Genomic DNA, 51,102 nt, shown 5'->3' with positions numbered 1-51,102 from the left:
GGTATAAATAACACAAAGTAAACGTAAAAAAAGAAAGGGAAAATATGACGAAATTAGAAAGAGAGGCAGAAGGGGATAAATAACGAAGAAAAGTAAGTCCATAACAACGCAATAAATATATTACTTCTCATTTATTCGACAACCTTTACTTTTATAATTATAAATCTATAATTAGTATCCCTTTCATCTCTCTATATATATACAAAAAAGAAAACTTATATTTATTTTATTGGACACATGTATTTACCTTTTGAACTGGGCGTATCTTTGCTCTATCTGCCGTTATCTACCGTAGCTGGAGACCACAGAAACTCTAAGCGAATTATGGCTTTGTTGACACACGCAAATTACTGCTGCTTTCTCTTGACACGTTTAAAAAGTTCCGTGCTTATGAAGATAGAGTCGAGAGATCATTTTGTTTTAATGTCTTTTTAAACAAAAAACAACAACAGTACTTAACTTGTCATGTCGGAAATAGTAATATATCCAAAAATTACGAAAATTCTTCGAATATATATTTTATAAATTACTAACTAGCTCTACCTACGTATTGAGCAATTTGTGTGTGTGTGTGTGTGTGTGTGTGTGTGTGTGTGTGTGTGTGTGTGTGTGTGTGTGATCAGGGGATATCTACGTTCCAAGAGTATGTTATTTTTGTTTAAATTAATGTGGCTTCAGTATGGTAAGGGGGCCAAGTTGTATATTGCGGATGGAGGGGCTGCAAGGCACATTCTGTAGGGGAGGGGGACGGCAATGATGCTAAGCACGACACTGGCAAAGATAGTCAGTGCTTTGGCATGCAGTAGACATGGACAGGGGAGAGACAGAGGACGTCTTTCCTTGTTGCTTTCAGGAATCTCTCTAGATACATTCTGTGATTCATAAAGAGGCTGAAGTAGTCTTTTATGGAACTGATGAAATAAAAGCGCTCTGCAGCACAAACAAAAAAGAAAAGAATAAAATAAGAATATATATTTAGGTTTATAGAAGGCAAAACAATGCAAAAGTGCGACGGATAGACTCAAACTGACACATCTTAAGATATAATGGTGGAATCAGCTATGCAGTTTCATTTTTATTGATAGTACACACACATAAATTTTAGTCCCTTCAAAGTAATCTCCTCTGGCTGCAATGCACTTGTTATACCATCCCAACAACTTCTGGAAGGCGCCATGAAAGTCCTCTTGTATCAATGACCCTCACCACAGTCTCTTTCATCTCCTCAATTGCCTCATAACGACAGTCTCTGAGGTTTTCTTTAAGCTTAGGGAATAACTAAAAGTCACAGGGAGCAAGTCTGGATTATAGGGAGGGCGAGGAACTGTCTTGATGCTCATCTTGATCAAATAGTCTGTGGCAAAGATGGAGTTGTGAACTGGTGCATTGTCTTGGTGGAAATGCCACTGACCTAATTTGAAGAGTGCTGGCCTCTTCCGACGGAATCTCTTCCTGAACTTGGTTTTCGCAGTGAGATTCGTTGAATTTTCTTTTTTAATTGTTGTCGTGAAATGAACGTGTTTAAATGCGATTCGGTCGACTTGTATGTAACAAGTCGTGGTTTTAAATGAAAAATGTACAATGAAATTCGGTTGCATTTGTCGGAAAAAAAGTTGCCGCTTTTAAAAGAAGTTAAAAGTAGATTCGGTTGGATTCCTAGAAAAAGTTGTTGCTTCAAAATGAAGATTTTTTTAAAATGCGATTCGGTTGTTTTTTCTTTTCTTTTTTTCCTTAAAATGTCCTCGCTTTTACATGAAGAACTGGAAATGCGATTCGGTTGTGTTGTATAAAGAAAGAGTCGTCACTTTTAAGTGAGGGCTAGCTGTGTGCTTAGCCGTTTAATCAGGGCTAGCTGTGTGCTTAGCTGTTTAGTGGGGGCTAACTATGTGCTTAGACGTTTAGTGAGAGCTAGCTGTGTGCTTAAACGTTCAGTGAGAGCTAGCTGTGTGCTTAGCCGTTTAGAGAGGGCTAAATGTGTGCTTAGACGTTCAGTAAGTGCTAGCTGTGTGTTTAGCCGTTTAGAGAGGGCTAACTGTGTGCTTAGCCGAGTATCATGGACTAGTTGTGTCTAGCCGAGCAGAGCGGGCTAGTAGGGAGACTAGCAAGGATCTTAGTGGGCTAGTAGGGTTTTAAGTTTATGAGGAGGAGAATGTAGTTTGATGTGATTTGCATATTAATGAGGCTACACGCTGGAATGGAGTAACATACGACCGGCAGTCAGGATGGTGAGGGTCGAGTCCAGATTTTAGTGTGCAATTTGAAAAGTGATAAGGAGTACGACCTGGAAATGTTTGCAGGTCATGCGCCAACAAAGTTTACAAAAATAGAAAGTTAAGATGTCAACAACACTTTTTTATTTACTAAAAGTCTAAAATTTGCAGTTACAATAGAAGAGAAAGTAATATGATTCGCACAGGCAGTCGACCATGACACAGAGAAGCATTTTAAATACGAAGATAGTGTTTATAGTTTTGCTTTAATTTGATTTGGAACAAGTATGGTAAGTCACTGGAAACAAATACACTTCAGCTAAGAAAAAGAAAATATCTGGGCACGCTTCATTGAACATTGTACAACAGAAGTAGGGTCGTTAAAATTCACACAAAAACTGGTAAGACGACCATGATTGATGTATACATTGTGTGATTTCCACCTGTTGCTTAACATCAATGTGTCGCAGCCTGCCTGGATCGCTCAAGCATCCTCAACACACTTCACATGCGACTAGTGCAAAGATTTCAACCACTTTTGGTAGAGACTTTGTATCGTATAGTCGAGAGTATATGTATAAACGAGGTGCACATGACAGGATCTATTAAACGAATATCTCTTTAACGTTGTGACGTGTTGATATATGTATTTATACGTATCTTAACATTTTGTGATCTTTTAGTTTCTTGAATGTGATTGACTGATTGGTTGGTGGTTTTACGGCATATCAACCCTTTTCGGGCTATTTAATGCCGAATCCAAAGGTTTTGAAGACAATTATTTTAATAGAATATATTTGTTGTTTTCAATTCGGTTTCTATTTAACTCATAGTTGGGACCCTAACAGGTACTACCACTCCGGGTCAGAGTGGATCTGAGATCAATGGCAATTACAGGGTGGCTCCACACTCCCCAAAGCCCGCAAACTGGGGCCTCACCACTGGATATAGTTTAAGGTCATATCCATATGTGAGTATAACGTCCTTATATAGACCCTATATAACATGCACCGACCCACACACACACACACACACACACACACACACATATACATATATATATATATATGTATATATATATATATATATATATATATACATATACTAGCAGATCAGTCCTGTTTTACTCAGGCTCTATGCACTGTTCATAACTATATTTGCCTATATATATATATATATATATATATATATATATATATATATATATATATATATATATATATATAAAGTTTGACTTATGTCCAGGTAACGTACATCTAAAATTCCAAGTGTTTAGACTCAGAATTGGCGGAGGAATTTGGTAGAGTCTTTTGAACTTTTACCCCCTTAGCAGCCAAATTATCGGCCAAAAGCCCATTAAAAAGCTTGTCCCATGTCTGATTAGACTTTATGAGAAATTTCAAATGTTTAAACAAAAAAAAATGGCTGAATAATTTGGTAGAGAACACGGTTTGTTCCTTTTTATTTCTCTATATTTCATAAATTCACAAATTATAATAAAATGAAAATTTATTGAGGAAATTCATAAAGAATACTGAAAATTGTTTTTATTTTACATGTTTGATCATCTCATGATCATCTCTTTTCAACTTAAAAAAAATAACAAACATACAAGGTGTCTTCAATAAGTTTCCAGACTTTTTTTGCATGGACACTTTTATTGATAGTAAACAAATGAAATTCTAGTCCCCTTCGAAGTAATCTCCTCCGGTTGCAATGCACTTTTTGTAACATTCCAACAACTTATTGAAGCCCCCTAGAAGTCTTCTTGTGTGAGCATGTCAATAACCCTCATCACAGTCTCTTTCATCTCCTCAACTGCCTGGTAATAGAAGCCTCTAAGGTTTTCCTTGAGCTTAGGGAATAACCAAAAGTCACAGACAGCAAGGTCTGAGCTATAGAAAGAGTGAGGAACTGTCTTGATGCCTATGACAACGTCTTTCTTTCTGATATTCTTTGAGCACCACTGAGACAAACTTTGCGCAAATCTTCAGTTCCTCGCAAATAATTGTGTGTACAGTTCCCACACTGACATCAAACTATGCACTTATTGTCTATAGACACATTTATGTCCTTATCCATGAAATTCTTTATTTGGCCAATCAACTCTGGTGTTCTGATTTCCTTACTCCTGCCACACCTCTCGTCATTCCTTACAGACTCACTCCAAAACTTATGTTCGCTTCATGCAAAATGATCCAAAGAAAGTCTGAACCCTTCCATACGTTTCTGTGGTATTTTTTTTTCAAATTTAAAACAGAATTTTATTGCATATTGTTCTTCTAAAGTGTCCTCAAGTCCAGATTGCATTTTTGAAATTCACCAGTTGTGATAATCAGGTTTTAGTGGAGTGTATTTCAATTCCTGCTGTGGCTGTTAATTTGAACCTGAAATCATAAAAATTGGTCAGTCATCTCATAAGATCTATAACAATAACATACTGAATTTTCAAGAGTCTACGACAATTATAATGCTTGTGTAAAAATAGTCTGGAAACTTATTGAAGGCACCGCATATTTTTTTAATTGTGTAAATTTTACATAATATAAATGTTTACATTTTTTCTCTGCACAAACAAATGAAAATACCCGTAAAAATACATATTTTACTCACAAATCTTTTTAGAAATTATTTTTTATAAAAAAAAGTTGCAATTTACTTTATTTCTCATCAGAGCAAAATAAGACACGGGGTCTGCTTTTTAATGCACAGAACAATTTATTTTAAGTGGGGAGGGGGTTGGCGGAGAGAGACATATTTAGATATTTATTTTCAAAATCGGCTTATTAATGTAGCTCTCCAAAAAGGTTGCTGTTGTTGGGTTCTATTTGTTTGCGTGGGGATGTTTTTAGCTCATCCTGCTGGTTTTGCTTGGGTTGTTAGGGTTTCTGTTGGTGTTGTCATTTCGACTATTCGAGTTGTTGATAGGATACATGTTTATGTTGTGGATGGATTTATTGTATGGGTTGTTGGAGTTGCTATCGCAGTTGTAATTTGAGTTGTTGAAATTGTCTTGGTGTCGTTGCAGTTGTCGTTTAGTTTGTTGGGATTGATTTCTTTGAGGGGGTTCTTGCCGGTGTTATTTGGCTTGGTGGAATTGTTTCTTGGGGGCGTTGTTGCGGTTATCATTTGGTTTGTTGTAGTTGATTTTCTGAGGTGTTATTATGGTTGTCATTAGGCTTGTTGGGATTGGTTTTGGGGGTAAGTATTATTTCGGTTATCATTTGGCTTGTTGAGTTTGTTCTTTTCAGAAGGTGTTGATGCAGTTGTCATTTGGCCTGTAATTTTTTTTGGGGGGGGCGGGTGTTGTTGCAGTTATTATGAAGGGTGTTGGGATTGTTTCTGTGAAGAGGTGGTTTTGCGGTTATCATTTGGATTGTTGGAATTTTTTTAAGGTTGTTGTTGGAGTGTTCATATGGCTTGTTGAAATTGTTTTTATGGAGTGTTATTGCTGTTGTAATTTGTCTTATTGGGATTGTTTTATTGTGGGGAGAAAGCGCAGTTTTTAGGGGATGTTTTGCAGTTGTCATTTGGTTCGTTGGAATTGTTGGGTTTTTTTTAGAGGATGACAGTTATTATGTAGCTTGGTTGGATTGTTTTCAGGTTTGTAGCAGTTGTAATTTGTTTGGATTAGTTTCTTTTGGAAGATGTTGTTGTAGTTGTCATTTAGCATGTTAGGATAATATTTTGGGAGGGGTTTTGTTGTAGTTTTCATTTACATTTTTGGGATTCATTTCTTTTGGGGGGTGTAGTTGTCAATTGAGCTTATTGGTATGGTTTATTTAGGAGGTGTTGTAGTTGTCATTTGGCTTGTTGGAATTGTTGTTTGGGGGGGGGTTGCATTTGTCATTTAAATTATTTTACATTTAAATTATAACGTGGGGTCGAGTTAATTAATGTAATTTATAGGAGTTTATTCGGAACTTGTGTCTTGTATATTTTTTTTTTTTTACAATTTTCTTGTTTCGATTTTTTAAGAATTCCTTTTAAATTAAGAAAATTCTGGAAAAAAAAATGTATGATTTAAATCTAATAAAATAAAATTTCTTTAAATCCGAAAATGTTTCGCATAACTTTTAGTCCAAACAAAACAAATAAACTAAAGTAATACAATGCAATAAATATTAATTATTTGAATATTTATTAAATTGAAATAAAATTAAGATATTGTGAAATTAATTAAACTTGTCATTCTATTAAAATGTATGACTTTTACAATTAATGAATTGTTTTGTGCAGTCATTATTGAAGTATGTGTGATTTTTTGGAGAAAACGAATTTTTGTTGATTTTATTTTAATTCAATATATGTTTTATTTTGTGTTTTTAGAATTTTACTAATTTTATTTAAATTCAATTAATATTCAGATAATTAATGTTTTATTTTGTGTTATTACAATTTTCTTAAATTTATTTTAAATCAAAAAATGTTTAGATAATTAATGTTTAATTTTATATTATTAGAATTTTTTAGTTTCATTTTAATTCAGAAATGTTCAGGTAATTAAAGTTTTTTTTGCGATTGTCATTTTGCTTGTTAGAATTGCTTATTGGTGGTTTATTGCGGTTGTAATTTTGCTTGTTGGAATTGTTTTTTGGGGGGAGGGTATTGTCGTGGCCATTTTGCTCATTAGAATTGTTTTTGGGTGGTGTTGTTGCGGTTATAATTTAGCTTGTTGGAATTATTTTTTGAGGGGGGGTGTTGCGGTTGTCATTTGGCTTGTTGGAATTGTTTTAGTGGTGTTGTAGTGGTCATTTTGCTTGTTATAATAGTTTTTGGGTGGTGTTACGGTTGTCATCTGGGTTATTGGATTTGTTTTTTAGTGTTGTTGTGGTTATAATTTTGCTTGTTGGAATTATTTGTTGGTGGTGTTGTTGGGGCTCTCATTTAGCTTGTTGGAATTGTTTTTTTTTTAGGGGTATTGTTGTGACTGTCATTTTGCCTGTTGAATTTTTTTTTGTTTTTGTGGTTATTTTGCTTGTTGGAATTATTTGTTGGTGTTGTTGTTGAAGTGGTCATTTAACTTGATTGAATTGTTTTTTTGGGGTGTTGTTGTGGTTAGTATTTTGCTTGTTTGAATTGTTTGTGGTGTTGTTGCAGTTGTCATTTAGCTTGTTGGAATTGTGTTTTGGGTGTTGTTGTCGTAGTTATTTTTCTTGTTGAAATTATTTGTAGGTGGTGTTATTGCGACTGTAATTTGATATGTTGGAATTATTTTTGGTGGTGTAGTTGTGGTTGTTATTTTGCTTGTTTGAATTTTTTGGGAGGTGTTTTTGCGGTTGTCATTTTTATGTTGGAATTGTTTTCTGGTGGGTTGTTGCTGCTGTCATTTAGCTTGTTGGAATTGTTCTTTGGGTGTTGTAATTGTTATTTTGCTTATCGTAATTGATTTTGGATGCATATTGTTGTAATTGTCATTAGGTATTTTGGAATTGTTTTCTTTGGGGGTGTTGTTGCGGTTGTCTTATTGGAATTATGTTTTCGTGGTTGTCATTTGACTTGTTGAAATTATGTGTATTTGGGTGGGGTGTTGTTGCAGTTGTCATCTTGTTAAAATTGTTTTCTTTTTTTTTGTTGTGTGTTGTAGTTGTATTCATTTAGCTTGTTGAAATTGTTATTTTTGTAGGTATTGTTGCGATTGTCATTTGATTTGTTGCGATTGTCATTTATTATGGTTGTTATTGTGTTTCGGTTTTCGTTGGAGTTGTTGTAGTTGAATTGGGGGCTTGTGGCAGAGACGTCTGTACAGCACGTTCAGTTGACGTGTTAATGCTGGTTCTGCTATAAGTTTTCGGTGAATGCATGTTAATCAATCCCCCTGAAATGGAATAGAAAGTCGAAATGTTTGTATTAATAAGAAAACAGTTTATTACATTTAATTCATAACAAAATAAGCAAATCCATTTTCATGTACATAGCTCCAGACAAGATATGGAGCTATTTGATGTAAGGATCTAAAATATCTACTAATGGGTTAGGGTTAGGGTTAGGGTGAAATGATAAAATTGTTACCATGGAAAAGATGACATGATTCCATTCCCGTTCGATGAAAACTGGTTTTCTATTTTTGCTGCAGACCATCAACTAGTTGGCTGGTTGTGTACATGTAATGCAAGAGGTCATCAAGTACGATTTTTTACTCTTTGGCATGATACAACCGAGGATTGAACCCGGGTCTCCCCGTCCATTAGTTGGCGCTCTAACCATTATGACAAATCTTAATTTACAACAAAGAAGACGTCTTTAGCATTTATTATTACTACCTGTGGAAATTCCTACTGTTGATTTTATATGTTGGGTCCTTCTGCTTGTCGGGTGATAAAGCCTCAAATGTACATGTGATGTTGGGCTGTATAAGAGCGTTAACTTATTGGGGGCATTCCGATAAAAAAAAAACCATAAAAATACTTGAAATTAAAAAGAAAACTTGCTTAGCCATTTTGGTGTTCATAAGAAACGAACGCCGTAGGAAACGAACGCGTTTTGGTGTCCATAGGAAACAAACACACAGATGTCTTTTATATATAAGCAGAGATACAATACCGACTTCAATGTTTTTTTTTATTTACAACCGTTCTTATTTAATGTTTAATGTAAAGCATTGTAAGCAGTTCGCCGATTTTAATAATAAAGCGCTTCTTTACACAATAGAAACATCTATATGAATTTACTTGCCTCCCCACAAGGTCGGATTTTAATGTGGAAGTAAACCCAGCCTCCCAAAAAAGGTCCCTCTGGATTGAGACAAAAATTGTGTAAAGTTGCTTTTAAAAAAATCGCTTCTTCACTGAACGAGAATAAAACAGACAAAGAACAAAACAGTATAGAGACGTGTTGTGAAACTGCTATTCAAGCCTACCTCGCACACACATGGGCACAATGCACAACACCATCAAGTTGGAGACACATATGGTTATCGCTCCTTATTTCCAGAGTTGCATGTTTAAACCGGTAGGTGGCGATATCAACTTCCTTCCTCTCTTTTTCTTTCTCAGCTTCTTTTCACCTGGTAGGTCATCTGGTATGTGGAGATTTCTCTCCCCCTATTCTCTTCTTATAAACAGGTCTTTTACCAGTCGCATGTAATAAATTAACGTGGTTTGTAAGTTACATATTTTGGTAGGCGTTCTTTCTTTTATTGTTGTTCATCCGCTATGTTTGTCTTTCTCGATGTGGTTGACAGCATTTAACAACGTCCACAACAACAGGTACAACACTTTGCTCCTAGAAGTCTATTCAATTCTTAATTTATATAAGGATCGCTCCAAAAGTAAAGCCTCCTATTTTTTTATTAAAAAGTTGAAGAGCTAGGAAGACAAGAGTAGTACCATTAAAGCGAGCAACCTTTTGTGATTTAGAATTTATTTTTCTACATAGTCACCACCATTTTCAATACATTTTTACCAGGAATTCAATGACGCATCTCTGCTTCTGACGCACATCAAGTTGCTTTTTTAGAGTCTCAGACCATCAATATCTGCTTCAAAGAGATTAAACTTTCAGATCATGAATGCATAAGTTCAGTGATCATAACAATGTGATTTGTAATCTACTCTGATCTATTCAGACGAAATAAAAAAAATAGGAGACATTACTTGTGGTATAACCCTCATAGTAATAACTAGGGCTAGGACAACAGCATATTCTTTTCATTGTTTTGATTCTCGAGTGTGTATTCGTTGATATCTTGTATGCTTTTATATTTTGTATTTTGTGTACAGAAAGTTGTTAGATGAGATAAGTCATTGGTACCGTCGGTTTCAAGCCCGATAATTAGGACCGTTTTAGATATCCATATCAAGCTTTCTTCAGCCAATCCTCATCAGTTTTGAGATCTTATATGCTTTTATATAGAGCAATGAAAAGAACATGCTGTTATCATAGTCCTAATAATAAGACACTTTTGCCATAGCAATGTATACCCAAGTTTATTTTAAAGCAGAGTATATACTTTTCTATTTTATAGCAGTGTCTGTCCTTCTCTATTTACAAAAAATTATGCTTCACCGATGTCCGCACTATAAGATAACGTCTCATATAAGATAACGTCTCATATAACGTCTCGATCAGTAAAGTTAAAAAAGAAATAAGAACAAAAAAAATCATTTACTTACGATTTTCTCTCAAATACAAGCCGAAGTAAAGCACTGCAATGTTTTTGCAACTGAACAGCACAAAGAATGGTAAAAATACTGGAAAAGTGACAACAAAAAGTAAGCGAGGGTCGAGGACATGCGTTGCATGGAGAGAAATGATACGAGAATGAGATAATGGATTTGAAATGTGAGTTTTCTCACATTTCAGCATATAATAGGACAACAAAATTGCAAATATATAACATCAAACATTTTTTACTCTTCTTCACCCTAAACGAGGCATATTCCCACTTCGATGCAAGGAGCTATTATTTGAGATAATCTCTAACAGAAGCTTGTAGGGAGTTGAATAGTAAGTTATTTGTTCACATTACATTTAAACTTCTGCATGTTAGTGCAATCAGGAAAGCAAGAAATAGGGAGGGAATTCCAAAGACTAGCAGTCTAGGGGAAGAATCTATTAGAGTAGAAGTCTAAGAGAGAGAGAGAGAGAGAGAGAGAAAGAGAGAGAGGGAGAGACTTGTAGTAGGCAACTAGTAATAGGCAACAGTCAAAAAACATTATTTTTCATAAAGAAAGATTGTGTGAAATTTGCATTTTTAAAAATCAATTCCCAATGTCAATCAGATTGTGTTAAAATTACAGAAAGATATCATAAAAAATAAAGGATATATTAAAGATCCAACCCGTTCAGTAACTGTTTGTCCACCCTATACAATATTTAAAAATACAATGTTGTTGATCTAAATAATGATCCTAATTGATGGTGATAAATTTAAGATGTTTACACTTATTCGTTTAGAAGACAGGTAACAAAGGTTTGGGTTCATCCCGTTTGGAGGGTGATGGTTGGAAAATCGGTAGTACCATAACATACCTATTGAAACAAATTTCCAATTTATTGTCCACAGAAAGAGCAGGATGCCAGTATCAACGAGTAAAATACCGAAATACCACAACGCAAATTTCCAGTAGACTGAAATTAAACAATAAAAATAATTACGATTCAAACAAAGATTTTCTGTTTTTAATATGTTTTTATGTTTCATAATTTGACAAGAAGGTCCACAAGTTCAAAAAGTTCCAAAATTAGAAAAGATGCACCTGAAAGAGATCAGAGGTTACATCGGCCGAAATGTCATGAATATAATAACTAATGTTATATAGCGGGAATGGTTGTATATAAACGTACGTGTGATATGCGTGTTAGTATAGATGTGTGGGCGTTTCCATAACTTTGTTCACATTGTAACAAACATATGTACATGGGACAATCTTTTACAACAATGAATAACCATCTTTGTCCACTTGATCCAAACAAAGGAAAAACATACCTTTTTCATGGAGACTAATAGGTCTTTCACTTTTCTGATCTGTTTCTTGCAGTCCTGAAACAATTGTCACTCTTCGCAGGAACGCTAAATACCAAGTTCATTTTATATAAATTTTATTCTGGACTTTCCATTGAAGCTGATATATTCCGTGCTAACTTGTCCAACTCCTCCATTCTGACTAACCCTACTCTAAATTTCTGACTACATTTCTAAACCATCTCATTACGTCATCAACTAATCCATCTTTGTCACCTATTTTGTTTATCTAAACAATTACGAGAATAATTGATTTTCCTCTCGTTCACAAAGAGAAAGAAGCACAGAAAGCGGGACATAAGAGTGCCAGGGCGTTCGACATTATATAAAATAAGAACGACTGGTCACATATATACTGAAATTTAAAAGAAACGTAGATCAGTGAATAGAAAACTCTTTATCTATGAACCTCTTTCTCACAGAAAAGATGTTGCGACTTTGTCTCTGCTTTATCGTTATTTTCATGGCAAGTGCTCGGCTGAGCTCCAATCTATGGTCCCCCTCGCCAAACTTTCACAAGAAACACCCGTCTAGCAGAAAACACTGCCACTAATTTCCCCACACTTTATCTGTGCCTAAACATAAACGTATATTCCATGAGCAAAGCTTCTTTCTTAGAACTGCACGCCTATGGAATTGTCTTCCGTTTTTCTGCTTTCCAGCTGACTACAATATGATTGTCATCAAGTCTAACGTAAACAAGTTTTTGAAGAGCCGTTCCATATAAGTTAACAAAACTTTCTTTGTAGTCATTTAGTTAACATTCCGGTTTGTTTTAATATTCCTGTGTTACATTTCTACTGTAAATAATTTTCTTTGTAAAATACCTACTGTTTTTTTTACATAGGCGTCGCCACTTATCAAGGCCGATAGCCCACTCAAGGATAAGGGTTAAAGAGTGTAGAGTAGTCAAAAGGACAATATAGTAATCGATAGTAATGGAAGTTCGGTAAATTTGTTAACTTAAGTGGAACGGCTCATCAGAAACTTGTTCACGTTGGACTTGAAGACAACTATATTCCACAGGCGTGCAGTTCTAAGAAAGAAGCTTTGATAATGGAATCTATGTTTAGGTTTAGGCACAGATAAAGAGTGGGGGGAATTATTGATGTCTTCTGTGAGATAGAGGTTGCAGCGAAGAGAAAAGGACCTCTCCCACCAGGCCATGGAGTCTATTTTGAACCCTATCAAGGCAGGACAAGTCTTTTCTAGCAGCTCCTGCCCATATGTGGCAACATTATTCCATCGTTGGACGTATCTGGCTCTTATATAGATAGAGAATTACATCAGCAGTGAGATATCTACTGGATCGATAGAAGGATCCGACCATTTTTCCAGCGGCCTTGGCAACAGATTTGATGTACGTATTCCATTTAAGATCGGGAGTAAAGGTCAAGCCCAGAAGCCTGTCAAAACTTGAGGCCTCCCCAAGACAAGAGCCATTCATTTTAGTTGATGCCAGATGGGGATCAGAACGTTGATGATGTAAAGATAGAAGCTTGGTTTTAGATGCATTAAAAGTAACCAGCCACTCCTTTCCCCATTGTACAACGTGATCAAGATCAGAGGAGAGAGAACCTACTTCGTCTCGATACATATTTTCTTACATTCTATTTTCCAAACATCAACAACGATCATAATAATCGTTCAGGTTACTTGGCGTTGCCCCGGCAGTGCTCCATATAACACTAAGATAAGACTAGTGCTCCGTCTAACCTGAATAATATAAATTATCTTTTCATTTTCTGCAGTGAAATCATTTAAAGAACATTTTCTATTTCAGTTTTTAGTTTGATAAGAAAAAAGAATAATTTCACAAGAAACCTTTTTTGCTTGTATTTAAAAGACTTGCTCTTGCTTTGGGTTGATTTAGTAGGGTTAAAACATTGTTTATAAAACATTGCTTTCTGAGTGGAAAGTATACTGTTCAAGCACAGTAGTGGTTTCGTGGGTTTAAACCAGGATTATGGAGTTGCAAGATACAACATCCAACTCTGACTCCAATGATTTAAAAAATTCTGACTCCAACACCTAACACATTACTCAATAAATCCCGGGCTTGCCGTATAGATGTTATCACAGATAAAAAAATCTATATGATTTTATAAAGTACTAACCTTCATTTATGATGTATCAAAATTTGAGCCTAATTTGATTATTAGTTTACAAATTAATTATTTAAGTGGAGCTACTATTGTAGTGGAAAAATCTGAATTTCGTGTGTTTATAAAGCATTATTTTCTTATGGGAAAATATACTGTTCAAGCAGAGTAGTGGCTTCATATAACTTATTTGACATCTGTTCTGCTGAAACAATGGTTATGAGGTGACATGTTATTTAACAGATTATTTAACGGACTATTGTCCTCAGATCCCATAATGCTTATTTACTTAACAGCCCATGACTCGTCTAGTAGTCGTGGGTGTGTTATGTGTCAGATTCGCTGACCGTCCTTAGGGGAGCTGGAACATATTTAAAGGAAACATTTCAAGACATGGTGACAGATACAAATGATGCTGAATGCTCAAGTTGTCTAAATTACACAGTTGTCCTGGAAAACAAAAAAAGTCCACAAACTGGTTTTAGTCAATCATAAATTCAAGTTGCATAAGATAGTAAATAATTTGAAGATATAAGAAGGCAGTATATTAACCGTTGATGATGACGATGATGATGTTGATGATGGTGGTGGCAATGGTGGGGATGATATTGATGATAATGTAAGGAAATGGTATCAGTTTAATACACACATTTATTTGTGGATATTGATAAAGAAGAAATCTGTTTTCTTTCATGGTAATTTCTGTTGAGATAAATAGCCATTAAAAAAAGAACACTAGCTGAAAACGTGATGTTCCAATACAAAGATATCTAAAAAAAATAAAATGTCAGAAATGTCGCCTTTTTGTGATTTGATACGTTTATCTGAATAGGCCACCTCTGTAAAGAAAAGGCAGTTAATCAAATTCTGGGTAGTCAAAAATTATTATTGGGTCACCCGAAATATAGGTCAGAGGTTATGAGTTTCTTTGGATAAGGAAAAGCAAGATGGTGGATTCAAAGTTAAGTGTCTATTAATTATTGTCCGGGGGAACTTGATCAACCCCCAAAAGAGAACCAAATTATTTATTTTTTACTCATACGGAATGGCACTTGGAAAAACCCCCTTGGTTATGCAAATGATGGATGGGCCCTCCCACATGAGTGATGGTGAAAGGTAGAGTCCCAATGAAGTGAAAGCAATGAACCCTCTGTCAGAAGTGGCAGTCAGAGATGCAGATTAAGATAGAAAAGAAGAAAAAATTTCTAGAGCTTGAGAATTTACAAAAACTGCCTATGATTGGTTTTATAGAATTGTGAAATGGAATTCTGGGAATTGGAGGTGGAGTTAAGCTCACTTGATTCTCAATATAATGAAGGGCAAAAATAGCCTCGAGAACTTTGACAACTGCCTGAGGCTTTCACACCAGTCAGAGAGGAACCCCTGACTTAAGACACATTCTGCTAGCCGCCTAGGATTTTCATACCAGTCACAGAGAAACCCGTGACTTAAGTCTCACCCTATTCTAAGCCCATGAATCTACACTGTGTAGAGACAACTCCCTGGACTTAGGGTTATTTGCCATAACTTTACTAATGGAAGCTGCCAACCCCCAAAACATTTGTATTTAGTCACAACTTATGAATGATCAGAGTCTTGTAACTTTCATGAATAATTATTTTTTAATTTATAAGAAAATGACCACTGGCTTGTCTTTATTTGTTTATTGCCTGTCGAATTAAAGGGGCAGTTAATTTCAGATTTACCCTGACTCCCAGACGGTGAAGTCATAGACCAAGCCATTGTGAGGAAAGAACTCAGCACAAAGTCGAAGCAACGTACGGCCAGCCAAAGTAAACAGTGGTGCCAAACAGACTTAAGGTTGTGCACGTTTTGTGGAAAATTATATTTGCTACATGTAAAATAATGAAGTATATATGTTTACATTGTCAAAGAACTCTCGTCAGAAATTGCTAAGGAAATAGTGACTATTCTACAAAATCACTCTGTAGCTTGCTACATGTTTTGCTGGTGTATATGAATCGGAAGAGAGTGAGTTGCACAAAGAACTGAATATATCTCTAGTCGAAGTCAGACCACCCAAGAGATATTTTCTTTGTTTATAAATAAAAGTATTACCTTGAATGGGGAGAGTATGCTGGAATCGGCCTTTGTGGAAAAATATATTTCCCAAAGGTTATTTGCATCTCTGACTAGAATTGAAGATATATTTTATTTGTTTAAAAATATGAGTACTTTATTGAACGAGGAAGTCATGCTCGGACCGACTTGCTTGGGAAAGTAATTTTCATGAACAGGCTCAAGATAAACCTTTATGAATAGGTACCATCTGAATGTTGTTTTTTGATCAACCTCTGGGTGGTCGAATTGTCATCGTTAACACAAGACAACAATGAATAACCATATTTGTCCGCTTGGTCCAGACAAAGGAAAAACATACCTTTTTAATAGAGACAAATAGGTCTGTCACTCTTCTGATCTATTTCTTCCAATTGTCTCTCTTTGCAAGACTGCTAAATACCAAGTCCATTTTATATAAACTCTATTCTCGACTTCCCATTGGAGCTGATATATTCCGTGCTAACTTATCCAACTCCTCCATTCTGACTTACTCAACTCTAAAATGAATAGGCACCATCTGGATGTTGTTTCCTGATCAACCTCTGGGTGGTTGAATTGTCACAAATAACATAAGACCAGAATAAGTCAGGGTTAAAAAGATTCCAAGTTTTGAGTTGTAAGATACTTTAGTTTCAGAATAGAAGAGAAAACTTGCTCCAAACCAAGTGGCAGTATCAATCCAGAGAAGCTTTGGATTGTAAAAGCTAACACGAAGATGAAGAATTAGCTAATCCGAAGAAGTCTTGAGTGGAGTTCGTTCTCATATGAAGACAAACAACTGTGTGAGAATTCTTAAGACATTCTGTATATTTGTGGAGTGATTCCGGTTTCTGATTGTTTGCTAGCAGGGCGCGGCACCATTTGATTGTTCAGTTCCTAACACCCCTGTCTATAAGTAGAATCTTCCAATATTTTATAATCATGCCCTCATTATAAAACAAATATATTGCCACATCAGGAGATGGGAAGATAAGCGGTCATAACCAGCTTTCCGGAGGGGGAGGAGGAGGAGAACTAAAAATGGGAGTTAGAGCTGAACGTTTTAGACAGTTTATTTTATTCAGAGCTGCCAAGAAGTTAGGCCGATGTACCTCTCTGGGTAGATCAGATTCCTTGGGGCTCTTGGCTGAAATAGTGTATCAGTTTCATTTGTGGGTTCTGCCTGGTTAGGCCAAACTCTTATTTCGAAAGTCGGCTAATCCACATTGGGAAATGTAAAACCACTTGAAACATCCTAAGAACTGTTTATTTATTAGCTTTCCACAGAAGAGGCATTGCGAGTTTGTCTCTGCTTTATCATTATTTTCATGGCAAGTGCTTATCTGATCTCCAATCTATAGTATCCTCTTGTCAGACTTTCACAAAAAACACTCAACTAACTACAACCACTATCAACAATTTCCCTCGCTGTCTGTCTGTGCATAAATCTAAATGCAGATTCCATGAATAAAGCTTCTTTCCTAGAACTTCCCATCTGTAGAACACTGTTCCGCTGGGCTGCTTCCTGGCCGACTACAATATCGTAGCCTTAAAGTCCAATGTAAACAAATTCTTATTAAACCGTCTTCTTAAATAATGAAATTCTATTCAACTTACACCATTAACGATTACTAAACTACTACCTAATATTGATTAATCGTTATCCTCAAGTGACCCTTGAGCCTTGATAAGTGGTAAAAAACTTTTGGAAAGAAAATGAAAATCCAAAATAGGGAATCCCTTGGAATTTGAGTCTTTTGTTTTTCGTCATCAGTAAGAGCATTAAATCCGTCTTCCAACCGCAGCCTGAATCACTCTCCATTAATTTTTTTTTTTTTTGAAAAGTTATAGTGGAATCTGATTGTGGCCCAAGATGTTCACATTCCTAAAATTTGAGTTTATTAATATATATATATATATATATATATATATATATATATATATATATTTGAGTTTATTAAAATATATATATATATATATATATATATATATATATATATATATATATATATATATATATATATATCAGTAAGACGACTAAATTCTGTTTCCAATAAACTTTTTTTTATGTGTTACTGTTTTACTGACTTTCTTCAGTGAAGAGCTGCTATACATCGAAATTACAAAGCGGTCTTTTCTCGCACCCTCATAACAATGATCATATATTGCTATAAATATGTCTGAATACCAATAATAAAATTACATTGTAAGAAGCAATCTTTAATTTACTCTTTGAGTCCAGCATCTCTTTGCAGACAATTTTATTTTTCCCTGTTTCTTTCGAATGTCCCCCTTTTTATGTAACATTTTATTGACTTTCTTTGAAGAACTGCTGTACATCGAAATACAAGTTCCTTTCTCATGCCATTACAAAAATCATTATTTATATATATATATATATATATATATATATATATATATATATATATATATATATGAACTCTCCCGTCGATTTCGACATATGAGATTTCGCCACAACAACTAAGTTACTCGGAAATCCACACAGATGATTTGTTTATAGTGGTGAAGGCTTTGTGTAGAACCATCCACATTTTTGGTATTACTGCTATTAGAGGGAGAATTCCATCATTGCAGAGCTGACAACAATCTTTTGATAGCACAATGAGTGTAAAGATCACAGCCAGTGTAGTCAATTATGGGATTATTGGATTAAAATAAGGACAGCTTAAAAGGACACAAGAAAGACTGAAATTGGGTCATTGCATTAAAATAAGTAAAACCCAAAATCGAACTTGAAATTGGATTATTGGATTAAAATAAGGAAAACCTATAGACACACACACACACACAAACACACACACACACACACACACACACAACAAAAAAAAACAATTTGAAATTGAATTATTGAACTAAAATAAGGAAAACACAAAAACACAAAAACTTGAAATTGGGTTATTGGATTAAAATAAAGTAAACCTACACACGCACCAACCCACACACAACACACACACACATACACACACACACACACACACACACACACACAAAACAAAAAAAACAACTTTAAATTGGATTATTGGATTAAAATAATGAAAACCAAAAGAGACATAATAGAACTTGAAATTAGATTATCAAATTAAAATAAGAAAAACCCAAAGAGACACACAAAAAACTTTAAAATTGGATTATCGGATTAAAATAACGAAAACACATTACAAAAAGAAATGAAAATACTTACTTGCATATTTTATTGTACCTGAAAATAAAATAATACAAATTTTATTTCGGCATTTTTCATGATAAACAGCAAATCTCAATATTTACATTATCACTTGTTATGTTTGATGACCTTGAAACCGTTTCAAGGTCATCCCTAGTAAAACACCAACTGTGTAAAGAGTCGGAAAATGGAAATAAAAAATCTTGATAGTAGTGTCTCCCACACAAAAGTTGTGTTACGGGCGGAAATAAATGAAATATTGAGATAATAGAAAGGTCACCAGGTAGCAGGTGCTACCTAAAACATAAACAGATTTTCGTAAATGCAAAAACGAGAATTTTTTAACAAATCATTTTATACAAGAGATAACAATATAAAAGTGGCTTCCAGTCATTCGTACAAACAAAGAAAGTTGGTATATATATATTATTTAATTGAAATATATATATTATTTAATTGAAATATATATATTATTTAATTGAAATATATATATTATTTAATTGAAATATATATATTATTTAATTGAAATATATATATATTATTTAATTGAAATATATATATTATTTAATTGAAATATATATATATTATTTAATTGAAATATATATATTATTTAATTGAAATATATATATTATTTAATTGAAAAATATATATATTATTTAATTGAAATATATATATTATTTAATTGAAATATATATATTATTTAATTGAAATATATATATTATTTAATTGAAATATATATATATTATTTAATTGAAATATATATATTATTTAATTGAAATATATATATTATTTAATTGAAATATATATATTATTTAATTGAAATATATATATTATTTAATTGAAAAATATATATATTATTTAATTGAAATATATATATTATTTAATTGAAATATATATATATTATTTAATTGAAATATATATATTATTTAATTGAAATATATATATTATTTAATTGAAATATATATATTATTTAATTGAAATATATATATTATTTAATTGAAAAATATATATATTATTTAATTGAAATATATATATTATTTAATTGAAATATATATATTATTTAATTGAAATATATATATTATTTAATTGAAATATATATATATTATTTAATTGAAATATATATATTATTTAATTGAAATATATATATTATTTAATTGAAATATATATATTATTTAATTGAAATATATATATATTATTTAATTGAAATATATATATTATTTAATTGAAATATATATATTATTTAATTGAAAAATATATATTATTTAATTGAAATATATATATATTATTTAATTGAAATATATATATTATTTAATTGAAATATATATATTATTTAATTGAAATATATATATTATTTAATTGAAATATATATATTATTTAATTGAAATATATATATTATTTAATTGAAATATATATATATTATTTAATTGAAATATATATATTATTTAATTGAAATATATATATTATCTAATTGAAAAATATATATATTATTTAATTGAAATATATATATTATTTAATTGAAATATATATATATTATTTAATTGAAATATATATATTATTTAATTGAAATATATATATTATTTAATTGAAATATATATATTATTTAATTGAAATATATATATTATTTAATTGAAATATATATATATTATTTAATTGAAATATATATATTATTTAATTGAAATATATATATTATTTAATTGAAATATATATATATTATTTAATTGAAATATATATATTATTTAATTGAAATATATATATATTATTTAATTGAAATATATATATATTATTTAATTGAAATATATATATTATTTAATTGAAATATATATATTATTTAATTGAAATATATATATTATTTAATTAAAATATATATATTATTTAATTGAAATATATATATATTATTTAATTGAAATATATATATTATTTAATTGAAATCTATATATTATTTAATTGAAATATATATATTATTTAATTGAAATATATATATTATTTAATTGAAATATATATATATTATTTAATTGAAATATATATATTATTTAATTGAAATATATATATATTATTTAATTGAAATATATATATTATTTAATTGAAATATATATATTATTTAATTGAAATATATATATATTATTTAATTGAAATATACATATTATTTAATTGAAATATATATATTATTTAATTGAAATATATATATTATTTAATTGAAATATATATATTATTTAATTGAAATATATATATTATTTAATTGAAATATATATATTATTTAATTGAAATATATATATATTATTTAATTGAAATATATATATTATTTAATTGAAATATATATATTATTTAATTGAAATATATATATTATTTAATTGAAATATATATATTATTTAATTGAAATATATATATATTATTTAATTGAAATATATATATTATTTAATTGAAATATATATATTATTTAATTGAAATATATATATTATTTAATTGAAATATATATATTATTTAATTGAAATATATATATATTATTTAATTGAAATATATATATTATTTAATTGAAATATATATATTATTTAATTGAAATATATATATTATTTAATTGAAATATATATATTATTTAATTGAAATATATATATATTATTTAATTGAAATATATATATTATTTAATTGAAATATATATATTATTTAATTGAAATATATATATATTATTTAATTGAAATATATATATTATTTAATTGAAATATATATATATTATTTAATTGAAATATATATATTATTTAATTGAAATATATATATTATTTAATTGAAATATATATATATTATTTAATTGAAATATACATATTTTTTAATTGAAATATATATATATTATTTAATTGAAATATATATATTATTTAATTGAAATATATATATTATTTAATTGAAATATATATATTATTTAATTGAAATATATATATATTATTTAATTGAAATATATATATTACTTAATTGAAATATATATATTATTTAATTGAAATATATATATTATTTAATTGAAATATATATATATTACTTAATTGAAATATATATATTATTTAATTGAAATATATATATATTATTTAATTGAAATATATATATTATTTAATTGAAATATATATATATTATTTAATTGAAATATATATATTATTCAATTAAAAAAATATATTATTTAATTGGAATTCATTATTGAGATGAGTATTATTTATTAATTTATTTTATTGCGAACTATTATCCTCATCTTATCACCTGACGAAGGCCAGAGAAATAGTTGGCCGAAACGTCGTGAAACAACATCTAAGTAAGATGAGAATAATAGTCTGCAATAAAATAAAACAAGGAAAGTTGGGTTAGTATTGTCACGTGCAAGAACGCGTCTAGACAATATATATTGGAAAAAAAATTAAAAGAAGTTAAGGAGAAAAATAAAAGAATTTATTGAACAGGTAAACAGTAAAAACAAGGGAGATAAATCCGGCTTTAGGTTAATCTAGCTTTTACGCAGTGTAAATAACAATCATGTTTGAGAAATAATAATATTACTTTAGTCAAAACATAAGATCAGAAAATCAATATTTACCAAGAGCCCAGTTCTTTGTGAGGGCGTTTGCAATTGGCGTGTTTCAGAAATTCTTTATGGCTAGATTTATCCCAGGAAAAATAAGCCAGAATCATAAATAGTTGAAAGATTGCCCTAAAATAGCGTTCATTCTGAGAGCTGATTTCATAACTGAAGTTATGACACTATTAGCGCCTATTTACAGTCATTGAAAATGAAACATTCTAGAATTTCTAAAATGGAACAGTACAACTTGGTACTTTCTGGGGCCCTTGTAAAAAAACCCAACACTTTTCTGTTCGATTATAGAACTCTCCAGGAACGCTTAAAAAGAATCAATTTATTTTCTAATTATCATGTAATGTATTTTAATAGTAAAAGTTTTATATTATTATACAGGGTCTCCCAATAGAAGCTGATGATTAAAAAAATAATAATAATTTTCTTAATTTTTTATATATATTTTTTTATTTTTTCAAATCATCTAGATTAACCCTTCCAAGGTCGTCATGAGTCGTTACACTCCCGACGAGCCAATATTAATTGTAGAGTCGTATTTTCGGTTGAATGAGTCAATATCAGAAACTCAGAGAATTTCGACGAAATCAACACAAGAAATTCCCCTTCTTCCAATGCAATAAAAGCTATGGTGGCTCGATTTCATGAGCAAGGGTCTGTATGTGACCTCTCGTAATCTGGTAGACCCTGTACGGCAAGAAGTGATGAGAATCGTCAGAGATTAGCAGAAAGTGTGGCCGAGGATCCATCCACATCAGTAAGAAGGAGATCAAGTAAAATTGGGGTCTCTCGATCAATTCCAGCAGGACGGTGCAACGGTGCATACGGCACGAAAAACATTAAATCTACTCCAGGACATATTCAGCAACCGAATAATTTCTAGTGGCTGTGAGATAAATTGGCCACCCCGCTCGCCAGATCTCACATGTGCAGATTTCTTCCTTTGAGGTTACTTCAAAGAACGGGTATACGCAAACAAACCAGCCACAATAAATGCCCTTAAAAATAATATAGAGGAGGAAATTAGGACCATAAGCCTTGAAACATTAAGTGATCTGCTGGACAATGCCCTGCAGAGAGCACAAGAGTGTGAAAATGAAAATGGTGGACATTAGACCTTGTGAAAAACATACCCTAGATTAAGTTGCGGAAATAAAATTAGAATAAGTAGACTATGATATCGTAGTATATCTCAAAAAATCACGGAGAAGCTCATCTACCTACATATGAAAATTGGTAAGCATAACTTAAATATTGAGGAAGTTAATCAAATTTTAAATCCGTTAGCTTCTTTTGGCAAACCCTGTATATTATAAAAATATTTTGTATAATATAAAATATGTTATATTATATAATATATTATAATATTCATTCTATATTATTTATATTTGTATATTTTTTATATTTATATTATATTTTATATTATTAATTATGTAATTGTTACTTCTTAATATTTTAAAGAGGAAAATGTGCTGTTTATTTCATTGAAAATATTTTTTAGTTCACACGTTTCTGTGAAAACTTCCTTGAGGAGTGAAGAAGAAAGTTAATTCAAACAAAGCAGAGAAGGAGAGAGTATGGCAATTATGCCATTTCTTTTTTAGCGTTCGTAGGAATCAAGATTCATTCACCACAAACTTACTTTTTCAATTGAATTATATAATAGGAATTGTCTACCTTAAATATGCAAATAAATAAAAATCAAAAACGAAAATGAAGGCTGCATGAGGCTATAACATAGATAAGATATATTTTACTAAAGCTACTATAAATGCTATAAAGAACTAAAAGATACTACAAAGTACTATATAGTATCAAAAGATATCATAGGTACAATCTATATAATTATAAAACTCAAATAACCTTGTAACGGGTGTTGTACCCCAACATTTGGTTTATAACTTCCGGTTGCGCATGCGTACATAAACAAATAATCAACGCGACAATAGAATTATTGTTTTACTGTGTACGTTTTCAGCGTCCCAATTGTTTTTTTTTTCGCGTTTAAATTATGCAAATAAACAATCGTTAATACTTTCTGCATTTTTTACATTGTTCATTTCCGTATTACGTTTAATTTATTTCAACGCAATTTTCTTACAAATAAATTTACTTTACTCGGTTGACAACCATAAGAGCATTTTGCAACGGCGATTTATCCACCGCCTTCATTTTTTTTATAATTTATTTTCCATTTTTAATACACCTTTCTTTAAAAACATTCATACATTTTCTTCTACACTACCAACATAAATAGATTACCCCGAAAATGTTTTTTTTAATTTTCGTTACAAATGAATAATCAATGCGACAATAAAACGTATTGTTTTATTATGTATGTTTTCAGTGTCCCAATTGTTTGTTTTTTTTTGCGTTTAAATTAAAAGATATATCAAAATTTAACTTTAAGTATTATGGTATCTGTTCAGTGCACATTTACCTATAAGTATGGCAAACCACTTATAATTCAATGGCTGTAAGTTTGTTTGTTTTTTTCAAAAATTATAAGCAGGACGACTCATAGTTTTGTCATTTAAGTATACTTTCATAGAAATGTTTCCATTATGTCACAAAAAACTATTTTCTTTACATCACAAGTGTCACGCTCATACACTAATTCCATAGCTAATATAACATACTGACCCAACGGGTCACGGGTAGTCTAGTAAAGTACTAAATCTTTTAGTACTAGAAGTGCTAAACGCACTATTATGAATTAAAACGTATGATAAATACTATAAAAAACTAAAAAGTCCAAAAAGGTAGTATAAAATACTAAAAGGCACTAAATCTATCCATATATATTAAAGGCAAAATGTGTGTGTTTTGTGTGTGTGTGTGTTTTGTGTGTGTGTGTATGTGTGTGTGTGTGTGTGTGTGTGTGTGTGTGTGTGTGTGTGTGTGTGTGTGTGTGTGTGTGTGTGTGTTTCGCAAAGACTTTCGACAGAGGCGACGGATTTTCACCAGATATATATCATTTTGAAGCTCGAACCTTCGGACGACAAATATCGAAAAATTGGCTAAAAACATTAATTCCTTTACCCTCAACGGGGCACTTTTCTACAGGGAGGGTTAGCGTTCCTTCATTACAATCTAGGCAAATACGCATGCGCAAAAGACGCTGGTTTTTGAATTAGTTTAATTATTATAAAAAGCGACCTAGATGCGGTCATGACACAATTTTAAAAGTGGCAGCTTTGTTATCTTTAGATTGCAGGTTCGATCTCAGGTATCAGATAATTTATTTTTCGATTTTTAAACTTTTATTACTGAAAAAGGGTTATTTATGCGATTTTTCGCCTTCGCTATTTTTTTGTTTTTTGATTAAGAAGTTTTAACATCGTTCGTTTTGCATCACATTCATTTTTTTTTTAGTTTTTTTTCCCCGCCACGTTCGCGTTTTTTTGTTTTTGTTTTTCCAATTTTAAGAAATTTTAACATCGTTCGTTTGCATTACGTTAGTTTTTTGGGGTTTTCTTTTTGCTGTTTTTCCGATTTTTAAAGAAGTTTTAATATTGATTTTTTATATATAATATTTAAACACGCTTATTCTTTATGTTCCATTGCGTTTTGATTTACCCCTCCCCCAACACACACCTCTAAACACCTAGGCAACGCCGGGTACCCCCGATAGATAAAATATAAAGACGTCACGTTTTTTAAAACCTATTTTTCTCCGCCAGTCTGCTACCACGTTTTTTTAACACCTCTGCCTACTGTTGTTTTGATCCCCCCTGGCTATTTTTTTGGGGGGGTCCTTACTACACTACTTACACACACCCAGACACCCCTGCTATAGTTGTCTTGACGCCCTCCCCTTATGGATCCTTACTACACCACCGAAAAACCCAGGCAACACCGGACACCCCCACTAGTCTACTTATAAAGTACAAAAGGCATTACCATGAACTAAAAGGTATCATGGTCCTGGATATGACCTAAAACTATATCCGATGGTGAGGCCCCACCTTGCGGGCCTTGGGGAGTGTGGAGCCACCCTTTAATTGCCATTGCTCCAGGTCCACTCTGACCCGGAGTGGTAGTACCTGTTAGGGTCCCAACTATGGGTGAAATAGAATCCGACTTAAAAAAACAAATATACTCCATTACAAATCGTTCCTCAAAATAACTAGATTCGGCATTAAATAACCTGAAAAAGGTTGATATGCCGTAAAACAAAAACAACCAACCAACCTAAAAGGTATAATAAAGTATTAAAAGTCCTATAAATACTATAAGATAGTAAACATTTTTGTGCAAGAGAAAAGAATATAAACGTTACTTTCAGTCATTTATAAAACCTTTTGAAATAGAATTTTTAAAGAAATTCAGAGTCAGAGCCAATTCCTACCAATTTTGAAGAGATAAGTAATCACGGCGGTGCCAACACACATGAGGCCAATGACCACTTGGAATCCTCCTATCGCATAATACTCAACTGAAAAAAAGAAGAAACAGTTGTTTATTCAAACAAAAAGGTGTGATACTACACAAATGATGGCATGACATTCTTGTGACATTGTTGTGACATAGGTGTGACATTGTTGTGACATAGGTGTGACATAGGTGGAGATCTTGTGGTTAGAGTTATACCCAGGTATAAAATTTCAAAATAAAAAAGAAATGAAATTGTTGTGACATAGTTGGCGATGTTGTGGTTAAGGTTAAGGCATATAATTTAAAAAAAAGAAAAGAAATTGTTGTAACGTGGCTCGTAACATAACGTTCAGGCCATCTTTGCTTGGGCCCTACGTACCGTTCATAACTTTATGTGCATATGTATATATATTAATATTTTTTACTCATGTCCAAGTAACCTACATCTAAAATTTCAAGTGTTTAGATCCAAAATTGGCGGAGGAGTTTGGTAGAGTCTGCAAAAGTCAACTCTTTAAACTTTGACCTCTTGAAAATAAAATTTGCGCCCAAACACTGATTAAAAAGCTTCCTGCATGTCTGAATACCCTTTATGTAAATTTTCAAAATTGGCTGAATAGTTTGCTAGAGACCGCAAAGTTAAAATCTTTTGAACTTTGACTACTTGTCAGCCAGATTTTCAGCCAAAAACCGATTAAAAAGCTTGCCCTATGTCTGAATACACTTTATGTAAAATTTTAAATGTTTAGACGAAAAATTGGTTGAGTAATTTGGTAGAGATCACAGAGGTCACATTTTTTAAAACTTTGACCCTAATTTTGAATCCTAAACATTTATTGTTTTGGGCTCAAATCAAATTAAAAAGTTTGAGCCAAGTACAAGTAATCTACATCTAAAATTTCAAGTGTTTAGACCTAAAATTGGCAGAGGAGTTTGGTAGAGTTTTCAAGGGTCAAATAATTGAACTTTGACCCATTTACAGCCAAATTTCTGACCGAAAGCCTCTTAAAAAGATTTTCCCAAATCTCAATACCCCTTATGTCAACTCTCGAGTCTGTAGACTGAAAATTGACAAAGTAGTTTGGTAGAGAAATGTACACACACGGACACACACAGAGACATTTTCACTTTTATAGATATATAGATAAATATACGTGTCCGTATCGGTGTATCGTCTAGTGCTATAAAATGTTCTAATAAATGTGTGTACACAGAGTGTATATATGTTTGTATATACGTGTCACGGTCATCTATATGACGTGTATATATGTGTTCGTTTATGACCGTCTAACATTGTGATCTTCTAATCTGGTTTTTCTATTGTTCATTGTATTGATGCGTGTGCAACACTTACAACATTGGTGATATATTAACAGATGCAGTTTAACAACAGAAATGCAGCATTTACAATAGCAAATAACTCCCTGCGGTTTTACATCGACTAATGGAGAAACATACCTAGACCATTCTTGGTCTTTATTTGATGGGTCCTCAGAAAAGCTGCAATTAAAGATTCGTACAACTCAAAGTCTCGGTGGTACTTACAACAACTTCATTCCAGATGTTTGCCCCAGTGGAAAGTCGCAAATCTAGTCCCAGACTCTTACATTCGACACCTTCCCTTACTGTGAACAATTACCGTGGACAGTCTTTCTCCCCATGGCCACCGACTCGGTCTACTCTGTCTGACTCTCAACTCTTTCCTGTTAGTATTACATAATTATCTTTTAGTACTTTTTAGTATTTTATAGTATTTATAGGATATTAAGGACTTTATGATATCATTTAGTTCATAATAATACATTTTGTAGTTTATAAGTATTTTATAGTATTTAGAGGATATTAAGGATTTTATGATATCATTTAGTTCATAATAATACATTTTGTAGTTTATAAGTATTTTATAGTATTTATAGGATATTAAGGACTTTATGATATCATTTAGTTCATAATAATACATTTTGTAGTTTATAAGTATTTTATAGTATTTATAGGATATTAAGGACTTTATGATATCATTTAGTTCATAATAATACATTTTGTAGTTTATAAGCATTTTATAGTATTTATAGGATATTAAGGACTTTATGATATCATTTAGTTCATAATAATACATTTTGTAGTTTATAAGTATTTTATAGTATTTATAGGATATTAAGGATTTTATGATATCATTTAGTTTATAATAATACATTTTGTAGTCTATAAGCATTTTATAGTATTTATAGGATATTAAGGACTTTATGATACCATTTAGTTTATAATAATACATTTTGTAGTTTATAAGTATTTTATAGTATTTATAGGATATTAAGGGCTTTATGATACAATTTAGTTCATAATAATACATTTTGTAGTTTATAAGTATTTATAGTATTTATAGGATATTAAGGACTTTATGATACCATTTAGTTCATAATAATATATTTTGTAGTTTATAAGTATTTTATAGTATTTATACGATATTAAGGGCTTTATGATACCATTTAGTTTATAATAATATATTTTGTAGTTTATAAGTATTTATAGGATATTAAGGACTTTATGATACCATTTAGTTCATAATAATATATTTTGTAGTTTATAAGTAGATTAAATTGCTATTAGTATTTATTTAAATAATCTTTTAGTACATTTTAATGTTTTGTAGTATGTATAGGATATTTGGGACATTATTATACATGTAAGTTTATGATAGTACATTTGGTAGTTTGAAAGTAGATAATAAAGTATTTTATAATATTTGTAGGATATTTAGTACTTTATGATACCTATTAGTTCATATTCGTGCCATTAGTTTAAAAGTAGATTTGGTTCCTATTAGTATTTTTAACAATCGTTTAATACTTTTTAGTATTTTTTAGCATTTAAAGAACATTTAATATTTATTATACCTTTTAGTTTATAATAGTACCTTTGGTTGTTTATAAACAGATTTAGTGCCTATTAGTATTTTATAATAATCTTTAAGTTCTTTCTTGTATTTGATAGTATTTATATGGTATTTAGTAATTTTTGATACCTTTTAGTCCATACTAGTACTTTTCGTAGTTTTAAAGTAAAGTTATTTTAATAAACTTTTAGTATTTAGTATTTTATAGTATTTAGAAGATATTTAGTACTTTATGATACCTTTAAGTTTATAATAGTACTTTTGGTAGATTATAAATAGATTTAGTGCCTATTAGTATTTTTAAATAAACTTTTTAGTATTTTATATTATTTATAGGAAATTAAGTACTTTAAGATACTTTTAAGTTCATTATAGTAGCTTTGGTAGTTTAAAAATAGATTTAGTATTTATTAGTATTTTGTAATAGTTTTTTGTATTTTTTAGTATTTTAAATATAAATAAATTAGTATTTTATAGTATTTATATGACATTTAGTATTCATGATACCTTTTAATTCCAAATAGTACCATTGATTATTTATAAGTAGATTAAGTGCCTGTTAGTAATTTATAATTTTCTTTTATATAACATTTGGTACGTTATATACCTTTTAGTCTATAATAGTACCTTTGGTAGTTTAAAAGTAAATTTATAAATCATTTTGTACTTTATAATACTTTTATTTCGAAATAGCACTTTTGGAAATTTATGAGTAGATTTAGTGCCTATTAATATTTCATAATAATCTTTTAGTACATTTTGTTATTTTAAGGACATTTACTCTTTATGATTGATATCTTTTAGTTAAAATATTACCCTTCGTAAGTTATCAGTAGAATTAATGCCTATTAATACTTTTAGTATTTTATTATTTATAGGACATGTAGTACTTTATGATACTTTTTATTTCATATTAGTACCTTTTCTAGTTTAAAAGTAGATTTAGTTCCTTTTAGTATTTTATAATAATAATGTTTTAGTACTTTTTAGTATTTTATAGAATTTGTAGGGCATTTATACTCTGTGATATCTTTTAGTTCACAATGGTACCTTTCGTATTTTGTAAGTAGATTTAATGCCTATTAGTATTTTATCTTTTAGTACTTTTTCGGTTTTTACAGTATTTATCAGACATTTTTATATAATTTGATACTTTTAGTTCATAATAGTACGGTTGAGAATTTAAAAGACGATTTAGTGCCTATTATTATTTTATAATAATCTTTTTGTAGATTTTATTATTTTATAGTATTTATAGGACAGTTACAACGTTATGATACCTTTTAGTTCATAATCGTACTTTTGGTAAGTTAAAAGTAGATTTTGTGCCTACTAGTATTTTATAATAATCTTTTTGTACTTTTTAGTATTTTATAGTATTTATAGTCCATTTTAATACTTTATGATACCTTTTTGGTTGATTATAGTACCATTTGCAGTTTATAAATAGATTTAGTTCCTATTAGTACTTTATAATAACCTTTTACTACTTTTTAGTAGTTCATGGTATTTAAAGGAAATTTTGTATTATACTATAACTTTTAGTTCATAATAGTTCCTCTGAGTGTTTAAAAGTAGATTTAGTACCAATTAGTATTTTATAATAATATTTTAGTACATTTTAATATTTTATAGTATTTATAGGTCATTCAGTAATTATGATACATTTTAGATACACACCCTTATAACCGCGAAGATCAGAAGCATGGTTATGAAATCCTGCCCCATCCTCCCTACTCTCCTGACCTTGCACCCTCTGACTTTCACCTCTTCCCAGCTATGAAGTTGTTTTTGAAAGGAAAGCGTTTGCAAGATGATGCAGGCCTTGATTTCTGAAAGTCACGTTGTGGTTGGAGGACCAATCTGGGGTGTTCTACGAAAACGGTCTCCAGAGCTGCATCAAACGATGCGATAAATGCATAACTCTAGGTGGTTCCTATGCAGAGAAAGATTAATAACTGTGCCAAGTTTCGTTTCTGTACTGCTACGGGAAGTGGGCCAGGGGCATTACTTATTGCACGCCCAACGTATAGGTCATTCAGTAATTATGATACCTTTTAGATTTTTGTGGGGACATACACACCCTTAAATTACCATTAGCAAATCTAGACCGCTCAAAAAGAGCTATCCGGTATAGATAGGTGACAATCCTATAGACCAAGCCTTCTCAACGTGTATTCAATTGAAAAATTCGAAGTCCAAACAAGAGGGGATGTAGGTATAGATAGGTGAGAATCCTATAGACCATTCCTTCTCAACGTGTATTCAATTGAAAAAATTCTAAGTCCAAACAAGAGGGGATGTAGGTATAGATAGGTGAGAATCCTTTAGACCAAGCCTTCTCAGATTGTATTCAATTGAAAAATTCTAAGTCCAAACAAGAGGGGATGTAGGTATAAATAGGTGAGAATCCTATAGACCAAGCCTTCTCAGATTGTATTCAATTGAAAAATTTCTAAGTCCAAACAAGAGGGGATATAGGTATAGATAGGTGACAATCCTATAGACCAAGCCTTCTCAGATTCTATTCAATTGAAAATTTCTAAGTCCAAACAAGAGGTGATGTAGGTATAGATAGGTAAGAATCCTATAGACCAAGCCTTCTCAGATTGTATTCAATTGAAAAATTCTAAGTCCAAACAAGAGGGGATGTAGGTATGGATAGGTGAGAATCCTATAGACCAAGCCTTCTCAACGTGTATTCAATTGAAAAATTCGAAGTCCAAACAAGAGGGGATGTAGGTATAGATAGGTGAGAATCCTATAGACCAAGCCTTCTCAACGTGTATTCAATTGAAAAATTCTAAGTCCAAACAAGAGGGGATGTAGGTATAGATAGGTGAGAATCCTATAGACCAAGCCTTCTCAACGTGTATTCAATTGAAAATTTCTAAGTCCAAACAAGAGGGGATGTAGGTATAGATAGGTGACAATCCTATAGACCAAGCCTTCTCAGATTGTATTCAATTGAAAAATTTCTAAGTCAAAACAAGAGGGGATGTAGGTATAGATAGGTGAGAATCCTATAGACCAACCCTTCTCAGATTCTATTCAATTGAAAAATTCTAAGTCAAAACAAGAGGGGATATAGGTATAGATAGGTTACAATCCTATAGACCAACCCTTCTCAGATTGTATTCAATTGAAAAATTTCTAAGTCCAAACAAGAGGGGATGTAGGTATAGATAGGTGACAATCCTATAGACCAAGCCTTCTCAACGTGTATTCAATTGAAAAATTCTAAGTCCAAACAAGAGGGGATGTAGGTATAGATAGGTGAGAATCCTATAGACCAAGCCTTCTCAACGTGTATTCAATTGAAAAATTCGAAGTCCAAACAACAGGGGATGTAGGTATAGATAGGTGACAATCCTATAGACCAAGCCTTCTCAGATTGTATTCAATTGAAAAATTTCTAAGTCCAAACAAGAGGGGATGTAGATATAGATAGGTGACAATCCTATAGACCAAGCCTTCTCAACGTGTATTCAATTGAAAAATTCTAAGTCCGAACATGAGGGGATGTAGGTATAGATAGGTGACAATCCTATAGACCAAGCATTCTCAACGTGTATTCAATTGAAAAATTCTAAGTCCAAACAAGAGGGGATGTAGGTATAGATAGGTGACAACCCTATAGACCAACCCTTCTCAGATTGTATTCAATTGAAAAATTCTAAGTCCAAACAAGAGGGGATGTAGGTATAGATAGGTGAGAATCCTATAGACCAAGCCTTCTCACATTGTATTCAATTGAAAAATTCTAAGTCCAAACAAAAGGGGATGTAGGTATAGATAGGTGAGAAACCTATAGACCATGCCTTCTCAACGTGTATTCAATTGAAAAATTCTAAGTCCAAACAAGAGGGGATGTAGGTATAGATAGGTGACAATCCTATAGACCAACCCTTCTCAGATTGTATTCAATTGAAAAATTCTAAGTCCAAACAAGAGGGGATGTAGGTATAGATAGGTGAGAATCCTTTAGACCAACCCTTCTCAGATTGTATTCAATTGAAAAATTCGAAGTCACAACAATAGGGGATGTAGGTATAGATAGATGAGAATCCTATAGACCAAGCATTCTCAGATTGTATTCAATTAAAAAATTTCTAAGTCCAAACAAGAGGGGATGTAGGTATAGATAGGTGACAATCCTATAGACCAACCCTTCTCAGATTGTATTCAATTGAAAAATTTCTAAGTCCAAACAAGAGGGGATGTAGGTATAGATAGGTGACAATCCTATAGACCAAGCCTTCTCAACGTGTATTCAATTGAAAAATTCTAAGTCCGAACAAGAGGGGATGTAGGTATAGATAGGTGAGAATCCTATAGACCAAGCATTCTCAACGTGTATTCAATTGAAAAATTCTAAGTCCAAACAAGAGGGGATGTAGGTATAGATAGGTGAGAATCCTATAGACCATGCCTTCTCAACGTGTATTCAATTGAAAAATTCGAAGACAAACAAGAGGGGATGTAGGTATAGATAGGTGAGAATCCTATAGACCAAGCCTACTCAACGTGTATTCAATTGAAAAATTCTAAGTCCAAACAAGAGGGGATGTAGGTATTGATAGGTGACAATCCTATAGACAAAGCCTTCTCAGATTTTATTCCATTGAAAAATTTCTAAGTCCAAACAAGAGGGGATGTAGGTATAGATAGGTGAGAATCCTATAGACCAAGCCTTCTCAGATTCTATTCAATTGAAAATTTCTAAGTTCAAAAAAGAGGTGATGTAGGTATAGATAGGTAAGAATCCTATAGACCAAGCCTTCTCAGATTGTATTCAATTGAAAAATTCTAAGTCCAAACAAGAGGGGATGTAGGTATAGATAGGTGAGAATCCTATAGACCAAGCCTTCTCAACGTGTATTCAATTGAAAAATTCGAAGACAAACAAGAGGGGATGTAGGTATAGATAGGTGAGAATCCTATAGACCAAGCCTACTCAACGTGTATTCAATTGAAAAATTCTAAGTCCAAACAAGAGGGGATGTAGGTATAGATAGGTGACAATCCTATAGACCAAGCCTTCTCAACGTGTATTCAATTGAAAAATTCGAAGAAAAACAAGAGGTGATGTAGGTATAGATAGGTGACAATCCTATAGACCAACCCTTCTCAGATTGTATTCAATTGAAAAATTTCTAAGTCCAAACAAGAGGGGATGTAGGTATAGATAGGTGAGAACCCTATAGACCAAGCATTCTCAGATTCTATTCAATTGAAAAATTTCTAAGTCCAAACAAGAGGGGATGTAGGTATAGATAGGTGACAATGCTATAGACACACCCTTCTCAGATTTTATTCAATTGAAAAATTTCTAAGTCCAAACAAGAGGGGATGTAGATATAGATAGGGTAGAATCCTATAGACCAACCCTTCTCAGATTCTATTCAATTGAAAAATTCTAAGTCCAAACAAGAGGGGATGTAGGTATAGATAGGTGACAATCCTATAGACCAAGCCTTCTCAGATTGTATTCAATTGAAAAATTTCTTAGTCCAAACAAGAGGGGATGTAGGTATAGATAGGTGAGAATCCTATAGACCAAGCCTTCTCAGATTGTATTCAATTGAAAAATTCTAAGTCCAAACAAGAGGGGATGTAGGTATAGATAGGTGAGAATCCTATAGACCAAGCCTTCTCAGATTGTATTCAATTGAAAAATTTCTAAGTCCAAACAAGAGGGGATGTAAGTATAGATAGGTGAGAATCCTATAGACCAAGCCTTCTAAGATTCTATTCTATTGAAAATTTCCAAGTCCAAAAAAGATGTGATGTAGGTATAGATAGGTGACAATCCTATAGACCAAGCCTTCTCAGATTGTATTCAATTGAAAAATTTCTTAGTCCAAACAAGAGGGGATGTAGGTATAGATAGGTTAGAATCCTATAGACCAAGCCTTCTCAACGTGTATTCAATTGAAAAATTCGAAGACAAACAAGAGGGGATGTAGGTATAGATAGGTGAGAATCCTATAGACCAAGCATTCTCAGATTCTATTCAATTGAAAAATTCTAAGTCCAAACAAGAGGGGATGTAGGTCTTGATAGGTGAGAATCCTATAGACCAAGCCTTCTCAACGTGTATTCAATTGAAAAATTCCAAGTCCGAACAAGAGGGGATGTAGGTATAGATAGGTGAGAATCCTATAGACCAAGCATTCTCAACGTGTATTCAATTGAAAAATTCTAAGTCCAAACAAGAGGGGATGTAGGTATAGATAGGTGAGAATCCTATAGACCAAGCCTTCTCAGATTGTATTCAATTGAAAAATTTCTAAGTCCAAACAAGAGGGGATGTAGGTATAGATAGGTGACAATCCTATAGACCAAGCCTTCTCAACGTGTATTCAATTGAAAAATTCCAAGTCCGAACAAGAGGGGATGTAGGTATAGATAGGTGAGAATCCTATAGACCAACCCTTCTCACATTGTATTCAATTGAAAAATTCTAAGTCCAAACAGGAGGGGATGTAGGTATAGATAGGTGAGAATCCTATAGACCAAGCCTTCTCAGATTGTATTCAATTGAAAAATTTCTAAGTCCAAACAAGAGGGGATGTAGGTATAGATAGGTGACAATCCTATAGACCAAGCCTTCTCAGATTGTATTCAATTGAAAAATTCTAAGTCCAAACAAGAGGGGATGTAGGTATAGATAGGTGAGAATCCTATAGACCAAGCATTCTCAGATTGTATTCAATTGAAAAATTTCTAAGTCCAAACAAGAGGGGATGTAGGTATAGATAGGTGAGAATCTTATAGACCAAGCCTTCTCAACGTGTATTCAATTGAAAAATTCGAAGTCCAAACAAGAGGGGATGTAGGTATAGATAGGTGACAATCCTATAGACCAAGCCTTCTCAGATTCTATTCAATTGAAAATTTCTAAGTCCAAACAAGAGGGGATGTAGGTATAGATAGGTTAGAATCCTATAGACCAACCCTTCTCACATTGTATTCAATTGAAAAATTCTAAGTCCAAACAGGAGGGGATGTAGGTATAGATAGGTGAGAATCCTATAGACCAAGCCTTCTCCGATTGTATTCAATTGAAAAAATTCTAAGTCCAAACAAGAGGGGATGTAGGTATAGATAGGTGAGAATCCTATAGACCAAGCCTTCTCAGATTGTATTCAATTGAAAAATTCTAAGTCCAAACAAGAGGGGATGTAGGTATAGATTGGTAAGAATCCTATAGACCAAGCATTCTCAACGTGTATTCAATTGAAAAATTACAAGTCCAAACAAGAGGGGATGTAGGTATAGATAGGTGAGAATCCTATAGACCATGCCTTCTCAACGTGTAGTCAATCGAAAAATTTCTAAGTCCAAACAAGAGGGGATGAGGTATATGTAGATGAGAATCTTACAGAACAAGGCAAGTCAACGTGTATTCAATTGAAAATTGCTAAGTCCAAACAGGGGTGGACGTAGGTATAGGTAAATGAGGAGCTACTAGACCAACACATGTCAAGTAGTATTCAATTGAAATTTCTAAGTTCAAAACAGTGTAAGTAAGTGTCTGGAAGTGCCCGATCGACGCCTACTGCCATGTTGGGTGCATGTAGGCGTAGCAAAATGCCTTCTAATCTGCTACGCACATCGGGACTTAGTTTTTTTTCTGTCCTTTCTCTGCACCGTGTAGGTTGGCGTCTGGATGTGCCTCATCGACGCCTACTGTTACCTGGGATAGCAAGACGGGGAATAGGGATAAAGAATAAGAAAAGGGAGATAGACAGATCTAGATAAATACAGAGGTATAAAGAGAGGCAGGCAAGGGAGATACATTTCATGATTCAACTTATATGCTAATAAGAAATAGTTGGTGTATCAGGAACACAAGCATTGTTTTTACTGGTTAATTTTACATCAGAATACACTTGTAGATTTTATGTAGCTTTTTTTCTATAGGGAACATGCAAATAGCACACATAACATCTAGACATATAAATATATACATAAAACAATTATAGTTATGAGATATATCTGAACTAATCCAAAAAGACAATAATGATGAATATCATCACTTACCTTGGAAAATTATCCAGGCTGTATGCCTACTCACATTCCATCAAACACCAGGAAATCATGAGCCATTGCTTGGTTGATTTTTTTAATTTTTTTTATTTTTATTTTTTTCATACACATTTGTAATTGTGTCTTGCTTTATCAAGTATTTTTGTAGTTAATCTGTGGTATTGGGAGAGGTGTTAACATGAATCAATTTTGCTTAACATTTTTGATTATGTATATTTTTTCAGTTTACAGAGTCATTGCAGTACCAAGTCTGACACTGTAATTGCTTGAAAAGTATTGCATTGGGAAGGATTCTTTTTTGTTTCTTTTTTTTTTTTTTGAGGTGTGCAGGAATTTCAGTAGGGGAAGTTTCTACTGATTTCAGATTCCAAGACAGCAAAGTTGTATTTTATTGTTTGTGCATTCTTTTATCAAGTTTTTACAGATGTTTTTGTGTTATGAAAGTGAAAATGAATGAGTTGCAAAGATATTTACATTTTTGAATTCTTTTTTTAATTCTTCATCTTTTTTGTTTTAATGTCCCAAGAGTGAACCAAGACGGATGAGTCTTATTCAGCAAAGTGGAAAAAAACAGGTTACCTTTGGTTGTCCTCAATGGATTTGTCCATAGTATAATGTGTCCAAGTTATTGCCCTAATAAAGTGAGAACCATACCCCAAAACTAATGCAGAACTCTACTTACGTATTGCACAGCTACAAGAGTTAACTCGTCTAGGATAAGTGCCATATAAGTTTGCAGAAGTCACTATATAGCTCTATTTATTAACTCATATGAACTTAAATTGCTGAACATGTCTCAAAAATTTTCTACAGAGGTCTACTTAGAAATGAGCACTCTCAAAGACAATTTATCTAACATAATTTTGAAATATGTTTTATAAAGTTACCATAGAGCTCTCAAATATATTAGGCACTCAAATAAGAAACTTGTTTTAAATACTTGTCATATATATATATATATATATATATATATATATATATATATATATATATATATATATATATATTAAACACTTACAGTATATCTATACTTACATATTGACATTTAGGTTTTCAAAACATACTGCAGAGCTCTTCATGTTTTCTGAATTTTATTCTTTCGTCTACTAATGTATTGAGCACTCTTAAGTATATTCGTGTAGCTGAATTGCCATACATGTTTTTTGAAAGTCTATATTTAGCTCTACTAATGTATTGAACTCTGTCAAAATAAATTTATGCAGTTGAAATGCCATATCTGTTTCTCAAATGTTTTATTTAGCTCTACTAATATATTGAGCACTCTGGAAGTAGATTTGTCTAAAATAATTGCCAAAATGTTTCCAACTCTTACTACAAAGCTCTATAAATGCATTGAGCACTCTTAAAGTAAAATCGTCTTGTATAATTAAACAAAGCAATTTTTAAATTTACTACACAGCTATATAAAACTATGGAGCACATGCAAGAATCATTGGTAAATATATAAATCACATAATTATTAGAAGTTATTTTTTTAATTGAAATACATATATATATATATATATATATATATATATATATATATAATCTATATATATATATATATTCAAGGGAGACAATTTGTATATAGATCACATAATTATTAGAAGTTTTTTTTATTGAAATAAATAAACATATATATATATATATATATATATATATATATATATATTCAAGGGAGACAATTTGATATAGATCATATAATAATTAGAAGTTATTTTTATTAATTGAAGTAAATATATATATATATATATTTATTTCAATTCAATCAATGAGACATAGAGCAATAAAGTCATGTTATTTAGATTTTTACTTAATAATAACACTTTAAAATAGTGCTCAAAACTAGACAGAGCTGATATTATAAAACGTTTATTTTATTACAGGATAAGTAAACATTAAGATTAAACTAGAGTTATATAAGAGTGCTCAATTAGACATAGAGCAATAAAGACATTTTATTTAGATTTGTACTTAATAATTACACTTTAAATAGTATTCAAAACTAGACAGAGCTAATATTATAAAACATTTATTTTATTACAGGATAAGAAAACATTAAGATTTAACCAGAGTTATATAAGAGTGCTCAATAAGACATAGAGCAATAAAGACATTTTATTTAGATTTTTATTTAATAATTACACTTTAAATAGTGCTAAAAAAAGGGAGACAATTTGTATATAGATCATATAATTATCAGAAGTTATTTTTTTTATTGAAATAAGTAAATATATGTGTATATATATATATATATATATATATATACATATATATATGCAAGGGAGAACATTTGTATATAGATCACATAATTATTAGAATTTCTTTATTTACTGAAATATATATATATATATATATATATATATATTCAATTTTTATTTATGTAATTTTATTACAGGATAAATAAATATATAGAATTTACCAGAGTCATATAAGAGTGCTCAATGAGTCCTAGAGCAATAAAGACATTTCATTTAGGTTTGTACTTAATAAATACCCTTTAAATAGTGTTCAAAACTAGACACAGCTGATATTATAAAACGTTTATTTTATTACAGAAAAAATAAACATTAAGATTTAACTAGAGTTATATAAGAGTGCTCAATTAGACGTAGAGCAATAAAGACATTTTATTTAGATTTGTACTTAATAAATACACTTTAAATAGTGTTCAAAACTAGACAGAGCTGATATTATAAAACGTTTATTTTATTACAGGATAAGTAAACATTAAGATTAAACTAGAGTTAAACAGGAGTGCTCAATTAGACATAGAGCAATAAAGACATTTTATTTATATTTGTACTTAATAATTACACTTTATATAGTGCTAAGAAAAAGGGAGACAATTTGTATATAGATCACATAATTATTAGAAGTAATTTTTTTAATTGAAATATATATATATATATATATATATATATATATATTCAAGGGAGACAATTATTTAAATAGATCACATAATTATTAGACCTTATTTTTTTATTGAAATAAATATATACATATATATATATATATATATATATAAATATATATATATAATATATATATGTATATATATATATATATATTCAAGGGAGACAATTTATATATAGATCACATAATTATTAGAAGTTATTTTTTTTAATAAATATATATATATAAATATATATATAATATATATATATATTTTATATATATATAATCTATGTATATATGTTCAAGGGAGACAATTTGTATATAGATCACATAATTATTAGAAGTTATTTTTTTTTATTGAAATGTATATATATATATATATAAATATATATATATATAAAATATATATTTATATATATATATATATATATATATATAATATATATATATATATTCAAGGGAGACAATTAATACATAGATCACCTAATTATTAGAAGTTTTTTTTTATTGAAATAAATATATATATAATCTATATATATATTCAAGGGAGACAATTTGTATATATATCACATAATTATTAAAAGTATTTTTTTTAATTGAAATATATATATATATATTCAAATTTTATATGTATTTTCTTTTATTACAGGTAAATAAACATTAAGATTCAACTAGTTATATAAGAGTGCTCAATGAGACATAGAGCAATAAAGACATTTTATTTAGGTTTGTACTTAATAAATACCCTTTAAATAGTGTTCAAAACTAGACAGAGCTGATATTATAAAACGTTTATTTTACTACAGGAAAATAAACATTAAAATTTAACTAGAGTTATATAAGAGTGCTCAATTAGACATAGAGCAATAAAGATATTTTATTTAGATTTGTACTTAATAATTACACTTTAAATAGTGCTGAAAAAAGGGAGACAATTTGTATATAGATCACATAATTATTAGAAGTTATTTTTTAGTTGAAATATATATATATATATATATATATATATATATATATATATATATATATATATATATATATTACAGGGGGACAATTTGTAAATAGATCACATAATTATTAGACCTTATTTTTTTATTTAAATAAATATATATATATATATATATATATATATATATTCAAGGGAGACAATTTTAATATAGATCACATAATTATTAGAAGTTATTTTTTTTTAATATATATATATATATATATATATATATATATATATATATATAAATATATATATTTTATATATATATAATCTATATATGTTCAAGGGAGACAATTGTTATATAGATGACATAATTATTAGAAGTTATTCTTTTTATTGAAATATATATATATGTATATATATATATATATATATTGACATTTTAGATTTTTCATTGAGAATCATAACATTTAGAATAAAATTATTAAAATTTATATTACATTATGTCATATTCACACAAGAATACCAAAAATATTGTGGTTATCTAAATTGACGTATACATTTTTTTAACTTATTACCTTGCTCTACTGATGTATTGAGCACTCTACATATAAGTCCTGTCATTTGAATTTCTGTGTGTATATTTTAAATATTTACAGTTAGCTCTAAGTCTTACCATCAAATTGCCATACATATTTCCAAAGATTTAACAACTATCTCTACTAATTCATTAATCATTGTATATATTTATCTTTCTGTCTCTCATTATTTATCTATCTATCTATCTATCTATAGAATTGAATATGTCTGTCTGTGTGTACATTTCTGTCAATTTTAGTCTACATATTCCAAATTTTGATAAAAAGGGTACTGAGATTTTGGAAAATCTATGTGATTGGTACTTGGACAGAAATTTGGCGATTGAGGGGTCAAACTTCAATGATTTGGCCTTTTAGAACCCTACAAATCTCCTCCGACAATTATGGGTCTAAACACTTGAAATTTTACATATAGTTTCCTTGGACATGGATCTAACTTAATATCTCCATTGGAGCCCAAAACAATAAATTTTAAGGGTTCATAATAGGGGTCAAGTTTTAAAAAATTAACCGTTTCTCTGCTTTTTTTTTTGGTTGGCGAGGGGGGCAGCATACACCGCTAAACACCGGGGCTACGCCAGTAACCCATGCTAGTATAATATATATATATATTATATATATATATATATATATATATATATATATATATATATATATATATAAATATATTTATTTCAATTAAAAAAAATAATTCTAATAATTATCTGATCTATATACAAATTGTCTCCCTTGAATATATATATTTATTTATTTCAATTAAAAAAAATAACTTCTAATAATTATGTGATCTTTATACAAATTGTCTCCCTTGAATATATATATATATATATATATATACTCAAGGAAGACTATGTGAATATAGATAACAATTATTAGAAGTTATTTTTTTAATTTAAATAAATAAATAAATATATATATATATATATTGGAATTAAAAAATAACTTCAAATAATTATATGATATATATACAAATTGTCTCCCTTGAATATATATATATTTCAGTTAAAAAAATAACTTCTAATTATTATGTGATCTATATACCAATGGTCTCCCTTGAATATGTATATATATATATATATATATATATATATATTCAAGGGAGACAATTTGTATATAGATCACATAATTATTAGAAGTTTTTTTTTTATTGAAATAAATAAACATATATATATATATATATATATATATATATATATATATATATATATATATATATTCAAGGGAGACAATTTGATATAGATCATATAATAATTAGAAGTTATTTTTATTAATTGAAGTAAATATATATATATATATATTTATTTCAATTCAATCAATGAGACATAGAGCAATAAAGTCATGTTATTTAGATTTTTACTTAATAATAACACTTTAAAATAGTGCTCAAAACTAGACAGAGCTGATATTATAAAACGTTTATTTTATTACAGGATAAGTAAACATTAAGATTAAACTAGAGTTATATAAGAGTGCTCAATTAGACATAGAGCAATAAAGACATTTTATTTAGATTTGTACTTAATAATTACACTTTAAATAGTATTCAAAACTAGACAGAGCTAATATTATAAAACATTTATTTTATTACAGGATAAGAAAACATTAAGATTTAACCAGAGTTATATAAGAGTGCTCAATAAGACATAGAGCAATAAAGACATTTTATTTAGATTTTTATTTAATAATTACACTTTAAATAGTGCTAAAAAAAGGGAGACAATTTGTATATAGATCATATAATTATCAGAAGTTATTTTTTTTATTGAAATAAGTAAATATATGTGTATATATATATATATATATATATATATATATATATATATATATATATATATATATATATATATATATATGCAAGGGAGAACATTTGTATATAGATCACATAATTATTAGAATTTCTTTATTTACTGAAATATATATTTATATATATTCAATTTTTATTTATGTAATTTTATTACAGGATAAATAAATATATAGAATTTACCAGAGTCATATAAGAGTGCTCAATGAGTCCTAGAGCAATAAAGACATTTCATTTAGGTTTGTACTTAATAAATACCCTTTAAATAGTGTTCAAAACTAGACAGAGCTGATATTATAAAACGTTTATTTTATTACAGGAAAAATAAACATTAAGATTTAACTAGAGTTATATAAGAGTGCTCAATTAGACGTAGAGCAATAAAGACATTTTATGTAGATTTGTACTTAATAAATACACTTTAAATAGTGTTCAAAACTAGACAGAGCTGATATTATAAAACGTTTATTTTATTACAGGATAAGTAAACATTAAGATTAAACTAGAGTTAAACAGGAGTGCTCAATTAGACATAGAGCAATAAAGACATTTTATTTAGATTTGTACTTAATAATTACACTTTATATAGTGCTAAGAAAAAGGGAGACAATTTGTATATAGATCACATAATTATTAGAAGTAATTTTATTTGATTGAAATATATATATATATATATATATATATTCAAGGGAGACAATTATTTAAATAGATCACATAATTATTAGACCTTATTTTTTTATTGAAATAAATATATACATATATATATATATATATATATATATAAATATATATATATAATATATATATATATATATATCTAAGGGAGACAATTTATATATAGATCACATAATTATTAGAAGTTATTTTTTTTAATAAATATATATATATAAATATATATATAATATATATATATATATTTTATATATATATATATAATCTATGTATATATGTTCAAGGGAGACAATTTGTATATAGATCACATAATTATTAGAAGTTATTTTTTTTATTGAAATATATATATATATATATATATAAATATATATATATAAAATATATATTTATATATATATATATATATAATATATAATATATATATTAAAGGGACACAATTAATACATAGATCACCTAATTATTAGAAGTTTTTTTTATTGAAATAAATATATATATAATCTATATATATATATATTCAAGGGAGACAATTTGTATATATATCACATAATTATTAAAAGTATTTTTTTTTATTGAAATATATATATATATATTCAATTTTTATATGTATTTTCTTTTATTACAGGTAAATAAACATTAAGATTCAACTAGTTATATAAGAGTGCTCAATGAGACATAGAGCAATAAAGACATTTTATTTAGGTTTGTACTTAATAAATACCCTTTAAATAGTGTTCAAAACTAGACAGAGCTGATATTATAAAACGTTTATTTTACTACAGGAAAAATAAACATTAAAATTTAACTAGAGTTATATAAGAGTACTCAATTAGACATAGAGCAATAGAGACATTTTATTTAGATTTGTACTTAATAATTACACTTTAAATAGTGCTGAAAAAAGGGAGACAATTTGTATATAGATCACATAATTATTAGAAGTTATTTTTTAGTTGAAATATATATATATATATATATATATATATATATATATATATATATATATATATATATATATATATTACAGGGGGACAATTTGTAAATAGATCACATAATTATTAGACCTTATTTTTTTATTGAAATAAATATATATATATATATATATATATTCAAGGGAGACAATTTGTATATAGATTACATAATTATTAGAAAATATTTTTTTTATGCTTAATTGAACTTTAATGCTTAGTTTTTCCATCAATTGTTTGACTTGGGTAATTTTTTTTAATGTATATTTGAAAAAAATCTATGTGCTAGTTGAGATAAGAAATAAAGAAAATTCTTACCTGTTACTTCCCAGGTGTTATCTCCACTTTTTCTCTTTTCTGCTTCTTGCTGAAACTCATGGCAATTTCAGGTTTGTTTGTGTTCTTTGTTACATATATATAATTTTTACTGTGATGATTTTTTTCCTTTTAATAATTTAAAAACTTCTTTCTTTTAATAATTTAAAAACTTTTTTTTAATGATATATTTAACTTTCTGGCTATAATCAAACACCCATGTACTACTTTTTTATTTTTTTTGTAGTTGCATAAGTTAGCTGATGAGAAGAAATACAAGCAGAACTGCGTTCATTTAAATAAAGCTAATAGTTTAGAATTTGATTGTACCCAGATGTGCATGTACACAAAGAAAGAAACACTTACTTGAGGACTTCTGTAACTACAGGAAACATGTGGCAGCTAGGATAGGTGATGCTGCTGGATTCAGTTGTTTTTTCCAATGCACATAATTCTAACAATAGCTGATAGTAGAATTCCACCATGATCAAGGGGAGTACCTGAAATTACAAAAATATACACACAGAAGGAAAGAAAAAGAATACTTACTCTACTTCTATGACAATGATTGCTGCCAAGACTTCGAGATGCTAATGTTGGAAGAAACAGATAGACATACATCATACGCAGTTTGATTGTACCCCGATGTGCTTGAACGCAAAGAAAGAAATACTTGATTCAAAGTGCACAAGACATGTGGCAGACAGGAACGGTGATGCTGCTAGGTTTCATTGCTTGTTCCAATCTATAAAAAAGAGATGATATTTATAGTGTTGATAATCTACTGCTGTGTGAAAGCTGGAACAATGGAAACAGTTAAATTAAATTATCAAATCACAAAGACTGAAATCGAAATAAAAAGAAGAAAGGGTGATACTATACTCATCTTCCTGTCGGTGCAGACCACTTGCTGGCGACTGTTCGTTCGCCATTAAACTGGAAAGTAAAATAAAAAAAGAAAAAAAAAGAGGTTCCACCGGAGAAAGCTCTCGTCTGGGCAGCGAGCGAGGTGATGAACTCCCGAAAGGAGGGGCACTATATAAAAACAAGCTTTGCTGCGAACATCTCCTAAAAAACGGTTTCTACTCAGAATAACAGGCGGAGCAGAAAACAGAGGTGTTCTCTCTACCCAACAGGATTCGTAAAGAGACCACTAGTTTGTGTTCATAAGATGGCGATGATCGCTCACAAAACTGGCATTCCTACTATCATATCGGAGGACCGTCATATATAATTGCACTACCATTTCGTATTGGAGGACGGTCATATATAATTGCACTACCATACCGTTTCGGAGTTCCTAGACAGTAGGAATAATAAAAGCGGCCTTAAAGCGGCTTGTGAGCACACAATCTAGTCGAACTCTAGTCGTCCTTAGTCGAGTCGAGGCAAGCCTGCATTACATAGTAACACGAGCACGTGTCGCCTGCTTAGAGGGTAGCCCCCTTCGGGAGATTCGAAAGCGCACCTCACAGCGGAAGAGCTTCGGAACCAATCGGACCGTACCCAGACTTGCAGCTATTTGTTAACTTGGAAGTGGAGTCAACACCCCGACACTGAGAAAAGAGCTTTCCAAAAGCTCAAAACCAGTTGCATGCAAAGTCGGGGAAACTGGGAGCAGGCTGGGGAGAACACGGGGCCTTGCAGGGAGGCCCATTTTTCTCTTGCGTTCGGTTTACATCTTTCGGGTATTGTTCTCCTTTCAGCCTGCCCCCATCACGCCTTTTTGCTCGCCACATGCAAGCGTATAAAAAGACGACCAGATGACGGACGCAACAAACTAATGCCGACATTTTCTGCATTTTTTTTTTTTTTTTTTTGCCAGAGCCCATTTAGCCGTGTAGCTGTTAAACTACAACGTTACACCCCCCTACCACGGTGAGGATAGGGTTGGACTTTAGGGGGGAAAATACACATCCAGTATTTTATCCAAAAAAAGAACGGTTTATAAACTGCACAATTGTCACGGTAATTCTACAGTTTATGGACCGCCCTTAAATAATATTATATACATGCTTTCATCTAACAAATTAAATAAAAAGACGTTAATTTAGATTTAAATTTAAAATATTTTTTCCAAGAACAGCACGGTTTATAAACTGCACAATTGTCACGGTAATTCTATAGTCTATTGACCACCCTTAAATAATATTATATGTATGCTTTCATCTAACAAATTTAAAAAAAAGACGTTAATTTAGATTTAAATTTTAATATTTTTTTCCAAGAACAGCACGGTATATAAACTGCACAATTGTCACGGTAATTCTATAGTTTATTGACCGCCCTTAAATAATATTATATGTATGCTTTCACCTAACAAATTTAAAAAAAAAAAGACGTTAATTTAGATTTAAATTTTAATATTTTTTCCAGCAAAAGCACGGTTTATAAACTGCACAATTGTCACGGTAATTCTATAGTTTATTGACCGCCCTTAAATAATATTATATGTATGCTTTCACCTAACAAATTAAAAAAAAAAGACGTTAATTTAGATTTAAATTTTAATATTTTTTCCAGCAAAAGCACGGTTTATAAACTGCACAATTGTCACGGTAATTCTATAGTTTATTGACCGCCCTTATATATTATATGTATGCTTTCATCTAACAAATTAAAAAAAAGACGTTAATTTAGATTTAAATTTTAATATTTTTTTCCAAGAACAGCACGGTTTATAAACTGCACAATTGTCACGGTAATCTTATAGTTTATTGACCACCCTTAAATAATATTATATGTATGCTTTCATCTAACAAATTTAAAAAAAAAGACGTTAATTTAGATTTAAATTTTAAATATTTTTTCCAAGAACAGCACGGTTTATAAACTGCACAATTGTCACGGTAATTCTTTAGTTTATTGACCGCCCTTAAATAATATTATATGTATGCTTTCATCTAGCAAATTAAATTAAAATACGTTAATTTTAGATTTAAATTAAAAATATTTTTTCCAGCAAAAGCACGGTTTATAAACTGCACAATTGTCACGGTAATTCTATAGTTTATTGACCGCCCTTAAATAATATTATATGTATGCTTTCATCTAACAAATTTAAAAAAAAAGACGTTAATTTAGATTAAAATTAAAAATATTTTTTTCAAGAACAGCACGGTATATAAACTGCACAATTGTCACTGTGATTGTACAGTTTTTGGACCACCCTTAAATAATATTATATGTATGCTTTCACCTAACAAATTAAAAAAAAGACGTTAATTTAGATTTAAATTTAAATATTTTAACCAAGAACAGCACGGTCTATAAACTGCACAATTGTCACGGTAATATTTGTTGGCTGGCTTTCTAACAGTATAATAAAATATAAAAAGACGTTAAACGTTAAAATCGTGTAAACTACACGTGTCGAAATTTGAAAAGAAATTCGACGTGTTTATGAACTGTGCTCATACTAACAACGTTCATTGAACACTTGTGCAGTTTACACAACTGAAATAAATGCGTCATCTACTTTGAAATGAGAAGAAATAACCTTATTTTTTTTGACATCAGAGAAGTAGACAGAGGAGCGGCAGGGCGGCGGCTTAGCTGGGTCGACTGGCTGGTCATCTATTCTTACGGAACTCATCTCGCTGCCAGGGTCCAAACTGAATTTACAGCCCGTTTTCGGGCTCTTTTTATATTTCACCATCGGCGTGAAAACCGTTAACTTTTTCCGGGAAAAATCGAACAATTCGCAGTAGACGTTACAACCTTTTTACCTTTTATGGAGTTTGTGTTACCTAGCTGCCTTTTCATTGGTTGATTTAAACTTGTTTAGTTGAAGAGTGAATGTGGCGTGATATGCGCGCACGCACGCACGCACACACAGAGTAATACTTTGTGTTTGTGTGTGTTGGTGTCTTTATGCGAGTGTGTGTGTGTGTGTGTGTATGTGTTTATGTGAGTGTGTGTGCTGAGTTAAATTTGTTTAGTTTGAAGAGTGAACGTGGGCGTGTGTGTGTGTGTTTATGCAAGTGTGTGTGTATGTGGGTGTGTGCGTCGTTGAGAGAGAGAGAGAGAAAGGTTAGCACCCGGAAATTTAAAAAGTTATAAGAAGTTAAAAAAATAATATATATATATATATAAACTTAGTAGCAGGGGCACGGTGAAGCCAGAGAGAGAGAGAGAGAGAGAGAGAGAGAGAGAGAGAGAGAGAGAGAGAGAAAGAGAGAGGGGAAAGGAGAGAGAGAGAGAGAGAGAGAGAGGGTAACAGCATACGGTCTTTGGTCTTTGGTCAGAGTCTATTCCTGATATTAAACTTCGTCAGTAAATATAACTTTGGGCGAGTGTTTCAATTTCCCAAGTTTTTTTATTTATTAAAGTGCGGCAGTGCGCTGCGGCAGTGCGGCACAGTAAAAACAGAAAGGTTATTTTTACGACATACCCCAGCGTAGTATAAACACCCCAACCTCCCGATTTTAAGAACGATTTTCGGAATGAACCCCTTCCCCCCGATTTCTCCATGTTAAGAACGGCTTTCTAGGTTGTTTTTTTTTTTTCAGAAAGCCGTTCTTATCATGGAGAGGTTAGAGGTGATAATACTACGCTGGGGCAACTTGTAAAAAATATCAAAGAAAACTTCTGCGATATTTTTGGGTAAAATTTTGAAGTAAAATTCAATTTTTATCCTATCTTTTGCCTATTAAATTATTGGATGAAAGTACAGAATAGTTAACATTCCCCTCTCTACATTAAGAATGGCTGGGTGCCCGGAAAACTCGTCCCGGGAAAACTCGTCTCGGGAAAACTCGTCTCCGGAAAACTCGTCTCGGGAAAACTCGTCCCCTTTCGCTAGGTAGGAAAACTGGTCCCTTATTGAATAAATATCGATTGAAAACACATTTTATGATCGTTCTTGAAGGAGAAATTGTTTTTTTTAATAGACTATAGCCCCCCCCATAATATTAAAAAAAATTTTTTTTACTTGTTTGATGTTTTTTTTTTTTTTTTTTTAAATAAAATCGATTTTCTAAGTGTCCGTTTTCTACCTAACTGGCTAAGT

General features: G+C 30.4%; 1 protein-coding gene across 1 annotated transcript; it reads right to left on the bottom strand.

Moving 5' to 3' along the window:
• Positions 1–3,640: 3,640 nt before the first annotated feature.
• LOC145248795 (uncharacterized) lies at positions 3,641–38,840 on the bottom strand. Its single transcript, XM_080110450.1, has 6 exons — positions 37,905–38,840; positions 26,937–27,023; positions 19,042–19,059; positions 11,184–11,282; positions 10,325–10,402; positions 3,641–8,028 (listed from the first exon to the last, which is right to left on the bottom strand). The coding sequence occupies exons 2-6, from the start codon at positions 26,977–26,979 to the stop codon at positions 7,889–7,891; spliced, it is 378 nt and encodes a 125-aa protein (XP_079966576.1). The 5' UTR covers positions 26,980–27,023; positions 37,905–38,840; the 3' UTR covers positions 3,641–7,888.
• Positions 38,841–51,102: the final 12,262 nt, after the last annotated feature.

This window comes from Euprymna scolopes, chromosome 27 (genome assembly GCF_053919585.1).
Source record: "Euprymna scolopes isolate OS-2025 chromosome 27, ASM5391958v1, whole genome shotgun sequence".
Taxonomy (NCBI): Eukaryota; Metazoa; Mollusca; class Cephalopoda; order Sepiida; family Sepiolidae; genus Euprymna; species Euprymna scolopes.
This window is presented reverse-complemented; position numbering and strand designations above follow the sequence as displayed.

Coding starts and splice junctions, on each gene's coding strand:
- LOC145248795 (XM_080110450.1), bottom strand. CDS start 26,979: ATGTGTGTTGGCACCGCCGTGATTACTTATCTCTTCAAAATTG. Junction 10,403..11,183: donor TTGGAAATTTGTTTCAATAG/GTATGTTATGGT, acceptor TCACTTTTCCAG/TATTTTTACCATTCTTTGTG. Junction 8,029..10,324: donor CTTGTATTTGAGAGAAAATC/GTAAGTAAATGA, acceptor ATTCCATTTCAG/GGGGATTGATTAACATGCAT.